The sequence below is a fragment of the Chanodichthys erythropterus genome, chromosome 16 (genome assembly GCF_024489055.1).
Source record: "Chanodichthys erythropterus isolate Z2021 chromosome 16, ASM2448905v1, whole genome shotgun sequence".
Classification (NCBI taxonomy): Eukaryota; Metazoa; Chordata; class Actinopteri; order Cypriniformes; family Xenocyprididae; genus Chanodichthys; species Chanodichthys erythropterus.
This window is the reverse complement of record NC_090236.1, coordinates 6,302,533-6,374,621: the sequence shown is the minus strand read 5'-3', so window position 1 is coordinate 6,374,621 and position 72,089 is coordinate 6,302,533. Positions and strand designations below refer to the sequence as shown.

General features: G+C 37.1%; 2 protein-coding genes across 6 annotated transcripts; one reads left to right on the top strand and one right to left on the bottom strand.

Moving 5' to 3' along the window:
* Positions 1 to 16,014: 16,014 nt before the first annotated feature.
* gpsm2 (G protein signaling modulator 2) lies at positions 16,015 to 34,416 on the top strand. Its single transcript, XM_067363845.1, has 15 exons — positions 16,015 to 16,198; positions 18,785 to 19,111; positions 21,196 to 21,417; positions 24,693 to 24,828; positions 25,394 to 25,533; positions 25,622 to 25,745; positions 25,825 to 25,940; positions 28,293 to 28,448; positions 28,574 to 28,682; positions 28,790 to 28,919; positions 29,076 to 29,158; positions 32,374 to 32,547; positions 33,591 to 33,762; positions 33,844 to 34,082; positions 34,217 to 34,416. Exons 2-15 carry the CDS (start codon positions 19,050 to 19,052, stop codon positions 34,364 to 34,366), a joined length of 2,013 nt encoding a protein of 670 aa, XP_067219946.1. The 5' UTR covers positions 16,015 to 16,198; positions 18,785 to 19,049; the 3' UTR covers positions 34,367 to 34,416.
* A 752-nt stretch (positions 34,417 to 35,168) lies between these two features.
* Positions 35,169 to 67,859, bottom strand: LOC137003631 (NACHT, LRR and PYD domains-containing protein 1 homolog). Of its 5 annotated transcripts, XM_067363842.1 has the most exons (22): positions 67,446 to 67,859; positions 67,232 to 67,270; positions 64,853 to 66,051; positions 63,646 to 63,769; positions 61,860 to 63,564; positions 61,203 to 61,280; positions 61,010 to 61,084; positions 60,708 to 60,842; positions 60,461 to 60,616; positions 58,537 to 58,623; positions 57,992 to 58,102; positions 56,997 to 57,911; positions 54,771 to 54,829; positions 47,780 to 49,445; positions 47,059 to 47,136; positions 46,881 to 46,955; positions 46,652 to 46,743; positions 37,902 to 38,079; positions 37,653 to 37,808; positions 36,775 to 36,864; positions 36,475 to 36,585; positions 35,169 to 36,383 (listed from the first exon to the last, which is right to left on the bottom strand). In XM_067363842.1, the coding sequence occupies exons 5-22, from the start codon at positions 63,551 to 63,553 to the stop codon at positions 35,186 to 35,188; spliced, it is 6,954 nt and encodes a 2,317-aa protein (XP_067219943.1). In that variant the 5' UTR covers positions 63,554 to 63,564; positions 63,646 to 63,769; positions 64,853 to 66,051; positions 67,232 to 67,270; positions 67,446 to 67,859; the 3' UTR covers positions 35,169 to 35,185. The 5 variants fall into 5 exon arrangements, with proteins under 5 accessions (XP_067219943.1, XP_067219944.1, XP_067219942.1 ...); XM_067363843.1 differs by lacking the exon at positions 63,646 to 63,769; XM_067363841.1 differs by lacking the exon at positions 64,853 to 66,051.
* Positions 67,860 to 72,089: the final 4,230 nt, after the last annotated feature.

Sequence of the window (72,089 nt, the reverse complement as noted above, 5' to 3'; positions counted from 1 at the left end):
GAAGGTCAGATAATAGACAATTTCAAATCTCGTAAAAAAGATGACACTGTTATAAAATAATGGCAACACTTTATTTTAGGGTCTTTTAACTAGTTGCTTATTACTATTAGCATTCATATGGCTAAAATATTGGCTATTTATTAGTACTTATAAAGCACATATTAATGCTTTGTTCTGCATGACCTTATTCTACATTCTTAATCCTACCCAATACCTAAACCTAACAATTAACTATAATAAGCAGTATATTAAAAGTTTATTGAGGGAAAAGTCATAATTAATCGTTTATATATGTGTTCCCTATACTGAAGTGTTACCAAAATAATGTAATGTAATGTTAACCCATAAAGCTAAGTAGTTTTTTAAGTTTGATAATTAATCAAAAAATGATGTTTTGCTAATGTCAAGTTGTCATGACAAAGACACTGACAGGTTATGATGTGTTGGTTTATGTCAAGTTGTCGTAACAAAGACATCTCAAACAATGTCATCTTTGCATTAAAAATGACATAATTGAGCGAATGACATTTAATGACAGTTGTCATAAACATGCATAAAACCTCCTTCATATTCATGACACGTGTCATGTCAAGATTATGAAGGTGTCATGTCAGTCTTATGCACACCCCTTCAAGTAAAGTGTTACCAAAACTTTCTTTTGGAATCTTTATTTTTAATTTTAGGTTTGAAAATCTAGTTTCCTTGACACTAATAGGCCCATTCTACAGGCCCAACTTGGAGTACCTGCTGGATGCGGCTCTGTTTTGGCCACGGGTCTGTCCCTTGTGCTTCCTCTCCAATGGACACCTGCCATTCAGATAATCAGTCCTCTTGCTCACATGAGGCAAGTGACCAAGGCTCTCCTCTAGCACCCTCTTGAGGTGAGACACCTCATACTGCAGTGCGAGGATAACCTCACTACTGTGAAGAGCACAATGGAAATATGATGGTTTCACAAACTGCAGGTATAAATACCAGGATTAACTACTTCCTTTAATACTTACTTGTGGCATGAACAGTGTGATGCTGAGTGTGTCTCGTTTGCAGAATGGCTCTTTCCCAGCTGAACGTCTTCTCTTCCTTCAGTCACCTGGTTATGCATGGGAGTGGCACCACCTACTAATGTGACATACTCTTTTGGAGCTCTAACAGGTGCATTCTGGGTAATGCTTCTTGCTTCCATGCCTGGTGGAACCAGCTGTTCATATTCCAGGTGGCTCACTGTGGGCTGCAGAGGTCTTGGTGCCATTGATATAGTTGTTCGTACATTGGAGTGGGAGGCTTCACTGTCCGAACCGCTCATACTCGGCATGCTAATGACATCATCAAGGAGCGCAGAACTAAAGGGCACATCAGATAAAATGTTATATTTTTTCAAATGTCAGTTCTGCTACAGAGCATTTTTCATTGAAAAGATACAGTTTATGATCCGAAAACAAAAACACATTTAGCATTTGTAGGATTTTGCATTTTGTTTTTTGACATACAATATATTCCATTTTCGCAATCAGAATTTTTTAGACTAGATCAGTACCTTACTAGACACCAAAATGAAATATTTAGCCATTGATAATTGACATTTGTGCTTCCCTTCCTTTTAAAGCACTAGCTGCCAGTGCCTAATCTAGTTATCTAATAAACCTGCCATTTTATATTTCAAATATTGCTGAGTCTTAGACAAATTGCTTTTGCTCCTCTTTTGTAATTCGCTTTGGATAAAAGCTTGTAAATGTGTGTGTGTGTGTGTGTGTGTGTGTGTGTGTGTGCTTTTGTTTATATTACATTGTGGGGACCAAATGTCCCCATGATGTAATATAAACCTGAGTTCACCTACATCGTGGGGACCAGCCAGCGGTCCCCACAATGTAAATGGGTTTATAAATCATATAGAATGAGTTTTTGTGAAAAAGTAAAAGTTTGCACAGTTTCCTGTGAGGGTTAGGTTTTAGGGGTAGGGGCAGGGTAGGGGGATAGAATGTACAGTTTGTTCAGTGTAAAATGCATTGAAGTCTATGGAAAGTCCCCACAATTCACAAAAACAAACATGTGTGTGTGTGTGTGTGTGTGTGTTATTTTACCTCACAGTAGGAGATGTTTGGGACAGTCCTGTGTTTGGACGGCTCAGGTCAAAACTGCCAAAGCCGCTGTCAGTTTCTGGGCCTAAAAAACTCTAAAAGAAAACAAACACTCTTTCTGTCATTCTGTCCTTTGAAGGAACAGCCCAAACCTCCTTCAAGTGACACACAGTAGCAACAAATACCATCAAGCAATAGCAAAAATTTTGAGGATTTTAGGGGATTGATGTTTTGGTACCATACCATTAGGGGTACAACAGCTTTTTACTCTGGCAGGGACAACTTTGTACCTTAATTACCTTAAAAAGTTCATAGTAGTACCTTACTAGTACCTTATTAGTACCTACTTAGTGCCATTTAGTAGATAAGGTACAAACTTATAATATAATATAATATAATATAATATAATATAATATAATATAATATAATATAATATAATATAATATAATATAATATAATATAATATAATATAATATAATATAATATAATATAATGCAGTCTGATTAAACCTACAAGCCTCTATTTCACATAAAGTAAGACCTTTATGTACTTTACAACAGTGTTTTAACTGTTGTAAAGTAACCACAATCAGTTGATTAATCAATAATGCCAACAGGCCTATTATCAGTGTTGACTTTCCTGCAGAATACTATCTTGTCCATGTAAAATAGATTTGTTTTCTCACAGACAAACCTAATCTATTTCTTTCCATCTTTTCCATCTGCATCTGTATGTTTGTTTGTTACCTGTGTTTTATCTGTGGTTGGCAGAGGAGAGTTCCCAGCAGACACTCCTACAGAAGAGAAGGAGGTTTCACTGGGTCTGAATTTCTCTTCGCACCTGAGAGAGGAATGACGTTCACATCAGCCATCAAAAACAAGGTTCTTCTTATTTTTACAATAGTTTTAAATTATTAAGACTCTGATAATGTTTGCACCATTATGTTCAGTGTTATTGCAGAAAAGGCTCATATTACCCTAACAAAAAAAGTTTGTGAGAGTACCATGGTACAATCATGAATTACACTCAGTACTTCAAAAATACCATAGGATTAACATGGTGCCATTTTTGGTACTTTTTTTTGTAGTGCAATGCAATAAAGCAATAATATAGCCACATCATGCAAAATAAATCACTGGATAGATCTAATTTTCTGGTCTAACACAACAAGAAAAACTTTTAACTTCTCTCAAATGTTGTATAAAGTTATTACATCTGAGAGTTATTTACAATCATGAGAATTTTATTTTATTTCATTAATGTTTATTTATTTCAAGTAACAATTGTTTTTTTTTTTGTTGTTTTTTTATGGTTTTAGTTCAGTTAAAGGAACACTCCACTTTTTTTGAAAATAGGCTCATTTTCCAACTCCCCTAGAGTTAAACAGTTGAGTTTTACCGTTTTCGAATCCATTCAGCCGATCTCCGGTTCTGGCGGTAGCACTTTTAGCATAGCTTAGCATAGTTCATTGAATCTGATTAGACCGTTAGCATCGCGCTTAAAAATGACCAAAGAGTTTTGATATTTTTCCTATTTAAAACTTGACTCTTCTGTAGTTACATTGTGTACTAAGACCGACGGAAAAAAAAAAGTTGTGATTTTCGGCAGCAAAGTTCCTTGATTATAAGGCCTGAATGAGAGTATAGTTCCTAGCCATATCAGCCTAGAAAATCACAACTTTTCATTTTCCGCCGGTCTTAGTACACGATATAACTACAGAAGAAGTCAAGTTTTAAATAGGAAAAATATCAAAACTCTTTGGTCATTTTTAAGCGCAATGCTAACGGTCTAATCAGATTCAATGAACTATGCTAAGCTATGCTAAAAGTGGTACCGCCAGAACCGGAGATCGGCTAAATGGATTCGAAAACGGTAAAACTCAACTGTTTAACTCTAGGGGAGTTGGAAAATGAGCCTATTTTCAAAAAAAGTGGAGTGTTCCTTTAACTATAATAGCCCTGGATCATGCACCTTTGGGGAAAAAAAACAAAAAAACCTTCTAAAATAACAACATACCATCTCAGTTAAGAATGCACCAGATTGCAGAGCATGCACAGCAAAAAAAAAAAAAAAAAAAAAAAAAATCTGTAAGTAAATACTGACCTATCGTGTGTCAGCTGCTTTAATGAAGTTAAGGTGGACAGTTGTGCCAGGATGTTTTCTTCCTCTCTCGTTGTCTTTCTGTCCTCCTCTTCCTCGTTGGCAGTGCCAGGCATTTCAGTGGAGAAGGTGGAATACCTCAGAGGAAGATACAGAAAAACTGACAGAGGGAACTAAGTGTTTCCATAATGAAACTGATATTCCCTCGTCCCTCCTCTTGACCTGTAACCCGATCAGCTGCGAGTGAACTGTGCTAAATATCACGATACGCTCTCTCCTTTTACAATCCACATCAGTGATCTTTCAGAGAAGAGCTAAACAAGGGACTGGATATATTGCGGTAATGAACATACACTGTAGTACTATCACGGGCACTTTAAAATACTGTAAATCATTCTGAGAAAAAAGTAAAACCATATTTAAATGTTTCAAACAGCCATTCTGATTTTTGTATTCGCTATGGTGTTTATCACAGCACCAAATACTTAAATATCTAATATTTACAGACATACTTATTAGCTATTTATTTTCACAACATGTGTTTACACATTTTTGCACTTTAATCTGTTTGAAACATTTGTTTAGTCTATACATTTTATTGTGTATTATTTGTTGTATTTAAATGTTCAGAGTTGTTTTTGTTATAAGAAAAAAGTTTACAACTTTTTATTAAGAGGACAACACTTAAAGGGTTAGTTCACCCAAAAATAAATTCTGTCATTTATTACTCACCCTCATGTCGTTCCACACCCATAAGACCTTAAGATATTTTTGATAAAATCTGATGGCTAAGTAAGGCCTGCATCGCCAGCAATAACCATCACTATTTCAATGCCCAGAAAGCTACTAAAGACATATTTAAAACAGTTCATGTGACTACAGTGGTTCAACCTTAATATTATAAAGTGACGAGAATACTTTTTGTGCGCCAAAAATAACAAATATTCAACAATATTTAGTGATGGGCGATTTCAAAACACTGCTTGATGAAGCTTTGAAGCTTTACGAATCATTTGTTTTGAATTAGTGGTTCAGAGCATGTATCAAACTGCCAAAGTCATGTGAACTATTGAAGTTTCAAAACACTTAGTTTCAAAACACTTAGTTTCAAAACACGTAACTCATTTACAGAAATCATGTGATTTTGGCGCTCTGAACCACTGATTCGAAACAAATGATTCATAGAGATTCGAAGCAGTGTTTTAAAATTGCCCATCACTCGATATTTTGAGTAATTAATGACATAATTTTCATTTTTGGGTGAACTAACCTTTTAAGTTTTTCTATCAATACTGTGATATATGCATCAGCTATTAACGTGATATGAAAACTAAATACCGTCACATGCCTAAGTGTGAATGTGGCCTATGGGAAGCATTGTGTAGGCAAAAACATAATACATAAGAGTAAAATGTGGCTGTACTGTAGATAGAAGCTGTTCTCTGTGGAGCTTGGAAAAGGCTCATCAGCTCTGTGATCTTCATTGGCCTCTTCATCATCATTGTCTTCCATGTTGTGTCTGACAGAGGAGATGCTGAAGACCGACTCCTGCAACATGACACATGCTTTTGATTCAGTCCCAACATCCACAAAACCTACCGCGGCTCAGTCATTCAGTTCTCACGTTACATAGCAAAACAAGACATGCAAACGGATATGAGGCACTCAACAATATCAACTTCGCTGTGCGTGTCCACATGAGCATTAATAATTGCTGACTCTTAGTTGTTTCAGCAGAAATCGCATAAGCTAACTTTGACATTTTGTGTATGAACGAAGAATGAAAAAAATGAGTGGGTAATAATGTGGTCAGAGAGTGTCACTGACACTCAAGTACTGTCTAATGTCATGAATTTTTGTTCAAATTTCATTTAAAATGTAGTTACCTCATGCAGTGATGGATGGGATGATGATGAGAGAAAGATATTTTCACAAGGTGGAGGAGAGGGAGTGGAGGATGACAAAGGAGGATAGAAAACATGGCAGACATTTCTGTCGATCTGCTCTTTTATGTCCTCCAGGTGCATGCCTATCCTGAAAATCTGCCCCTCGACCTCCCTTAAACACAAATGTGAATACACAACACTGTCAGGTTGAGCCTGTGACCCATGGCAGTTTCATTCTCCTGGTCTGACAGGAATCGGTCTAATTACAATTACACTACCTGTCAAATGTTTGGACACATTTTAACAAATTTGTTTCTGAAGGTTTTTGAAACCTTTTAATTTAAAGGCTTTTACAGAGAGTGTATGACTGAAATTAGTTGTATAAACAAATATAAATTGTGTTTATGTATGTACAGTATGAATTTTATTTTTACAAAAAAATGTAAATTAAAAACATTTTTAGTCGATAGCTTTGCAGGCAGCACTCCAACATTTACGATTGCGTACTATAGTTACAAAAGCAAAAAGATATAACCATTACATTTAAAATCGCGGTGAAACTGAAGTAGCGACAAATGTTTTCTTCCATATTGTGGCGTACATCTAAGCGTAACAAATTGCAGAAAAGAAAAATGTAGGGCAGGGATTTTAAACCACCAGTTTTTGAAAATTGTTGCACTCAATAATAAATATGAGCTTGTGGAGGGTGGGGTTTAAGTGGACTAATTAAGTGGGCATTCAGCGGATTAACAAGTTATGATAATTTGATTAAACTTTTCAAGGCCTAAATTTAAAAAAATAAATAAATAAAACTCACAATAGCAGATATTGTGAGTAGGGAAAATTTTCATTTCATGCCAATATTATGGTGGCCGAATTAAGAAAACATCTTTATCAGTTTGATATCACATGTGCAACAAATATTCACATTGCAACCAAATACAGAAACACACTGCAAAAACTCACAATGCAACCACATATAGAAATGCTTTGCATATACTCACAGTGCCGTCAAATACAGAAACTCATTGCAAATACTTGCAACCAAATAGAGAAACATGTTGCAAATACTCACAACGCAACCAAATACAGAAACGCATTGCAAATACTTACAACACAACCAAATGCAGAAACATGCTGCAAATTCTCGCAACACAATCAAATGCAGAAACACGTTGCAAATAATGATAACGCAACCAAATACAGAAACATGTTGCAAATACTTGCAACACAACCAAATGCAGAAACACGCTACAAATTCTCGCAACAAAACCAAATGCAGAAACGCGTTGCAAATACTCGCAACACAATCAAATGCAGAAACACGTTGCAAATACTCGCAACACAACCAAATGCAGAAACGCGTTGCAAATACTGATAACGCAGCCAAATACAGAAACACTCTGCAAATACTTGCAACACAACCAAATGCAGAAACGTGTTGCAAATACTCAGTGCAACCAAATACAGAAACGCATTGCAAATACTTACAACACAACCAAATGCAGATACGCGCTGCAAATTCTCGCAACAAAACCAAATGCAGAAACGCGTTGCAAATACTCGCAACACAATCAAATGCAGAAATGCGTTGCAAATACTGATAACGCAACCAAATGCAGAAACACTCTGCAAATACTCGCAACACAATCAAATGCAGAAACACTCTGCAAATACTCGCAACACAATCAAATGCAGAAACATGTTGCAAATTCTCGCAACAAAACCAAATGCAGAGACGCGTTGCAAATACTGATAACGCAACCAAATGCAGAAACACGCTGCAAATACTCACATCACAACCAAATACAGAAACACGTTGCAAATATTCGCAGCACAATCAAATACAGAAACACTTTGCATATACTCACAGTGCCACCAAATACAGAAACTTGTTGCAAATACTTGCAACCAAATACAGAAACATGTTGCAAATACTTGCAACACAACCAAATGCAGAAACGTGTTGCAAATACTTACAACACAATTAAATACAGAAACGCTTTGCATATACTCACAGTGCCACCAAATACAGAAACTCAATGCAAATACTTTGCAACACAATAAAATACAGAAACACGTTGCATATACTCACAGTGCAGCCAAATACAGAAACGCATTGCAAATACTCACGAACACAACAGAAATGTTTCAAGGGGACCCCAACAAGTAACGAACCTGGTTGGCGCATGCTTATTGTTCAGTGTTCACTCATCAGTGGTGTTGTCGATGACCTGAAAGATTTGTTTTTTTATATATTATAACATCCTGATAATATGTGCGTTGTGAGTATTTGTAGCATGTTTCTGTATTTGGTTGCATTGTGAATATTTGCAGCACATGTTGTCAAACTGATGAAGATATTTTATTAATTTTGCATGTGTTTTCTTAAATTGTGTGTTCAGTGTGTTCAGCTGTCTCGGCCACCGTACAATATCCATGTCTTATTCTATTACATAATTTACCATCACTTGCATATAATTTAAACAGTCTTGTAGATTATAAGAAGATTTAGATCTAGTTTTCTGAGGTTTCTAGATCATGCAGTGTGTTAGGAGTAAAATACAGTCTAATCAAATGACATGTCCACCTGTCAGGGTCAAACTCTCCTGTGTTTCTGGTTAGACCCCTGTAATTCTGCATTTCCAGTGCACGATGCTCCTCTCTCTTTGTGAGGTAATTTCTCTCCAGCTGATCCTGGGCCTCCATCATGCTCTTCAGCACCTGTGGAGATATCCACCAAACAAGATGAAACTTTTTTCCCATTTGGGGGCTATAAACCTACAACTGCTTGATTTGAATTTTGATCTTCTGATCAAACAGTGTATTATGAAAATGGTTTTGTTCAATTCATGATTAAGTATGTAAAGTTACCATCTGTTGCTCATCCACATTCATTGACATGGTGGTGACACATGTTTTGAATTCATCCACCTGGAAATGAGGAAAAATACAGATGCACCAGCATAATGCAAATGCTAAATGCATGTTAAAGAGAACTATACACACAACATAAGGCACAGGGCAAATCTTTAAAGACAGGGCTAACTAACTTGTGGTATTTGTCTGTACCTTCTGCATAAATGATCTGATGATGTCTCTGAGCTCAGAGGTCAGTCTCTCTCCGTCTGTTGGACTCTGTGATTCAGTCTGCATAGGTAGAGAGTTGTGAAGACTAAACTGCTTCTCACTTGGACCTGCTGAACATGTACTCGAGGTGTGAGGACACAAATGCATCTTTTATTTGTTTACATAAATCTAAGTGTAAAATATCTAACCACAAGTCATGTATCTTATAGCACTTTTTAGCATTTTGGACTTGAGTATAAGCCACCTAATAACTGATAATGTTTCTTGATTCACTCTCTTAGGAGGTCTGTTTAATGCTGAAGAAATCAGCTCAAATTTCCTTGGCAGGGTTTCTCTGCTGCCAGGGTTACACTGTACTACAGTATTAAGCTAGAGAAAGAAATACAATGGCTTCTTGCCTGCGGCTGGTGCTTGTGGGTTATTTGCTGTCATTTTGGTGTTTTCATTGTTGCTAATTGCATCGTTCCAGTCGATGGACACAGATGGCTCACTGGAAGCATGAATCTGCTGCTTAAAAGAAAGCAACATTACAAACCACTCAAATTGGGCTACAAATCAAAAATTGTTTGAGAATATGCTGACATGCGAATCATATCTTTATGTGAGGGCAGATATTATTATAAACATCTATACATTAAAGAAGTTTTTACACATTAATGGAAGATCCAACTATAAAAGAAAAAAACTTCTTGAGTCTCACCTGACCAATTAGGTTTTCAGCTTCTGTGTATTTTGCAAGCAATCTGTCATATTCAGCCTGTAAACAAATGAAAGGGTCACTGATTTAAGTTTGAACCATTTGATGAATACTGATACTGTGTGTATTGTCAACATTTGAAGTGGATCTAAACCTTTCATCAAAGTTGTCTTAAAACCTTCTTAGGACAACTTAGTTCTTAGGAGAACTTTGATTAAATTTTTTGATCCACTTCAAATGCTGACTACTGCATTTCAACTTCGACTACACCACTTATCAAGAATCCTGAGAAAAGGCTGTTCACAAAAATGAAATTTGTCATTAATTACTCACCCTCATTTTGTTCCAAACCCGTAAGATCTTTGTTCATTTTCGGAACACAAATTACGATATTTTTGATGAAATCCGAGAGGTTTTTTTATCTCCCATAGAAAGCAACGAAATTACCACAGTCAAGGTCCAGAGAAGTAATGAAGACATTGTTAAAATAGTCAGCATAACTGCAGTGGTTCAACCTTAATGTTATGAAGCGACGAGAATACTTTTTGTGTGCAAAAACAAAATAAAATAAGGACTTTATTCAACAATATTTCCTTTTCGGTGTCAGTCTCCTACACAGTTGATGCAGTGAACGCAGTGCAGAGCTTCCTTGGTTACATCCAAATGCCAGCTGAGCCGGCCAATATAATAGTCAGCTTTCTGACATAGAACACGGGAGCTCTGCAATGTGTCTTCGACGTAAACTGCATAGGAGAATAACAGGCTAGAGAGGAAATTGTTGAATAAAGTCATTATTTTTGTTTTGTTTTTGCTCACAAAAAGTATTCTCGTCACTGAAAACCACAATAGTCACATTGACTATTTTAACAATGTCGATAGTTTTCTGGACCTTGAATGTGGTAATTTTTTTGCTTTATATGGGAGATCTCTGGGATTTGATTGAAAATATCTTAATTCGTGTTCTGAAGATGAATGAAGGTCTTACGGGTTTGGAACGACATGAGGGTGAGTAATTAATGGGTGAACTAACCCTTTAAAGTAGGATAGATTCTGATTTGCTGTCAATGTTTTATCGTTCACCAGCTGAAAGCAATTTTTTAAAAGCGATTCCAAATATAATGTTCCTGTTAAAGTTGCGGTATGGACTCTATTTTTTTTATTTAGAATGATTTTTATAACTATATCTTTATTGTTATTGCCCTTGGTGTGAACAGGCCTTAAAAGTTTGCAAACCCATATTTGATCATTCTTTTCCATGATGTAGCCAAACATTTGCTGTTTGAGTTTTGTTTTAAAATCAAATACATATTCTTTATTTTGTTTTCACCATTTTCAGTTTACTTTATACAATTTTCACATTCTCATAAGATTGCCTTTTTGTCACACTGCAGCGCTCTTTATATTTAGGTCAAAACAGCTTGATGCTTGTTAAATCCCTGACTCGACTCACGTGAAAGGTCTTCTCCTAAGCAGTGTAACTATTGTTGTGCTTCAGTAAAATACCTCTCATTCACACACAAAATAAAATATAGAGTCACCTGTAACTGATGCGCTACTTCCTTTTCTGTAAACACATTATGCTTCTCTGGTGGCATGGAGTCCTCTAAAACCCTGCTGATGATATCTGCTGTAGCTTTACTTGAGGAGGTGGATTTTCCCAGATTGCCTGGGGACGACTGGGCTCGGGCCATAGCTGGTGACTGGCTGATGGGTTTAACGCTTCCATTACCTTTAGGTATTTTGACTTTAGGTGCCACTTTAGAGAAGTCAGGTAGGGGGTAATGCACCTTTCCCTGCCCGTATTTCAGCTCACTGTAGGACCTGGTCCTGCTGAAGGAGCACTTAGTCTTCTGTGCATCTGCTTTAGATAGATCTAGAGAGTTAGAACTGCATTTAGGAAGCTCTTTATCATCATCCCCAGCAGATGCTGCATCAATGAAGCTAGTCGTTTCAGGTTTCTTAGATGAGCTTGACTCATCTGGAATGTTTATTTCAACCAATCCTTGACTTCCAGAAGTGCTGGGTTCAGGTTTCTCCATCTCATCCATCTTCTCTCTCTCTCCTATAGCGATCTGTGGAGCCCAAGAAGCTCTACTCAGCACGGTTTCGTCAATGCTGTCCATCAAAGACATCTCAGGTAGGGTCTCTGCTTCAATGATCCGGCTTGAGTTAAGCAGCTCCTCCTGGGAGAAGTGTCTGAGCAGGAAGTCAGTGATGTGGCCTGCAGGTTGAATAGGTGTGGCTAAGGGAGGTGCTTTATGATTAGATAGAAGAGCATGAGTAAGATTAGACTGGCAAGCCTCTGTTTCTTTTGCATTACCAATTTGCCTACTAAACTTATCAAGCGCTGTGAAAGCCTGGGAGGGCATCACAGTAACCATTTCACATGGAGATGATTTTAAATTCATCTCTGTTTTGTTGTTGATGTGCTCACCATCATACGGGAGCTCTTCGTGTTCTTCATCACTGGTGTTGACAGCATCATCCTCATGTGCTCCAATGTTGGGCTTTACTGCAGTGGTGAGTTTCTGCATTGGCGCCATGATTATGTTTCCCTTCCTGTTTCTAGTGTTTGAATGTTCTGTGCGTTCGCTACTGACTGATTCAACACTCTCAGATGAACCCTCTTCAGTCTCACATGATTCTGACATCTCTGCATTATCTGTACACACACACACACACAAAAAGACAGTGGTTTGGTTAATCTTTCACATCTTGGTAAAATGATATCATTTTAAGCCATTTGGAGACACATTTCAATGCTAAAGAATAGTGTTCTTTTTTTTTTTTTTTTTGGCAAAACTGTCTAGAGGAGATTCAACTGACAGGTCGTTATGACATAATTGCTGGCAATCAGTTTTTAAACCCACTAAGCTGGGAGTTTTATAACTTAAATCATAAATGTTGAATGATTACCATACTCATACAATACTATTAATAAGTTTGGGGTAAGTTTTAAGAAGAAATTAATGCTTTTATTCAGCAGGATGCATTCAATTCAAAAGTGACAGTAAAGGCATTTATAATTTTGCAAAAGATTACTATTTTAAATACTGTTCATTTGAATTTTCTATTCATCACAAAAATATTAAGCAGCACTAATGTTTTCATCATTGATTACAAATGTTTCTTGAGCACCTAATCAGCATTTTAGAATGATTTCTGAAGAATCATGTGACATTGAAGACTGGTCTGGAGTAAAAATATATTAAAATAGAAAACACTTATTTTAAGTTGTAATAACAGTTCACAATATTACTGTATTTCTGACCAAATTTGCATCTGCATATCATGGTATTTACATGATACTCCATGGTACTAAAAACTATTGGTTCTTTTTTTATCAGTGACAACTATAAAATGTGGTATTACCATACTACATGTCCAAAAAAAGATGGTATTTCTATGTTACCATAGAGTTTCCATGGGTTTCCAGAGAACAGAAGCGTTGAACGTAAACAGCGTAGGAGAATGACTGGGGAGGGACGAATTAGTTGAATAAAGTTGTTTTTGTTTTGTTTTTTTGCGCACAAAAGTGTTCTTGTCGCTTTATAAAATTAAGGTTGAACCACTGTAGTCATGTGGACTATTTTAATGATATGCGTCCCAAATGACGCACTATACACTGCCTTATGCACTATACTCTCCGTGTAGTGCCTGAATTGTATATTTTGTTATTTAACATCGGAGTCTGACAGCCCCTTCCCCTCCACTACGTAATTAAAGCTGCGACAGCTGAGTGCATCATCCGGGTATTGAAAGTGTACTTTTTCTTTTCGGAATTTTCAGTGCGAACGCACTACTCACACTATTTATACTTAAAAAGCATAGACTGTAAAAAAAGATGGACGACGTGATGCCGCTTCCTTCCATTGTATTGAACTGAAGCCAAAATGGGCTGATGAATGGGCGCTGACACGTTACGCAATACGTCAAAAAAAAAAAAAAAAAGAAGAAGTTTGGAGCCTGGGCATGCGCAGAAGGAATCGTCAGTGGAGCCGGAGGCGGAGTCGCGATATCAAACTTCCGCCCAGACGACTGCGTCATCATTCATGTATTTTAATTAAAAATTATATACAATTTAAAATTCTACCTATAAAATAATAGGCTATTCTGTTTATAGAGCAATAATATTTTTGAAACAGCAAATTCAGTAGATAAAAACAATATAATATGCCACTAGAAACAATTCTAAATTGTCAGAAACGGTCCTGCCATTTTAAATCAAGTTCAACTAACGTTACAGGAGATCGATTGCTGTAATTAGAGTAAGCTATCATTAGTTTTGTCCTGCTTATTATTATTTTATACCCATAAAAATAATAAGTAACTGCCAGATAACGATCACCTGCTTTTTCCCGACATTGTTAACATTAGGTGTGTTATCTTAACTAATAACATTTATTGATTAGCTTATAACACCCATAGGCTATTTAATGTTACAGAAAAAGGTTCAGTGATCTGTCAGATCCTGTAGGTCGGTTAGGACAGTTTACTGCTGAACAGCTCATTTTGTTGGTGTTAAATAACAAAGAAATCGAAAATTAACAGTTAGTTAATACATCTTCAATCTCCCCTCGAAGCTCCGACAGTCCTCAGACAAGCTGTCAATCAAGTTCGAATCATGACGACACGCCCCGTTTTTATAGCATCAAATTGCTAGCTAAAATCTAAATCATCACAAAAACGAACAATTGAATATATATCAGTGTGATAACAACTACCTTAAATGACCAAAACCATCTTTCAAAAAGTTTTATTTGAAGCAGAATTTATTTTTAAGTTTTCACTGAAGTCTCATTCGACTGTATTGAGAGGGCGGTGTTTATGACCTGTACTGCATCCAGCCTCCAGGGGGCGATCAAAGAGCCCGTGTCTTCAGTTTTCAGAACGTATCAGAGACACCCGTTAAAAAGTCATAGAATAGTGCATAAGTATGCGAATTGAGACGCACCTGATGTCTTTACCTTTCTGGGCCTCGCCAGTGGTTAGATTGTTGTCTCTGGAGGAGTGAGAGAGCTCTCGGATTTCATCAAAAATATCTTAATTTTTGTTCTGAAGATGAACGAAGTTCTTACGGGTTTGGAACGACATGCGGGTGAGTAATTAATGACAGAATTTTAATTTTTGGGTGAACTAACCCTTTAAAAAACACTTAGGCTAGCTAGATCTGTTTAAAATCCCATCTTACCAGTAAGTTGCGGGCTCTGAGGTGCACCAGTGTCCTGAGAGAGGTGGACAGTAAAGGCGCCCTGCATGTCACTGAAATGCAGGCTGTCATCATCACTAATATCCACAAAAATACTTTGCTCAATATGTCTTTCCCACAGCACTGATGAAGGTCTGCTGTGAGCGTCATCTTCTCCGTCCGTATCCTCTGCGTCTCCCGCTGACGCTCCATCAAACCTGCTCCGTGCGCTCGTGCGCGTGTTCCGCGCATCGTTATTCATTTCTTAGCAACAAGAATACACAAAAAGTAAACCGTAACAAATGCAAGTGCATTTGTGTTTTTCAATTATATCTGTTAGCTAATTATATTTAATAAATGATAGGCTAATGACCGAATTATTTGCAACTAGGCTATTAATTTAGCTGGCTAAATAAGTAAATAACTAGAAAATTAACACTAAAACGCCAATTTACTCTAATAATATATGACATGGCACTTACTTTTTATACCTGTTCCATGGGTTTAGGTGTCAAGTGTTTCTGCACTCCTCTTGCTTGTGTTCCGCTATGAATGAACACATAAATGAATGACATAACAGCCTATTGGTAAGCTACAATGAAGGCTCTGTCTAGTTTCTCAAGCCTATAGCGCAGGATCATCTTGAGCATTTTAAATAATAAATGCCGTATCTGATGCTGATTGTTTGGGCAGGTGCTACACGCGAGAGCAGGGTGGTTGATATGGGAACGTGAATGTCAGTCAGAGTCAGCCATACTCCAAAACGCTTTCATTCATTTGAAGAATTAAAATAGCTAGATAATGTTTTTTTTTTTTTTTTATGGCACCGTGTTGCAGGAGCTATATAAAACAAAGTGTTTTTCGTCATAGAATACGATAAAACATTCAAATTTCATTGGTGATTCATAGGGGGAGTGGTTATATTTGAATCCTGTGCTCTGATTGGCCAGTCGAGTTACATCTGCACGCCCCCTTTGTCCGGGTTTGTGTGAAGTTTTCTCTAAACAGCTTCGATGAGTCAGAATTATTAACGTTAGTTTAAACTCGAACAGTTTTAGTTAGTCGGTTCTTACAATATGTTCGGATTCAACTGATTTGTTGTTGATTCTGTTGTAAGACGAGAAACCGAGAGAAGGATCGGTGGGGAATCGGAGGAGTTTGAGTAAGTATGACTGAAGTTTGGCCCATAACGGCCGTTGAGACAGCGCTGCACGACACAACACATTGAACGTATCAACTGAAAAGAAGAAATTTAAACTGAACCGCGCGCGGAGATCTTGAATATTTATGATTTCATTAAAATGGAAAATGGGTTGTTTTTAGTTACTTTTTTTTATTATTATTTATCTTCCTAGAATGATAATATGGTGATAAATTTGGATTATTCTACAAGCAGTATTGTAATGTTTGTGCTTTTCCTCTCTTGTTTTGTTTAGGTTTGTACAGTACAGAAGTTAGTTGTTTGTTGCCCATATTCAAGGGTGGTGTTTTATGTGCTTTATACCTTCAGTATGGATTGTTTAAATATTTTCCTTGCTTAATCCCGGGCTTTCTTTTCTGTTTGCTTTGGGAGTGAGACATGGGTGAGACTTTATACTGCTTTAAGAATGACGACTCGCAACGTGACATTGGCTTGTGTTTTTAACATGGTGGTTATAGGTTTTGTATTGGCATAGAGTACAGTTTTTATTTATTATTAACTTACACACCTTTTTTTAATTTTCATCTATCTATCTGACAATATTCGTATTCAAAATGCTCTCTGAACACACACCTACCCTCCTGGCACAATTCAATGGAAAACTGTTCGTTGAATTTGGCAAACGTTTACTTGTAACTGCTTACAAGGCACACTTTATGTGTGTATAAAGGGTCTTTAAAAGCTACCTCGGTAACACTGTCAAGTGACAGTCGTCTATTTTGATGACATTTAAGTCATCACTTCCTGTGTGTCATGGAAGGTGCAGCTTGTGTCTGTCTTCTTTGTAACCTCTATCATGCCTCATCTTGTCAGGCTAACCTGCCTCTGAGGTACTATGAGAACCACACAGCTGTTTTTCTGTTAGAATTATGACACACAAACCAGTTTTGTAACCGACTATGTTTTTGAGGAATGAAAAATGAGAATACAATGGATTTGAAGGTCACAACACTGGTGCCAAAGGCATGTTTTAGCATGCAGTTTATTTGCACTCTTGATTAAGACCGAGTGTTTCTATTTTTTTGTTGTCAGTTCACCATTTACAAGGTATTATCTTTTTCTGATTCATGCTGTTTAGACTTTAGTCTGAGAGTTTTACTCTTTTAATTATAGAGATCAGTGTTTCTGGTCTAATCAATTTCTGATTAATATTTGACAGCCTTGGTCAAAGAAGAATTTTTCCCAATTTATTTATTTATTTATTTATTTTTTAAATTTGCCATTAAAAAGTTAGAAGCTATGAACCAAAATCACCAACAATGAGGTGAATCTCAATTTTATTAACTTAAAAATATTTGAAAATAGGACTGTGTACTTAATGGGTCTGATGTAGGAAAGAACTACAATCCCATGAAGCTTTGCATAAATATATAAGTGGCTTGAGAACATGGGGAGACTGACTCGATTACGTCATTTGCAATGCTTCATGGGAATGGGTTAGTGTTAAAGATGTCATTTGGTGTGACTTGCTTGTCTCAATTCTCTGATTGGTGAAAATTTCTTTGCAGAATCATTGGTAATTTAGTTTCTTATCAGGATTCCGTTGTTACACGATTATCTTAAATTAGTTGAAATAATGCATGCTGATGCCTTACAAAGTACATACAATTGACTAATAACCTTGTAGCGTTACAGTAGATCTGTCTTTAATGTTTTTTTTATTTTTTTTATTTTGACCTTGTAATTTTGAATCAAAAATGTGATAACTTTGGAGGAAAACAATCTCTCTGGTGATGTGTGCCAGACTTCTTTCTTCTGCTTATACCTTGCCTCTCCACCATTTAGTGCAAGGTGTGCATTAAATTGAGTGCAACACCCACATCTCAATATCCAATCAACAACCAACGGATAGAACCATGTCACTGCCCTAATTGTTTTCATTTACAATAATCTGTTCCATGTCATATTACTAAAGAAAGATCTGTCGCAACTTCCATTTCTTTGTTACTTTAATATGCACATAAGAAATGACAGACCACAACAGCATTGTGCATTATTTCCATAAGTGATGTCTCAAATTATGTATATCTAAAAATAGAAATATAGACTGAAGAATGTTTTAGTGAACATGTCTCTATGGTTCCTCAAGCTGATTATCTTGTTTCTGGATTAGTTCAGCAATGACAAACCAGCTTTCCAAATGTCACAGAGGTGTAATATGTTTGAAAGTGACTCACAGTCACCATTAGAGTTATAAATGTTTTTTTTTTTTGTTTTGTTTTTGCTATAATTCTTTTACGTCTGTGTGGATTTGTAAAAGAAGGGTGAACAACACTCTTTTCTTGTCACAAACTTGAATGCGTTGTTTCATGCTTTGGTAGTGGCCTGCATGCATGGCAGATAATCAGCTGTGTTTATAGGCTGATCACTCTTGCTTTCTCTCTTGTTGTTTGGCCCCCTTGGTTTAGCCTTCCCATACACAATGCTGCTGACACACACACACTTAATATCTGCCCCCCTTGCATGTGCCTGCTGCTCAGTGGGTGTTGCCATGGCATTACGTACAGAATGAGGGTTCACACTCGACATCTTTTGTTCTCTTCACAGAGAGCTCCGGAAGAGCATCCTGGACAAAACACACAACACACACAAACACACACTTCCCAGACCCACTGTTGTGGTGAATATAAGTCTGGATAAGCTCAACTGCTGTAGCGCACTGGACTCCGCCACTGGAAAACATCAGAGAGACTTCGGAAGTGTTTGCAAAAACTTCCCGTTTTTCAAACTTTTTTTTCTTTTTTTTTTTTCAATTCACTATTCTTCTCTGATGGATTACTTGGCTCGGATCAGTACTTCATAATGCTCTTCAATGGCTGTGAGCAGTGCAGTGGTTAGCATGCAGAATGAGAACCGAACCTTTGTCCACTACAGGTAGGCATGCAACACTTGAATTACATTTTCCTCTAGTTGTAATGTGCCTTTTAAGGTCTTTGGAGCTTGTTTAGCATTAACTCATTTGTAAAGGCACTTTTTCATGCTTGGGATCAGAAGTGGACCACAATTGTGTTTACATACAACATAATATATATATTTTTTTTAATAAAGTTTTTATTTAGCACGGTATTAGTTGCACAAGGTACAAACGTGTCCTTTTTCTCCTCTGTTTTAGTACCTAAAAAATTAGGATATAAGTAAATTAAACTGTTAAATAATTAAAAAAAGCCATTGCTAATTCCTTGCCATAACTTCATCTTCCTTTTATGTCTAAAAAAGAAGTTTAAATTGGGAAGGTTTGACTGAATTTGAATGTCAGACTTTATTGTACAAAAGACATCTTGTGGCAAAATAAAACCAAATGTTGGATCCAAAACAAAAGGTTTTAACATTTCCAAGGTGGTGTTAATTTGGTTGTGTCTTGTGTGTATGTGTGAGAGAAAAAGCAGGTGTGCCTTAATTTAATCAATATTTAATAACGCTTGAATCATTTATGATGATTATCTATATTCTGTTCTGCAGCCTTTGAGTTGGGTTGGTTTTTATCTTTTCTAGCATCTGTCACTTGTATAGCAATTAAGCTAATTTTAGCCTAGGCCATCTCTAAGAGCATAGACTTATTTAGTTAGTGAAACCCTGGTACAAACTATATGGATTTTGTGAGTGAAATGAGTTACGTCAAGATTATTAATAATCGTACTAATTTGCATTTAGACCAGTTGTCTTTAGAAACAAACTACATTCACTGTTTCTAAGTGTCTTTTATGCAAATGATTCCTTTTTTATGTTCTAGATGAATGCGCTCATAACTAAATGGTGTAGTGTATTGATCAGTCACATGAGCTGAGTGAGTGCTGCATTGAAGATTTGCATGACATCATAAACGAACGCGGCATGTCTAATCTCGCTAGCGTTCCTCTCTGCGCGCGCTAATCACACACGACAGTGGACAGCAGAAACACAATCAGATTAGCTGTTCAAGTGCTGAGCATGACAGTTTTTGCCAAAGCCATCTTCAACCTCTGCCCTCAAAGACGTCTAATGTGACGTTATATGATGGACAACTGCTGTGTAGAATGTTCTTTTTAAAATCATTTGAGTTTGTAGTAGTGTAATTCCTGCTGAAGAATTTGGTTAATTTGCAGCCTCACCGTAATGTATGTGTGTTTGGGACGATTGGTTTTGGAGATTACAGCCCTGTCAGAGGACTTTTTAAGGAGCCAACGAAGCATTTTAGATGCCTTTCATATGTCCAGTTGTCTTTGATTGTGTGAGGCGGGGAGGCACCAGGTAGGGCCTCTACAAACTCTTAACGGACTAGTTATTATATGTGTAGGGATTAATCTACCATGAAAAAGTGGTTAAATATTTGCAAGGCCACATGCAGTATCAGGTTGAATGTTGAAGGATTTTTCTGTTGGGTCTTTTTACTTATTGGGTTTTATTAAGTTGCAGGGATTTTTAAGGACAATATGCTGACCAGTATTAGTTTAATAATACTAACATGATAGTAATCTGTGGATGTGTGATGTTTACCATAACATATATACCATAACATCGGTGGCACTAATGAAATATGAAAATAAAATCAGCCTGAAATTGTGTGCAAAAACTTACTGTTGTTATTCTTAGATATATGAATTGTATCCTATTATAAGGTCACAAAAATAATTTCAGATTTTTACATTTTATATTTCTTTCGTTTGCTTAATTTTATTTCAATTTCTTATACAGTCTCATTTGTTTTACCTTTTCAAAATATAAAAAACATATCCAGAAATAGATCTTGCATGATGAGACTTTTCCAGCACAAAGGAATCAATAGCAATTTCATGTCATCTAGTTGAGTTTTCCCTCTGTTTGATTATGAACCTGTCAGACTCATAAATGGTGCATTGGTCCTTTGCACTGTGCTTCCATAATGACAGCGTCCTACTTTGTTTTATTTCAACTGATGTTCATACAGAGATGTTAAAAAGCTTGTCAACCATTCAAAAAATAGTTTGTGCTGCCCTCTGTAGGATGGAGGCATCCTGTTTGGACCTGGCTCTGGAGGGGGAGCGTCTGTGCAAGGTCGGGGATTATGGCGCCGGAGTTTCTTTCTTCGAGGCCGCCATACAGGTTGGCACAGAAGACCTGCAGGTTTTAAGTGCCATCTACAGTCAGCTGGGCAATGCCTACTTCCACTTGCAAGACTACAGTAAAGCTCTGGAGTTCCACCACCATGATCTTACACTTACTAGGTATACTCGCACTTTTTACTTTTTAGCAATTGTAGTATCCAGAGACCTATACTACACAGTAAGAATTGATTAACTAACTGCATGAAGGCACTGGGTTCTATGATGTCTGTTCCATAACCGAACATTTTTCATCATAATTTAATCATAATTAATTTTCATCATAACATCATAGTTAAATACTTGCCAAAACCTGTACAAAATATAGCAAGACTAGACAATACGGACTGCCTGGTGATCAGGCCAGTGTTGCATCGTCATGAAAGTTTATCCTTTGCTCTTGTTTTTAAGCCTTGCCGGTTTAAATATTCAAGATGCGAATGAGAACTCAATTTGGTTTTGTGTGTGCACATTCAAAGGGTTTGCCCAGACAGCTCAATTACTGAATTGAGTTTTCTTTCGCTGCTGCTTGCGCTTGAACAGACTAATTCACATAAAATTATATCAAAATGCCAATCATGGCGAGTACTCTAGTAAACGCAGCCAGTTATGGCTTAAGTGAATGTAAACAGTTGAGAAATAAATCACACGCTTGTATCAGTATTTTGTATCTCTGCAGCACTTAAAGTGACAGCAGCCTAAAGGCCTGCACACACTGGGACGGATATCGTGTGTGATTATCACTGACATTTAATGCCTCGTGACTAAACAAAGTGTGCCTATGTGAGTGTGCACACCGATGCGAAAAACACCAGGCGTAAAAGCGTAATTAAAAAAAAAAAAAAAATGCCTCGGGTTTGTTTTTTTGGTTTGACGCGCCACGGTAAAAACTGGCAGACCAATGAGATTGGCGCTGTTGTTCATATGCCTGGAGATGCTGAAGTTACAGTAAAGCATGACTTGGTGGCGCTCAAGCATAAAATGGTCTTTAAAATGGCTACTCTAGTCAATGCTCGTGTTTACACCAGCCGCGCTGCGGTGCGTTTGAGAAGCGTCCCAGAAGGGGCTCACTGCGCCGCTTCGCTAAAGATAGGCGCCTCGCCTATTTTTGACGCGCAGCTCAAATACAAAATAAAGTCAAAATAATCCTGTAAACTCCTGCTGATATTTCACATCACTACAATGACAGATACTGAAGACAAGAGATTCGATGTTGAAAAACTTGAAATTTCTTTGTTTTTGTTGTCCATAACTGGAATTTTAAGTGTGTTAACTTCATCTGTATGGCTACAGCAAAATAAAGTATGGCATAGCAATAAACACAATCAAACCGGACAAAATATAACCATTTAGCCATTAAAAACATGAAAAATTTAACGAAAACAATGTTGGCCAGGCAAATCTAGTGGTCTCGCGAATCCAGCCGCTTCGCTTCTGAAATGCTTCTGGTGTGAGTTGACACCGCGCAGAAGATGGAACAAAACCTTGTCGGAGCCATACGAACAGTGTAAACGAGGCTTAAGTAGGCTACAACATGGAGCTTGAAGGAGCAAAGAAAAAAATTAAAACAGGAAAATTAACTTTGAGCAAGTCTGGAGGAAAATCGGAGGTATGGAAACATTTTAAACTAGTTTTAATAAACAAAACGCAGTTTACATGCTTCTTCCTTGTATTATTCATTAAGATAATAATTAATAGATGCACGCACAATTATGAACTTGATAAATGTTACAGAGATGTTTACTATGCACAAACAAATGCTTTTCAACTTACATGTGCAAAATTCAGAATTAAATGAATGTGCTGCAATTTGTACAAAAAGAGAGTCTTTAGTCTACGTGTTTTAGCCATTAAATAAGCACATTTAGTTTCAAGTTTAAGTTTTGTTTTGAAGAAATATTTTCTTTAAAGTGAATTTCGTTTAGTATAAATTGTATCTTAATTTTAATACATTTTCCATCATCCAATTAACTGGATTTAATACATAAAAAGCAATATAGCAGACAATGTAATTATGACATGGAGGCGCCGGCGCGCCGCGGTCACACACCTTTTGAAACTGGTAACACACGCTGTCACCGAATTTACAAATGCACATCTTGCTTGTTGCTCACACACATATTATGTTGAAATAACAATATGTTGAAGTAACATTATTAATAATAATTAATCTTTAAGAATATTTGATTGAATGCTGAATGTTGAGCTTGTTCAATTTAATAAAATTAAAACTTTAATTATGATAATTAAAATAATTTAATATTTAATATTGAGCGGCCAATTTTTGCTCATTTATTAATAGTATTTATATAATTTATATAACTGCGCAGCTCCCCCCTGTAGCCTGATCTGGCACAGCAGCACCTGCGTTAAAAAAAAAATCTGGCACCGCCCCTGGTTATAACGGCCCACATATTAAAAATGGTCGGGTTTAAATCGGGCTCATAATTACAGTGGACGTGTCGGGCCGGGCCGGGCTCGGACACATCGGGCTCGGGTAGGGTCGGGCTTGATTTGTTGGGCCCGATCTAAGCTCTACCTTGAACACATTAGCCACTTTTCTACTGTTGGGCCAGTGCGAGCCAGGGCTAACAGCGTGCCGGGCTGGGCCTATGGCCACAGACCTTAGGCACCAAGGCCAAAATCAAGTTGCGTTTCCACTGTCGGTCCGTTAGCTCCGCAGAACTGGTCTAAAAACCGCCCTTAAACACACCTCCCTTGATCAAACGTCACACAACCAACCCATTTCAGCGTGTAGACCATCACCTGACTATGATTAGCTCCGCCTTTCACCTTGACCGTGCCTCAAGGCCCAGCTGGCCCACACCGAAGAGGCACGATCAAGCCCCGGAAGTGACAGTGGAAACGTGACCGGCCCTGGCACACACTAGCATGCCCGCCTTTGGCCCGGCAGTGGAAACGCAGCTATTGATACCAAGACAACGAAGAGGAAGTGAGTAGACGAGGAAGACTCCTACAAACTATGGGTGCTCTCGAAAAACACTGGCAATAAGCGCATGCGATATTCATCCCGGTGTGTATAGGCCTTAATATTGCTGTGCTGCTGTCTGTTTAAATGTTAATTTAAACAACAAAAGAAAAAAAATTGCTTCCTGCTCTTGACTAAACAACTTTTGTAACTTTTTAATAAGGATTAATATATATTTAATTTATACAGCAGTTATCTTACAATTAATTACTTTATCACTGTATTTTGATTACTTATTTACTGGATTTTTGATCAAGTAAGTGCAGCCTTGGTGATCATGGAGACTTCTCTCAAAAACAAAACAAAAGCATTCTTATCAACCCCAAATAATTAATGTTTTTAATGATAATTGTATAATATTTGTATTGAATGTTAATGACAACACCTAAGTACTGATTTGTTCTCTCAGGACCACCGGGGATCGGCTTGGTGAGGCCAAAGCCAGCGGTAACCTGGGGAACACATTAAAGGTTTTGGGACGCTTTGATGAGGCAGTGGTCTGCTGCCAGAGGCATTTAGATATTGCCAGGGAATTGGGTGACAAGGTGAGTGATCGGTTTAATCTACACAATAAGACCTTACCTTACCATAATAGAATATATTACATTTTACATTTATTCATTTAGCTTTGTTCAATTATGCTTTCATCCAGAGCGACTTGCAAATGAAAAACGCTACAACTAGCAATTCCTTCTGATGAGGCAATAATTTAAGTGCTGCAATAGAAAGCTCCGAAATTGTTTGAAAAAATGAGCTTGCAAAATGACAAAAAAATCAAATGTGTTAGCAGTCAGTAAATGAATAGATACAGACCGGGATCTGGTTAAAGGGTAAAGATCACCCAAAAATGAAAATTCTGTCATTAATTACTCACCCTCATGTCGTTCCAAACACGCAAGACTTTCGTTCTTCTTCAGAACACAAATTAAGATCTTTTTTATTAATTCTGAGAGGTTTCAGTTTCTCCATAAACAGCTACTCAACTACTACTTTGACACTTCAAAAAGTTTGCAAAGAGATCACAAAACTAATCTATATGAATCAAGCTGTTTATTCCAAATTTGGTTGTTTGTTTGTTTCTCTTATTTTATTTGCTTTTTTTGCCTAAAGGTGGGGCAGGCCAGAGCACTTTATAATTTTGGAAATGTGTACCATGCCAAGGGAAAGAGCATCTGCTGGAGCGGAGCAGAACCTGGAGACTTCCCTGAGGAGGTCATGACAGCACTTAGAAAAGCTGCTGAATACTACGAGTAAATGTCCCTCCAACACTCACATAAATGGACATTGCTTGCATGTGTGGGAGTTTTTACATCCTCTTTCCTTTATCCAATTGCTCAGGGCGGATCTGTGTATTGTGAAGGAGCTTGGAGACAGAGCAGCACAGGGGAGAACTTATGGAAACCTGGGGAACACATACTACCTGCTAGGAAACTTCAGGGATGCGGTGGCTTCTCATGAACAGGTGAGTGTTCTGTGTCATAAATTTGTTTATGTAATTGCCAATAGCGTGTAAGGCAGTGTGTGAAACATTTGTCTTCCAGCGTCTGCTTATCGCTAAAGAGTTTGGTGACCGGTCTGCAGAGAGAAGAGCCTACTGCAATCTTGGAAACGCTTGCATATTCCTTGGGGAGTTTGAGAGGGCTGCAGAACATTACAGGTGAGGGCAATATATTTTTTATTTTTTGAGTGAGAGAGAGCGAGAGCAAGTGCATTACAGGCCTGTTGGGATGGGGTTACACAGTTTCTACACTAGACAGGAGCAGCACAACACGGCAGAAGAAAATAAAACCCATTATAATCAGTGATACACTGGATGCAACGTGACACAACAAATTCCCCAATAAACTAATGGCCAAATTCTGTTTCTGACATAAGGCAAGCACTTGCACTACTTCTGACACGAAGAACAAATAGATTTGCAATGGTCGCTTTGTTGCATCCAGAGTCAGCCTTAAGCTGTTGCAGCACTGTTGCATCCAGTGTAGACATGGTGTAACTTAAATGGTAGAAGACAATAATTCTTTACAAAAACATGTTAACTTTCCATTACTATTTTTAAGAATTTAATAAAATATTTTTATTGAAAACAAATACATATTCTCTATTAGTCTGGGTCTAATTTTATAGGGCCTGTCTCAGTTTTTTTCTTTTTTAAAAAAAGGATAGATGACATGTCTCCACTTCCTTCCATTGTAGAAAAATGAAACCAAAATATCCCAAAATATCCTCCGTCATTTGGAGCCCAAGTCTGCGCAGTAGTGATCCTTAGGTATTAAAGTCCCGCCCATACTCCCACTCCCGCAGAGTCAATCATGATCACAGTTGTCAATCATGACGTTACAGCCCATTTTTATAGGATCAAATAACTAAAATCAAACTTAATGGATAAACGAATGCTTGAACATAAGTCAGCATTATAAGAACTACCTAAAATGACAGGAACCATCTTTGGGGAAAAAATACTTTTTGAAGTGTAATTGGATTTGTTTTGGGACTCAAATCCCACTCAACTACAGGTGCTGGTCATATAATTAGAATATTGTGAAAAAGTTCATTTTTTTATTGTAAATTATTTTTAAAAATGAAACTTTCATATATTCTAGATTCCCTACATGTAAAGTAAAACATTTCAAAAGTTTTTTTTTTTTTTTTTTAATTTTGATGATTAGAGCGTACAGCTCATGAAAGTCCAAAATCCAGTATCTCAAAATATCAGAATATTTATCCTAAGATCAATCAAAAAATGGATTTTGAAAACAGAAAAGTTCAAGCTCTTTAAAGTATGTTCATTTGTACACTCAATACTTGGTCGACAGCAAATGACTTGCTCCTAGCACAAATTACAGCATCAGTGAAGTGTGGCATGGAAGTGATCAGCCTGTGACACTGCTGAGGCACTGTTGAGCCTTCAGATCATCTATATATTGTTGGATCGACTGTTTCTCCTCTTTCTCTTGAAGATATACCATTCAGGGGTCAGGCTGGTTGGCCAATAAAACACAGTAATATCATGGTCAGCAAGCCATTTGGAAGTGGTTTTTGCACTGTGGGCAGGTGCTAAAGTCCTGCTGGGAAAGGAAATCAGCATCTCTATAAAGCTTGTCAGCAGATGGAAGCATAAAGTGCTCCAAAATCTCCCGGAAGATGGCTGCATTGACTTTGCATTTGATAAAACACAATGGACCAACACCAGCAGATGTCACTTTCTAATATTTTGAGATGTCACTTTCACTTATTCTGATATTTTGAGATACTGGATTTTGGACTTTCATTAGCTGTACGCTCTAATCAACAAATTAAAAAAAAAAAAACTTTTGAAATGTTTTACTTTACATGTAGGTAATCTAGTATAAATGAAAGTTTCATTTAAAAAAAAAAAAAAAAAAAAATTACTATAAAAAAATAAAGTCTTTCACAATATTCTAATATGACCAGCACCTGTACATGGAGAAGATTGGTTTTATGTCCTATACTGCAGTCAGCAACCAGGGTGTGATCGAAATGCTTTGGATTCACATGGATTCCACCCAGTATCAGCAAATTCTTAAGAACAATATTCAAGAATAAGTTAAGAGGTTGAAGTTACACCAGGTTTGGTTGTTTCACCAGGACAATGAGCCAAAACATTGATCCAAATCTACCAAACACAGATACAATGTTCTTGAATGGCCATCCCAGTCCCCAGGCTTGAACATCTTTTCAAATTCTATGGAATTATTGGAAGCAGGCTGTCCACACTCGGCAGCCAACAAACCTGACTAAACTGGAGACATTTTAAAGGGAAAATGGAGAAAAATACCTGCTGCTAGAATTCAGGGACTTATCAGTGGCTATAAGTAGCATCTACATTAATTAATAGTTTGAGATACATGATTGAGATTGTATGGGATTTGTATAAACACAATATTAATTTTATTTGTGCAAGTCTTAAGAAAAGTGTTACATTTGATTTTAAAAACTCTGTTGCGGTTGTGGCTAAGCTCTGACAGTGATGGTGTTCTGAGTACAGGAAGGCTCTGCAGTTGGCTCGGCAGCTGAAGGATCTGGCAGTGGAGGCTCAGGCCTGCTATAGTCTGGGTAACACATACACACTGCTGCAGGACTATGAGAGAGCTATCGACTACCATCTCAAACATCTCATCATCGCTCAGGACCTCAACGACAGGTGCTTTCACACATTAGTGGTAGTAGAAATTTTGTGTGCAATTACTAATTCCTAAAACTTCTGTGCAATTATCAGTCTTTGAGGTGTAATAATGTTCATGCTAAGTATGGAGCTGTTTTCTGCAGGATCGGTGAAGGCAGGGCCTGCTGGAGTTTGGGAAATGCACATACAGCACTAGGAAATCATGACCAGGCCATGCACTTTGCAGAGAAGCACTTAGAAATTTCAAAAGAGGTACGTACAGCTACAGACCCATTGGTAGCTAGACATTGTCTATTAACTACAAGCAAACACAATGATAATCAGAGTGATAAGAAATGCCCTGATTGTCTTTTATATAGACTGGAGATCGTAGCGGTGAGCTCACTGCTCGCATGAACGTCTCTGATCTTCAGATGGTGCTCGGCCTCAGTTACAGCACAAACAATTCAGTCCTGTCAGAGAACAAAGAGATTGACTACAACCTGCATGGTACACCATTTTCTTAGTATTTCAGGCTTTACTGTATAGTTTTTCTTCACAGTAAAGTTGTGATGGAAAATAAACAAGTTTAGACATCGCCTTTTAAGAATTTTTAGCTGATTGATTGATTGTTCAGAATCAGAACCTAGTCTGTTGTTTTCCCAGGAGCCAGACCCAGGATGAGCAGACGGCACAGTATGGAGAACCTAGAGCTGCTGAAACTCACACCTGACAAGATCAACATGAATGTGAGTGCAGCTGAATGTCTCAGTCCTTACTGTGCTGTACCCTTCAATATGTAGATTCTTTTTATCTGATTCATAAGCTAAATGTATAGTCGTCGTCATCAAGCAAATACGTCTCAGGTTATGCATGTAATCATGGTTCCCTGAAAATAGGGAACGAGACGCTGCATCCCCTAGGGGTCACTATGGGGAATGTCTCCAGCATTACCAGTGTTTGAAGCATGAGTCTAAACACAACAATGAACTTGACATTGTTAGGCGGCAGTCTATGACGTCATCACCGGTTTAACTGAAAGCATGAAAGGGCACTTGTGAAATGCGTCATCCACTTCTTGTCTGAAGGAGATGTGTGCAGCAATGTCTGAAGCATGGTAAAGGGATGCAGCATCTCGTTCCCTATTCTCAAGGAACCGTGGTTACATCCATAACCTGAGACATTCCCTTTCGCAAGGGAACTCTCACTGCATCCTCTAGGGGTCGCTATGGGGAACAGACTACCCTTGCTGAAGGGATGAGTGCCCTATCGGCTGAGCTAAGTCAACAGACTCAAAGGAGTCCTCATCCCTAAGGTGCACCAGCAACAATCTTAGACCGGAGCTTCTCAAGAATCTGGGAGTTTGGGACATTAAAAAGTTTTATTTTGGATCACTTCCCTCAGGTCTTTTCTTCTCCCCCTGGCTTCAGGCCTTAACTGCGTTCTACTCCTCAAAGAAGGAGGAGCACGAGAGGCTGTGGTAACCTTTTGGTCCTGTCTCTGGTCCTGAGACTGGGATGGGCCAGACCCCCTCACGGGGTGATATAAAGGTCTTAAAATCAGCAGAGCGTGCCTTCCTGACCCTGTCTCAACGTATGTGCCGAAAAGCTCAGATGGCGAAACCGGCTCATCGAGGAGAACGTTTTTTGTTCTTTCTCCCCAAGGTCAGCCAGGTTCACCCAGAAATGTCTCCATCACAATGCTGCCATAGATCGACCGTTTGCAGTGGCAGTTTGTTTAATGGCACAGAGAGCAGAAGCTATGGTGCAGCGCAGCTCCTCTACCGCCTCAGGGGGGAGCCCCTGGTCCAGGTCCTTGAGCAGATCGGCCTGGTAGGCCTGCAACCTAGCCATAGTGTGCAGCATCGCACAGGCCTGAGCTTCTGTCACATATGCTCTTCCTTTTAAGGCGCAAAGTGATGCGCAATGGTTTAGTAGGCAGAGACGGAGCCTTCAATGCAGATGCCTCACCCACCGAGAGATAGACAACTATGTCCCAACAAGAAACGTTTATGGAGGTGGCTATGAAGGAGCTTGCATTTCTCTTGTTTCAATGGCAGATCTAATCTCGATGTAGTGCAGGACATGACTGCCAATAACTCTTCAAATGCGGGGCAGACGGGCTGAGATCACTTAGAAATATCATTGAACTCATCAGCCTTGTCCTGCTCTTCATGGCTCAAAGTCAGGAGCGCGCTCACTGCCGGAACAAGATGATGTGAGAGACAACACATCATCACAATCGGCAAACCTGCAGCTCTCTCTCATTAGCTGCAGATGAATGAGAAATATTTATACCTTTCTCAAATTCATCCACAAGCTCCATCTGCGAGCCTCATGACCCCAGTTTCCCTTGAGAAAACGGACAGGCAAGAGCAAAGCTTTCTCATAGGGAGGTGCTCACAATGCACGCAATCAGCCCCCTTGAGGACTGAGTGTGCATGCTCATAACGCACATCGTGTGTCATCAGGTGTCAGATGAAGCTGACACGGAGAACACACTTTTAGACACGTTCAAACAAACGTACCCTGAAGACAAGAAAGAGGTTGACGTATTTCACAGGTGCCCTTTTATACTCTCGTTTGCACTGATGATGACGTCATAGGCTAGTGGTTCTCAAACTTTTTTCCCAGTGGTCCGCACAATGGTCCAAGTGCAGGTCTCACGGTCCGCATATAATTTGCATATGACGTCACCAATGCAAACCAATCAGATTTAATGTTATGGTATTAGCAGATAATACTATTATTATACTAAGATGTTGCACACAATAAATAACAAATAAAAACTAACTTACTGACATTAGCTTTACAATAATAATCAGTAATGCTCAATGAACACACAAACTGTATATACAATCACTTTAAGTTGCTATTTAATTCTGTATGACTTTGACTCTTTTCAACAGCATCGCAATAGTCCCCAAACAATCACATAAACGCCTTAATAAGCAAATGTTACTCAGCTCTTTTTACAAACAACATTGAGCGCACTGTAGGCTAATTACAATCTCTGACGATATCAAGCATTCTGTCACGTCGCAATCCCTCGCGCAGCATCGAATCCGCAAGCGCGCGCAGAGTTGGGCTCATCCAGCCGCGGGTGCGCTGATGCGGTTATTTTACTGATTTAAAATACATCAAACAAACACATCGAATTCACAGTTCAGTCTTCTGAAATTGTAGGTTTTGCTTGTCAAGTACTTTACTACAGAGCAAACAGGAAGGCTGCCCATCTCGCTCATTAGGCCTAACAGCAAACTGATTCTTCCATTCTTCTTACCTTTGCTGCTGATGCTGCGACTCTTCTTGTGTCGTGTCATTTTATCTTCCACATTTAGCTTTTCTCCTTTAATAACAAATTTGACCATTTTGAGGCTTAAATTTACAAAATTAGCCTAACTACTGTTTGAATTCTTCCAAAGCGCGCACTTGTGTTTGTTTCGTTAACTGAGTGATTGAGTCATTAGCCTACGTTGCCTGATGTCTGAAAATAATAAATGCTCACCAAAATTATTTATTACATCAAAAGTATATGCTCACTGGATGTCATGGCAACCGAATCACGGAGGAAAACTTTAAATATCTCGCCTTCGCTTTAATTTCGGACCATCTCCAAAAAGACAAACACTAAACAAATGATTTTGACATGCATTTTTCAAAGTAAGAAATCCAGATTTTTAATCCCTTACACACAGTTACTGCTGTTGAAATACGAAATGGAGGCGGGTCCGGATTGAATTCCCTCCGGGTCCGGATCCGGAATTTGAGAAGTGCTGTCATAGGCTAACGCCTGCCAATGTCAAGTTCATTGCCGTGTTTAGACTCAAGCTTCAGGCACCGGTAATGCTGCAGGCATTCCCCATAGCAACGCCTAGGGGACGTAGCGCGATTTCCCTATTTTCAGGGAATCCGTGTTTTCAGATCTCGGCATCAGAATTCATAATTGAATCTTTGTTCTGCAGGGTCAAAAGTGGACCAGTGACATCCTCTTCAAGCAGTCCAAATCCACAATGGCCAAGTCCTCTTCAAAGCTCTCGTTTGTCAATCGTTTCAGAGGAAAAAAGCACAAACTTCAGAGCGGCTCCAGCAAAATTTTGCAGGATACCAGCAACACACGGGAAGCTCAGCAGAACAAAGTACTTTCAACACATTTACTAATACAAATAGAATACTCAAATTACAGTAACACTTTACAATAAGATTTCATTTGTTAATATTAGTTAACTACATTAGTTAACATGAACTAATAAATGAACAATGCTTGTACAGCATTTCATCACTGTGAACTAACATGAACACGAACATTTTTATTAACAATGTTTAACAAATGTTGTAAAAAGAGTTTGTTGTTCATGTTACTTAATGTATTAACTAATATATTCAAATAAGACCTTATTGTAAAGTGTTACCAAAATTACTTTTTTTATTTTATTTTATTTTTTTATTGCCATTCCTGATCTTTATTGTGCATGATTGAGTGCATATTATTCCAAAGAAATCAACATCACATAGACTGTATGATCATGTTAACTAATAACTAAGTCGACCACAGAAAAAACCACAAACCCCATAGCCCAGTGGGTAGCAGTGTTATTTTAGTATTATTGTATTCATATTTTGAATTCTTTTTTTATTTTAGTGATTTTGTTTGTCATTTTTATTAGTTTTTGCTTTTTAATTCTATATTAAACTCTCTATTAATCTCTATTTTTTATTTCAGTTATAGTAATTGTTAGTAGTTCAACTTAAACTTATTTTATTTAGTTGCTAAGACATTTATAATTTTCATTCAAGTGAAAGTTTGATCATTTTATTATCTAATATTTACATTTTGTTTAAATTTATTTCAATTAACAAACAAATCGTAATATTTTTTATAACTTTTTTTGTGTATATATATATGTATATATATATATATATATATATATATATATATATATATATATATATATATATATATATATATATATATATATATAATATGTGTGTGTGTATGAAGGAAACATCTGTCATATTCTTTTTTTTTTTTTGCATTAATTGTTAGGGATGAGGGAACACTTTGTTCATAATTTTAAATTTCTGGTTACAAAATTGCAAGTGTTCTCAGTTCTTCATAGAAGGCGGAGAGATTTTTGTTTGTTTGTTTGTTTGTTTTAACATTTGACCTTTCTCCCCTCAGCATGGAAGTACAGACATGTTAGGAGACGAGGGTTTCTTTGACTTACTGAGTCGTTTCCAGAGCAACAGGATGGATGACCAGCGGTGTGCCATACAGGATGGGAGGAACCATCTCTCTGTCAATTCTAGCTGCTCCTCTCCACCCACCACCCCTCCCACAACCATCAGGAAATGTTAGGCACTCTTCTTTCTCATTACTTTCTTAAATTTGACAATCAAACTAGCAATTAAAATGACAATTTCTATGTCTCTAGCATTCTCAGAGTCGGCTGCAACTCCAGGTCAGGAGCCGTTTCTCAGACTGTTGGCGAGTGCTCAGGGCAGGAGGTTGGACGAGCAGAGGGCAGAAACAGGAAACAGTCTGCCCGGCCTGCGCACCATATCTGAACACAGCAGCACTAGCAGCAGACAGATGATCCTCAGCCAGGTCATGGCTAGCACAGACGCCACTGAACCAGACGACCAGTTCTTTGACATGCTCGTCAAGTGCCAGGTGAGACAATGTGTTTGTATTAACTAGATGGGTGTCTCATAGAAAAATGAATGAATAAGGGAAAAATTGCAGCTGTAGGAAAGGAAGTTCATTGGTTCAGTTAAGCCTTTAATCTTATTCTCTTTCCATCTCAGGGGTCCCGTCTGGACGATCAGCGGTGTGCCCCACCTTTGCCCTCCACCCGTGGCCCCACCGTCCCAGATGAAGACTTCTTCAGCCTCATCATGCGCTCACAGGCCAAGAGGATGGACGAGCAGAGAGTCACGCTGCCCTCCTGCCGCTGATCAAACATGCATTCCCATTTCTGAACTTCATTTGCAGAAATGAGCTAATTTTAATGCACATGAGTGCTACAAACCTCACGCTGGTAATAGATGGTCAGGTACATTGCCTGTCTGCTAAATGATTATGGATGGCATTTTGTGTACAGCTGTACTGAGCAAAAAATGTACTTGTTGTAAATAACACATTTTAATTTTTTTTACAGGATTTAAGCTCTTTGTACATTTGCGTTTGTAAGAATTTTAAAGGTTGTTTTAGTTTAGGATGTATTGCTTTGATTATGATCACCATAGTGAATCACACAAATGTATCTTTTGATACAAGACTGCAGGTGTGTTTATATTTATTGAATTAACATTGTTACTACCACTAGTTACCTTCCAGTTAGTATGAGATGTGTAATTATGGCACAGATATCACTGAATTACTTTTTTGTAGTCACATTTAGTTTATTAAAGAAGTGGTTAAACTAAATATGTACCTAAAATGTCAAAGTATGAAACAATGAGATTAATTTACAACACAACTGTATAGAAATAAAACCTGTACAGAAACTTTTTTTTTTGCATTCATTCACCTTATTCAATGGTATTATCAGACAAGAAAATATATTGCAGCTGTCTAGGTGACTTTTTGTTTTCTCTATTTTTACAGGCAAGCAGACCATTTGCATTTTCTTTCATTCCAACAACGAACATGATTTGACATACTTTTCTCTAAAAGCTGTAGTAGAGTGATTTCTCAAGTGCATTGGTCACCTGTAGTTTTCATGTCATTTCACAAATCATGTAAAATACATGTACAGTTATTAGCAAAAAAGATTAAGAGTCAGATAAAGGCAGATGATTTAAAAGGTTGGGATTTTCTTCCAGAAGAACAGAGATTAAGATTTCCTTCACCGTGACACTGCCTTTACGCACTACGCTGCAGATCCTTCTCATGCTTTCCTCACTGGTTGAACTGGGATGTGTGATTTCAGAATATATTTCATCCTGAATGATTTGCCTCTGAAGCAGTTTATCTGCAATGGCGTTCACATTCTTAACGCATTTTATAAGATCGCACCAGTTTTTATCAAAAAATTGAGCTTTATCAAAGTTGACAGGCACTTGTGGTGTCTTATGTACATTTTGAAAACAACTTGACTCTGCTTTTAGATTGATGTTGGTCAATTCTTTCCAAATTGTTGCAGTCCATACAGATTTCTGATCATCCACTCGGGTGAGAGTCATATTGATGTCATCGACCAGAGTTTGTTTGACCTGAAAGAAGTTAGGCTCGATGTCACCTCTTAGCTTGATCTCTTTGGGCTGGATACAAGCACCAGGAACCTCAAGACTGTGTTGTTTCATCATCTGCAGTGGGGTTTCTGGTCTTGAACACTTGATTTGATGACTTAGCTTTTCCTCTGTTTTAATTCTTTTTGCAAAAACAGAATCAGATGGGAAAAAATACACATGGAGAATGATGGGGTTCTTTTTTGTCATAAAGATAAGTAGATCACAGTGAACTTTCACTGGAATCCCTAGTTTCATAAGTACTGTTTTAGGAGAAAAATCTGGTTGGAGTATTCTGGCATGAAAACGAGTCAACTCCACTGATTCTAAGGTTATTCCTTCATTTTCAAAACTGAGGACCTTTACAGCATCTTTGAGAGAGGGGTCAGACTCTGCTAAACAGGCGTAATGAGGTAGATGAGCCTCCTCCAGTTTCCCTGAGATCACGCTCACATCAATCACTGGACCAATTATCTCACACTGAAGCCTCTTCAGCTCTGCACTGAGGAAACGTCCATCCACTGCACAGTACTGGAGAGTGACGTCACCAGAACAGACCCATCGCATTCTGGTCCTGCTGCACTCGAATCGACCCGCCTGAGTGCTGATCCTGAACTTTGACCCTCCTTCATCTGTACAGACTGACGGCTCCACCTGAACCCACTGATCACTATCAACAATGTGAACACAAGACTGACAGTGAAGATCCAGTCCAGACTGTTCAGAGTCAGAGATGTTCAGCCTAGAGAGCAGAGATGATAATGATGAAATGAGATGATAAATATATAAATGAGAAGCATATTGAAAACTTTTATAAATTAAAATGATCTCACTCTTCCAGCTTTTCCAAACCCTTTGGTTCAAAAAGAATCTCCACTTTCTTATTGCAGCTCTGACTCCAGTCCTCTTCTGTGCATTGATCAGTGGGTTTACAGCACTTCCTCCTTGATAAACATGGAGAAAACCAGATTAAAAATGTATGCATACTATAACCAATATGGTGATTGATAAAAGCTATGTAGATTTTTAATTCTTATGATGATCACTAAGTAATTTATAATTTGTTTTGTGGTTTTAATCTAGTTAAAATGCATCTAGGCATTAGACTAAAAAAGCACATTGAGCACACATACCCTTCAATGGTCACAATGCAGTGTGGATCAGTCAGTGATTTTTGCAGTAACTCAAGTCCCTCTTTCAGCAGCAATCCAGTGACACTGACACTACAATATTAATGTTACATAAACATCATAATAGGCTATTAATTTTTTGCACTGCTTTCATAGCAAAACTTTCAATTCTTTAACAAAATGACACATTCTGAAGAAAATAATTGTCAGCGCTTCTTGAATATGTTCCATAAGTTCCATAAAATCATCATAAAAATTGGTCCATATTTTGGCCTCTATATTGCAAATCATCTGAAGATATACAATAGCTTTGTGTGCGAGGAACAGACCAAAACTAAAGGTTGACGTGACTGCAGGGGTTCAACCTTAATGTTATGAAGCGATGAGAATACTTTTTCTGCACAAAAACAAAAAAATAATGACTTCATTAAACAATATCTTCTCTACCCTGTCAGTATTGGCTGGCTCCTGCATCAGGAGGATTGTTGTTTAATAAAATCGTTATTTTTATTTTGTTTTTGCACACAAAAAATATTCTTGTTGCTTCATAACAGTAAGGTTGAACCGCTGTAGTCACACCAACTTGTTTAATGAAGTCTTTAGTAGCTTTCTGGACCTTGAAAGTCGTGGTTAAATTGCTGTCAATGGAGGAGTCACATACCTCTTGGATTTCATCAAAAATATCTTAATTTGTGTTCCGAAGATGAACAAAAGACTTGCAGGTGTGGAACGACATGAGGGTGAGTAATTAATGACAGAATTTTCATTTTGGGGTGAAATAACCCATTAAGCATCCAATAACATCCAATAATCCAATGTGTGGTGCCACATCAGAGGACATGACAGAAATCAATTTCATAGATAACAGCAAATGCTCTTACCTGATCTCCTGTAGACTGGTGCAGGTCTGGACGAGGGAAATGATCCCAGAAGCCCAGCTCTCATTCAGACTGAACACCTTCAGATCCAACTTCTTCAAACCCACTGAGTAAAATGAAGACAGCAGCAAACTGACATGATCCTCAAGAGCTGAAGAGCTGCAAAAATTGCATGTGACCATTACATGTATGAATAACATTAAAGCTACTGATAAGATCATCAGTGTAATTGTAAAAAAATTCTCATCTTACTCTTGTGCTAATTTTCCTGCATTGCTGATTCTCTGTAAGAAGATTGTCCAGTCAGTGCTGGATATTTCTGAGTGTGAACATGCAAGACTGATATTTAAGATTGCTGGAAATGACGCATGGACCCTTTTCACACTTCCGGGGTTCTCAGAAGTGGAAGTCATCATGGTTGGGTAAAGTTCTATAGCAGTAAAAGGGAGATGACAGCAAATGTAATTTTTGTATTTGCATTTGCTCTAAAAGAAAAATCTATGATAATGTTTCCACAACTTTACATCAGAGGGAAAAATATTGACCATCACTCCCTCAGCAGTTGTAAACACCCTCACAGCAATGTTATGGTAATAAGTTTTTTGTTATTTACTGCCAAGTAATATAACACAAAGTATAGTATTATAAATGTGTATTTTTTTAATTAAAATATTACAATTAAAAACTTTACTAGATTTGCGGTTTCGATAAATACAAAGTTCTGGCATGAAACTCTAGATGGCGCTGGCTAATAGGTCCTTTAACACACCTGCTAATAGAGTGCCCCAGGGATGACGCGTTTTTGTAGGCAAAACCCGAAAGCGAGTTAGCATTTTAGGACTTCCAGTTCCAACGCCGTAAAGTCTATGGGTTTTTTTTAATGTGTTTTTGCTAAATCGCCTGAAATAAGGTCTGTGGTAAACAAAGCCTCTAAATACTTTCACGTTTTGATCTATGACATAAAACACACCAGTTATAACCCACTTGTGAATTTTTTAAACTTTTACTGTGTCTTAAAATCGGCGGTTGTTAACAAATTGCTAAAAGGGACTACTTCCTTTGGCGGGGACTTAAGACATCATCATGACAAAGGACATTTGGACAGCATTTCTCATGAAAAAGTGGATAAGTATTCATACACAGCGCATATATAATCAGTGAGCATGTTTTTAAATAGAGTTGTTTTCTAAATAAAGTTTGAGGACGCTTGGTGGTGACGACGTTGATCCGCGACCATGGTGTGCTGTAGTCCGTTTATAGCCTACTGTTAGCCTTTTATATCTGACGACTTTATTTAGGCTTCAAAATCTATAAATGTTGTGTTAACTTGTAAATATTATCTTGATAGACAAAACGTGAAAGTGTCATAACCCCTTTGTTAAACACAGAGCTTATTTTCTGCGATTTTCCAAAAGTCTATGGGAAAAATGAATAGGCTTTCAGTCGAGGGAACCCGTGCGCTGCTAACTTCCGGGTTGGCCTTCAAAAACGCGTCATCCCTGGGGCACTCTATTATCACATCATTATCTATAGGTCACAGATGATTGGTTCCTCCTGTTTTAGTAGCCAATGAGCAGCGTGCTTCAGAATCATCTAAGATAAGTACATGGGTTTTACACTATTGGTGCGTTCAAGTCATGTCGGAAAGATCGTATTTACGAGCAGAACTGACATGAATGCCACCACAATGTCGTAAATACCAGTGGGAAGCTCGTAATTTTCTTTAAGCTCCGATCTGTACGAGTTGGGGGCGTGTCAGTCAGAAACATGGCGAAATACCACAATATTACAGGTATTTAGCATTGAATTGTCAGGCTTTTCTATTTACAACAAAGTAAGCTGATTCCCAGCAAAAAAATACAATAGCATCACAATATAAAAATGTAATATGCAACAATAAAGTTTACAACAGCTTCATACATTAATTAAAAAACATAAAAAAGCAACATACAACTAATGCACATTCTTTGCTCTACATTTTCTAGAAGCAGAAGTGTTGTTATTTTGTGTAATTAATTTAGAGAAGGCACACCGCCATCATACTCCGACGAAAGTGACTTGAACGCACCTACCGTCGTACACACGATTTCCCACCTCGTAAATACGAACTTCCCAGGAAGACTTGAACGCACCATATATCACTGCATTTTGCGTAGTCTGCTTTACCAATTCTATGTCATATCAACAGTCTGTTTAATGCTTTGAGAGAATTACTAAGCATTTTAGCAGTTAGCGCGTATGCATGTGTATAACGATACAGAGACAAGCTTGCTGAACTTAAACGGAAACAGGTTTCGCCTTGTATCACATTCTAACGGAGCTACAGCAAGTATTTTGTACAGCAGCAGCAGCAGTATGGATAACAATTCAGATAGCAATGGAGCGGATATCAACAACATAACAGAACGCAGCAGACGTTGCGGTGCGTGCAGGGCTAAAGTAACCTGTTGCTATTGAGTGAGATGAGTTTGTGTCGGCTAATGAGTGATCATGCAATGTGAATATCATGATTAAAATGCAAACAATGTTTTCATCGTATTTACATACTAAGTACATGAGCAGCGTATTCGGATTTTATTGGGCATATACTTTTCATACTACAGGACGAACAGCGATTTTGCAAGGTCGGTAAGTCATTTAATTAATGGATTTCACATATAATGATATTTATCATTTCTGATTACACTAGAGCGTGCCAAGGCAGTTCACCATCGAAGCAAGAGCGCCTCAATATGCTTAATGTGTATTTTGTGTTATAATCTGTATAGTATAAACGTGTTGCGCTCTGGATAACATTAGGCGTTTTCTATGCGGCGTGTTGCAGCGGCTGGAAGTGTAGCCGAATTATGGACGCGCTTTGTTGATCTGAGCGGTGGCTGCATGACTGTCAGGAATCTCTCTTTGCTTAAAATGCCGAGGTATTCATTAACAGGAGCGTAAATAAAAGACACTTTGCAGTGTGGTGGTCAGCCATTGACGTAGCCGAACTTGAGTTCGCTACTGAGAGAAGTGAACGTTTTACACGCTCGCAGCCATACGTTTCATTTGTGTTAATATGTGAGGACTATGGGGTCAGATTCCCGCCAATTGTATTGCAGTCACGGATCAAAAAATAATAAACGTGAATCACAAATTTAAAAACACATGTAAAAATATATAGCACAAACTTAAAAAAATAATGCAAAATGATCGGAATGGCAAAGAACATGGTCACGGATCAAAATATAATAAGCGTAAATCGAAAAATCAAAAGCACATTTAAAAAAATAACAAGCATGAATCAAAACTTTAAACACATTAAAAATGATATTGCACAAATCTTAAACTTGTGTTTATGCGTTCTTAAAAGTTGTTTTCCTTGCTTTTATTACTCTTTTCTTTCTGCTCTCTTTACATTTTCTGCTTATATTTTACTCTTTTGTGCGCTTGTGCAGTTTTTCTCTTTGCTCTTCTTTCTACGTTCTGCTCTTGCTTTTCCAAATGTTGCAGTTCGAGTTTCATGTAAATTAGGCTGGGCTTAAGCGCCACCATTGGTCCACTAGTTCTAGATTGACAGCTCCTCCTCTAGCCAATCAATCGAAGGGAGGGAGATGACATCACTTCAATGCGACCCATACTGATGCTCACACTCATACAGGAGAAGATAACCATCACAGGTGGCAATTTCCGAGCTGTGGTAAACTCTTTCTGTTGCAGGACACTGTTATAATGTATATATATACATTATAACATATGTACATATGTACCTTCATACATATGTACCTGCAACTCGACCTGTCACCGGTATATAGGCTACTTCTACCTGGACAATCTTTTATTGTTAAATTTACCATCCTAACGACAACCTGTCACAGTTGTGCCTGTCTGACGATCTATCATTGTTAATCTTTAATGCACCTACAACTGGACTTGGCACCGTGAAACGCAGCGTCCACCATGCAGCAGCCTCACAACATCACTCTTATGTGTGCCTGGCTCGTCTATACCTGTTATGTTACTGTTAGATATTTTTAGTATTCATACAATAATATTAATAATAATATGCTTGCTTGTTGTCTCTTTTATTCCTGTCTTTTGCACAAGAGAATATAACATATGAAACCTACCTTACTAGGCTAATATATTTGCTCGTGAATTACATTTAAAGTAAGATATGCCATGGCAATTGTTTAGATCAGTAGTTCCCAAACTGGGGTACGTGAGGTGACAGAGGGGGTAACATTACGCGAACAAAATGCAGAATTTTGCCATTCATTTAATTCTTCTCTACATTAAAATAACATTAAAACTGATCATGTATTTTCTAACAGGTACAATATGCCATATGACATCCAATCAAAATACCATATCTTTTGCGGTCAAATCTGACAGAGTCCATTTCCACATGCAGCGCACATATGGGTGCATATAGCCTACAGTATAGGTTGCGTGGGGAGTCTGCAGCCTGAGCAAAACGCGCAACATACTGCCATTCTGTACCTGCAGATTTAGCACTTACTAGCACGAAGAACAATAGCCTGGCACAAAACGGGCTTAAATATCAATTTAAGATTCAAACTCTTGATACAAAACATAGCCTACCTTTTGTGAGTTCTTGTTTTTAATGTTGATAATATTATATGAGCAAGAAAGCAAATCCAAATATCCACACAACAGTTCAACAAACAAAGGGGTAATATTAAGTGTTATTCTTCACAGTATTGTCAGTATTTGCTCTATTTTGCAACGAAAACAACAGCAGGATTACAACACAGCAGTGCTTCGAGAACGAATCTGCAACTTTGAATGAATTGTTCGTGAAAGTCATGATTCATTCATAAATACAGCCACTTGCTTCTTTGAATGAATGACTCGATGACTCAGACATTAAGACAGTGACTTACCGCCATCTACTGGCGGTTTTAGTATTTAAAATAATCACTTTTCACGTTTTTAGCATTGCATATTTCTCTATTGAACATTTTTTAATTTAAAACATTATTATTGTTGTAAAGGTATTCATAAAGATCAAAAACTGCACTAGAAAGTCAATTTAGGGGGCAAATATTGTCCCTTAATGGAAAATTTACAATCTAAGTGGAAGAGAGGGGGTACGCAGAAGGATGGTAAGTGTCTCAGGGGGTACTCCACTCTGAAAAGTTTGGGAACCACTGGTTTAGATCATCGTATGTTGCTCGTAATAGTAAACTGTGCATATTTTGTCATGTATTGTTTTCCTGTAAACAGATTTATAGATTTTGTCTTCCATGTACAGTATGTCATTGACACGGGTGTTGGTTTATGAATTTGATCACATTTTAACACTGAGATTATAAAATTATAAAGTTAAGCAATAGCCTTCACATCAGTACGGTGTTCATATTAGGACTTCCTCACGCCTCAGTCATACAACGAAAAGGCGTCATGCCTCAGACTAAAAGGCTTCAGTCATCGGACAAAACGGCATCGCGCCTCAGACTGAAAGGCTTCAGGTCTCAGGAAAAACAACGTCAGGTGTCAGGTCTCATACAATTAGGCATCGAACTAAACAGCCTCAGACCAAAAGGCTTCAGACGAAACGGCCTCAGACTAAAAGGCATCAAACTCAAAGGCATCAGACGAAACGGACTTAGAAAGAAGCGAATTGCCCCGCCTCAATGTGATGTCACGTGCACGCAGTTTTCAGTTAAATATTACACTGAGTTGTATAAAACATATCCCACTGAGATTATTTTGTAAATTTGTATTATTCACTAGTTTTATTTGCATGTAGGCTATAAAAAGTTAGCAAAATAACACATTGCAACTAGCTTGCATTGCGAACACATATGACAATTAACCATGGTTAAAAGTGTGTTAACTATGATTTTTTTTTTTTTTTTTTGGATTGATAGGCTATTTGTATAACAATAATTTTACTACAAATACCTTAAACTATAGTATAACAAAACCATGGTTAATTTGTGGTTACCATGGTTAACTACAATAACCATTTTGTTTTATTTCATTTTTATAAGACAGGTAAAAAAAAAAAATATTTTGAGCTATTTGAATGCGTAGTTATAAGTTAAGCTGCTTTGTGTACGTAGGTTACCAAGGAAACGGCTTTATTTCTGCTGTTCCAGCGGCACCTACTGTCAGAGAATCGATTAGGCAAGGCGATTTTATTTATTTAGCACATTTCATACACAATGGTAATTCAAAGTGCTTTACATAAAAAGGAAACAAATACATAAAAATAAAAATGGAATGCATAAAAGATTACAATAAAAACAGAATACCACTATCTTTGGAAGAGTCACATTTTCATTCAGCCCGTTGCTGTTTTTCTGCAGACCAATGTGAAAATCGGCATGTTCTTTTCTGTTCTTTTCTTTTCTTATTCACATGAATACCATCAACAGATAGATTCTACATAATTAACATGCACACATACACACCTTAAATTAATTTGGGAATAGTAACAGTAAAGAAAAAGACAACTGAAGGACGACATATGATGGGATAAAAGCCAACAGAAAGTTAGGCTATACAAAAAAAAAAAAAAAAAAAAATGATGCCTTTTAGTCTGAAGCCTTTTGGTCTGAGGCTGTTTAGTTCGATGCCTAATTGTACGAGACCTGACACCTGACGTCGTTTTTCCTGAGACCTGAAGCCTTTAAGTCTGAGGCGCGATGCCGTTTTGTCCGATGATTGAAGCCTTTTAGTCTGAGGCATGACGCCTTTTCGGTGTATGACTGAGGTGTGAGGAAGTCCTAATATGAACACCGTACATCAGTGTTTTCCCCAATATTAGAGCAATTGCAAATGTTTATTGAGCTGTTGTATAAATCAATATAGCTATAAGTTAATTTTGAATGTGTTTTTGCACTATTTTAATGAAAGGAGTATCAAACAAAGTCACAGCAGAACAGCTTCGCTCGTCTCTGAGCAACACAGCAGTGTTTCATTAATGAATTCCTGATTTGAACGAGAAGTTTGAATGAACTTTTCGCCACCTACATATCTGTATCTGTAATTTTGTTTTTATTTAAAACATTAATCTTATAGTATTGTGCAATTATGTAGTTATGTAATTAAACACAATAAATGTGTGAATAAATCACTGCATATCAAATCCACCTGGTTTCTGTAACTATCTTCTCTGTAACACTATCGTAGTCAATGCAGAGATGATACATTCAGTCTTAGAATTAATTTACCTATGATCGTTTAACAACAATTAAGAAATATATTAGCTACAGTAGCCTTAGCATATTAGCACCATGAGCCAAGTAATATTTTAACACCAAATACCATATATTATGAACATAAAGATTAACAATCATAAGTAGACTGCACAATAAAAAGAGTATCTCAAAAAGAGGAATTATTTGTCCATAGTTCAGATAACTTTACAGATTGAAAGTCCTTGTAAAGTTTCAGATTAAACTGTTATCTTCTCCTGTATGAGTGTGAGCATCAGTATGGGTCGCATTGAAGTGATGTCATCTCCCTCCCTTCGATTGATTGGCTAGAGGAGGAGCTGTCAATCTAGAACTAGTGGACCAATGGTGGCGCTTAAGCCCAGCCTAATTTACATGAAACTCGAACTGCAACATTTGGAAAAGCAAGAGCAGAACGTAGAAAGAAGAGCAAAGAGAAAAACTGCACAAGCGCACAAAAGAGTAAAATATAAGCAGAAAATGTAAAGAGAGCAGAAAGAAAAGAGTAATAAAAGCAAGGAAAACAACTTTTAAGAACGCATAAACACAAGTTTAAGATTTGTGCAATATCATTTTTAATGTGTTTAAAGTTTTGATTCATGCTTGTTATGTTTTTTAAATGTGCTTTTAATTTTTTGATTTACGTTTATTATATTTTGATCCGTGACCATGTTCTTTGCCATTCCGATCATTTTGCATTATTTTTTTTTAAGTTTGTGCTATATATTTTTACACGTGTTATACATGTGGTATTATTTTTTGATCCGTGACCGCAATACTATTGGCGGGAATCTGATCCCATAGAGGACCGACAGTCGGTTGCACGCTGAGAAATTATGTTATGGGATTCACTGTCAAATTGCATCAACTGGTTGCAATAACCATTTTATATGGGACAAAGATATAATAGAAATGCATTAGAATGCAACTTAGACAAGATAGAATATTAATTAAAAATATTGAGTTTTATTAATCTCATTCATATTATGACTGTAAATCTAAATGTTTCATAGTATTGCTCAACTCAACTCTTTAAGGCTGATTTTTCATGTACCTACGTGTTCGGGCTGGGTCAGCTGAGGCATGTTGAAGTCCTAATTTTCCGTTCATCCAAATGAGTTTACTTTTAGGAGTACACAGGGTCCAATGACATTTTCAAACGATGCTACGTCATTATACTATTATTTGCTCAGTTGGTCGTGGAGGGTTTCTCATCTCTATTAGCCTGCAATGTTTTACCATTTGTTAAAGCACACATAATGCGCGTTCTAATTGGTATGTTTTAGCCTTTTGGCTCAGACACACATAGACATAGGCCACTAGAGCTAAGCCATTCGGCGTGGTAGCCCAGGCACACATAGTCTAATAGACCACTAGAGCCAAGCCTTACAGCCCACTGTCGTGGCAAAAAATGGGCCGGGCACACATAGATAGTATACACACGGTTCCTATGGCTCTTCGGAGCAGCAGCAGTACATATGTTTGGGCGGCAGATCTGCTGGGGGGTTAGGGTGAATCATCATCTTGCCTTCTGCTTTGATGGGGGATCTCTGACATACAATACACCGGCTTGTATTGTCCAATATCATGTCACCTGCTCTGTTGGGGGGTTATTCATGTACGCTATATCGTACAGCAGCAGCATGTCTTACTTGCTCACAGCAGCGGGTCGTGTATGTATTAGCAGTAGCAAGTCCCGTACTTGCTCTGCAGCAGTAGCAGCAATAATCAGCAGCAGCAGCAATTAAGCAGCAGCAGCGTAGCAGATCTATTCCGCCAAGACCAAAAATATCTACATTGTCATGCCCATTACCATACCAAACACTCCGAGAGTTGTCATGACAGAACTGTGAAAATGCATCTCAGTCTGTGAAAAGGTTCTGTTCTTCTCTGAGGAGCTCAAAGTCAACCTGAATCAAAGAAAAACACAGAGGAACATTTATTTAATGTTTTCTACAACATACATTTTTCTATATAAGAATATATACTTATGCTATGAATTATTCTTGATAAGAAAGATTATATTTTATGTGCAATATTTTCTTACAAGATTTCTCCTGGCGTGACTGACAGATCAAGCGTCCATCTGGGATTCTCAGCACTGTATTCATCCTCTTGAACTCTACCAAGTCATAGAACCAGATAACTTTTCAACAATTCACTTAAATTCAATAATTTATTAGTTCAAACGGCTTTATTGGAATTAGGATGTTTGTTAAAATTACTTTAGTTTTTTCAAGAGTTTTGATTCACCAACAATCTGGATCAAATCTCCAACTTCTGGAAGGTTTTTCACTGACAACCTTGAGTCAAAAACAAAATTAATTTAGAAATTAATATAAAAACATTTAAGCCAAGATGACATAAATATGATAAATGGGTCAATGTCAAATAAGCATGTCCAAGATAAAGAAGAGGAGAAATCTATTTGGTTTCAAACATTTTGGCAAATTTTCTGATTTAATGACTCTAAAAATGTCAAGGAAAGGCAAAACATATTCTTGCAACTTGAGTACAATTGAGTGTGCATTTCGATACTGTATATGTTTTTTTTTATTATTATTACTAATGTATGTTGTAATGTATAAATATTTTTACATGTCAGTGCTTTCTTTGAAAATATTACAATTGTCATATTCATATTAAATTTAATATTTTCAATTCATAAATATGAAATTTTAAAACAACTACCATCTAAAGTAAACCTATGTCATCAAAGGCAAAATATATGTCTCATATTTTAAGAAACCCACAGTTTTGTGGGTCTTTAGAGGTCCTCTCTGTTATATAATTTCCTGTTTATTATTATTATTATTATTTTTATTATTATTATGTCTTGTCACTGTCATAAAAATAATTTAGGTAAAAATATTCTGAATTTGTATTTTAGGAAGTTTCAATAAATAATTACATTTCAATCAACAAGAGTTTCTGCATCACACTGACCTCAGAGTCTCACACATACAGAGTGCTGGCTGAAGAATCTTGAGTTTATCAGCTGTTAAATCACAGTACATGAGGTTCAGTTCTCTGATGTGTGGACAGCACTGAAGACAGTACAGCAGCACCCAACAGTCTGTGCTCCTCAGGGAAATGTTGGACAGATCCATGGATACCCAATCTGCCAAAGCTCTTCTTGTGAACACCTGATCATGGAGCTCATACAGACAGTGAAGAGCAAACAGTTCACATCCGTGCTGTTTTTTCATTGTAATGATACTATCCTGTAGGTCTTTCTTCAGTTTGATTTTGTGAGGAACAGTCCACTTGATCTTTTCAAAGAGTGAGCTGCTCACCTTCTCATTTAGAAGACCACAGAGAAAGATCATGACCGATGGGATGGGTTCTGATCTTCTTTCTGGAGATGGTATGTTGATTATACCCTTATATTTCAGCTTGTTCAACAGTCCACTGACTTTTCCCCAGGACTTTTTTCCATCCAGTAAAACATAATAAAGACCAGTGAAAAACTCTTGAAAGGTTGGATGCATAAACTTGAACACTGGCTCCTGTCTGTTTTTTCTTTTCAAACTATCTTTACACAAGAACAGACTAGTAGCAGGATCTAAGCCAGTCGCAGTCACAGTCTTCTCTACAAAAATACCTTCTCGCTTCTTCATCCCTTCCTCGGCCAGCTGACTCAGACTCCTCAGCATGGTGAGGACAGACTGACTCTGATCATGATGCTCCAGTAGAGTGGACACAAAGTGTACATATATGGAGGTGGTTGTCTTTAGTTCTACCATCACATGATCATCATCTGTAAAGTGTTTCTTCAGACAAAAACAGATCATCCAACACAGCAAAGGCACAGAGCAGGTAGTCATTAGGCCTTTGTTTTTCTTCACACTCTCAAATGTTTTCTTGAAGAGCAGCTCGTCCTGAAAGAACTTGTGGAAGTACTCCTGCACCCCTCTCTCAGAGAAGCCCATGATCTCAGTGAAACGCTGAGGTCCTGTGAGGAGATTCATCAATGCATCAGCAGCTATAGATCTTGTGGTAACAAGCATGAATGATTCAGGCATCAAGAAGCCCAGCTCCATGGGAGTGATGGATGGATAAGAGGTTGATAAAACATCCATTCCATCAATGAGGAAGAGGACTCTCTCTGGTGTTAACTGTAGTATCTGCGAGATCTGATACGATGTAAAACTGCTACTCCAGCTCAAGAGATCAATCAAGCTCTTTACATCAGTAATACACTTCAGCTCTTCACACTTCAACAGAAAGACTACATCAAAGTTTTCAGAGTAAAGTTCTCCAGAAGCCCAGTCCAACATGATCTTCTGTAACGTGAAGGATTTACCTCTTCCAGAATCACCACTGAGAATCACAGTTTTTGGTGTGTTTCCATCACTGTCGGGACTGAACAGCTGGTCTATTCTGATGCTGTGATTCTTGTCATTCGATAACACCTTAGATGAAGCGAAAGAAAACATCACAAGTTCACGATAGTATTTCTCAGTTTGCTCTTTGCTCCTCTGAATGATCACTGGTTCAGTGTAACGGGCGGCCAGTTCCACACGTTCATCAGATGGATGGTGATACTCTGTCACAAACTTAAATCTGTCAATGACTGAAGCCTTGTACTGAAGAATCATGCCACCCCAATCTAAAAAAATAAAAAGTTGATTTTAATGGTTTAAAAAAACCACAACCACAGAACAGTAAGTTCCAATAGTGTTCCAAAAGATTTCGGTTTCAAATAAATACTGTTCCTTGAACTTTCTATTCATCAACCCTTTCACACTTTCCATACTTCATTAAACAGCACAACCATTTTCAACTAATAACAATAAGAAAGTTTTCTTCAGTGCCAAGTGTTGATTTCTGAAGGATCATGTAACACTGAAGACTAGCGTAATGGCCACTGAAAATGGAGCTTTGCCATTACATAAAAATAGATATGTATTATACAGTATATACACCAATCAGGCATAACATTATGACCACCATCCTAATATTGTGTTGGTCCCCTTTTTGCTGCCAAAACAGTCCTGAACTGTCGAGGCATGGACAACTCTAGACCCCTGAAGGTGTGCTGTGGTATCTGCACCAAGATGTTAGCAGCAGATAAGTTGTGAGGTGGGGCCTTCATGGATCAGACTCTTTTTTTTTTTTCCAGCAAATCCCACAGATGCTCAATTGGATTGAGATCTGGTCAACACCAATCAAAACTCATTGTTGTGCTCCTCAAACCTTTGTTTTTGTGCTAATTATATTTGTATTTAGAGGTGAGTTTTATTTCTTTCTTTTAGAACTGGATACAATTCAAGTTATGGAAAATGCTCTACAGGCATTCCTTAAAGACTTTGATGATCCAAGCTAAAAAAAACTTCCTACACATTAAATGGTCATTCGTAAAAGTAAGGGACTTGAGTAGTTATGAATTTGTAAATACTTTGTATATTTGTGTTAATTTGCTATGTTTGGATTTATACTGATGGAATCTGTGTATGGGTATTATGAACTTTGTCCTGCACTTCTTGAATTTGTGAATATAGGGAACTGAACCGCTTCATCTGCCAGTTTATGCCTAGCTCTTCATAGCTCTGCTGCCGCCATGATCGGCTCGAAATGCATTTTCAAATCCACATTGAATTTTGCTACGTTCATTGCGGGACATTTAATGAAAATGCAATTGCACTGTGAGTGCAAATGCAATTAAGAAAAATAATATTTAAAGGATCATTTTGCTATAATTTTGCTTGAATGTGTTAAACGTATATAATCATTTCTGTAGTACGTTTTCATTTTAATATTGCAACTTATAAAGCATTAAAATGTTTAAATTTTATGTTAAAAGTAGTGTAGGAAATGGCAAATGTAAATTATATTATTGAATTTGAATTATCATTTTGCTCAAACATTGCATATGGTATAGAAAATGTAAATTTAAATACAGAAATGCATTGCCATTTTACATTGCCATTTTGTATATTAAATTTCAAATTGAATATTGCTACACATAAGCTTCCATAGGTTATTTCTTCAGCTATTAATTGTGTATTAGAACAACCCAAAGATTAAAGTTAACAGAATTCCCTTTTCCATCCTCTTGATCTTGATCTGTCATCCTCTGTTTAACATAATTTGATAGAATATTAATTTATTTCTTTAATAACAGAGGTCTCTTCTAAAATATAAGATCTATCTAGCTGTTTACTAATAAAAAATAATGTATAATTGGTGAAGTTTGTATTTAAAGAATTCCCATTTACTTGTCCAGGAAACCAATCTATCATCATTAACAATTTTTGAAACAATATCTTTAACCAATCTTAATTTCCGAGAAGGTTAGACTTAAACTTCTGATAACACTTGTTGATTTATTTTTATGATTTATCATAAACACAACTGAACTGGTCTGTAAGGGGAGCTGTTGATACTAGATATAGTTTGATAAAGCAAAAAATTATGAGAAATTAACCAAAAGTCAATTCGGGACTTGCTAGAGACATCAGGTTTAAACCGAGATAACTGTGTTAAATAGGGGGTTGACTCATGCCAGGGATCTAATAAACCATCATATCACACTTTTGTTATAATAATGGACATTATATTCACTTGGTGACCTATCTAACCACTCATCATACACCATATTAAAGTCACCATATTTTGTTTCCTCTAATATCAGGGAAATTTCAAAGATTTCTTGAATGCAAAATAACCAATGTCTATCCAAGCTAGATCTTGACTTAACAAGTTTCCCAGGAAAATTGTGCAACACCTTCTGAGTGTTATGCCATGAGCAAATATAATTGGTTCACCCCAATGTTTAGACCAAAAAGTACAATCACTGCCACCTGAATGAGTTTTCTACAAAAGAACACATTGAGCTTTTCTCTCTTTACAAAACAATGTAGCTTGTCTGTTTGTACTGTCTCTTAGACCTCTAAAATTTAGTGAAAGAAAAAGAAATACAGCTAAAACACTATAAACAATCCCTACTGGGGATAGAATAATGACAGATATTAGGATTTAACACAGAAAACAAACAAAAAAAATATGAACTGATGCTCTGTCAGATTAGTTTCATACTGAGTTCTCACTACAGCCTCTTCTTTGATTCATGGCAGTAATCAGCCCATTCTTTTATCGTCAGTTGAGATTAAACGGCCATCGATGTATCCCAAAGGGTCGCTATAATACATCTTCTTGGTAGTGCTTCTGGCTTCCTGGATGAGTGGCCAAAGAGCTGCACAAGCACTCTGGTCCTCAGCTGACAGATCCTCTGTGAACCTGATTCCACAGTGAATGCACAGCTGCAAATTCTTTGTAACCTTCCAGAATTCATCTCTGTATCTCTGCATGGCAAACTGAACAATCATTAGACAGTGTCTTTCACTCTCCTTTTTCCCAACCCAGAGAACAGAATCAAAGACATCTTCCAGTTTCTGTGCCAGATGTGGGCTATGGTACCCAGAAGTTCATCCACCTCTATCCATGCATCCTCATCAGCATGTTCTTTCATCCCTTTAATACAAAGATTCCATCTCTGCTTATAATGCTCAAGCTCTGAAAATTTCAATCTTAAAGGTGGTACAGAGGATGTTTTCGCCGACTGAGTTTTTGAAATGAGCGCATGCGGAAGACTACCCCCTTCTTCACAGCTCACTTCACATTTCAAGTGAACGCCTCCCAAAACTCATGCACGAGTGTTTGTTTACCACCGGCATTCGCTGTGTTATTAAGTCGGGCACACATTTTAGGACTAGCTAAAACATTCTGACTGTGCTCAACATACAGCGATAGTTTCCTGCTCCTGAAGCAGATTTATATACTTTCACATGGAATTTGAACACCGACTGTAATCGCAGACTGAACGCAACTGGCTCTGACTGGACGCGTTTGAGCGCGATCAGTCCTAAGTATCAATTTACATTCATAATCGGCCTTACAATCGTTAAGCCGCGCACACACTTAGTGGATTCATTATGTCGGACTCACCGCAGATAACTCATAATCTGCAGTTGTTACTCCTGTCTCCTGACAAAAACATTGCATGCGGCGCCTATAGAGTGTGGAAAGTTACTAGACCGCGCAGCCGCGCGTCTCTCACAAGGAACGTCATGGCAGTGATTGACAAGCCAGAGGGCCAATCCGCGCATGTCTCTCACAATGACAGTGATTGACAAGCCAGAGGGCCAATCGTTTACGTGATGATTGCGTAAATGATTGGCTGATGTTTTTAAGGCCCTACCTCGTGCACAGATGATGTATATTAATAATATTCCTCTCAGTGCACCTAATAAATAGTCTTTTATCACTTAGTAAAGACAGTTTCAAGTAATATTGCAAAAATGTATAAAACAAAACATACTCTTTACCACCTTTAACTCCTCATTAGACTTCATGAGAACTGCTGCCTGCTTTTCAAAGATGATATTTTTTGCTTGTATTCCTTAATCTCTGCAGCATTAAACTCCACTGATTTGTTGATGGTCGCAATCATGATGCTGTTTTGATTAATTTTGTCTGCAATGTTCTTCAGCTTCCTATCTTGAGAATCAAACCTCTCTGTTAAGGAGTTAATCGCCTGCAGCAAAGCTGAATTAGTTTTCACTGTCGTTTGGCTTTACCCTTTTTTGAAAACTTTTGGTTGGAGTAATGTGAAAAGCATCCCATCCTCGTTCCTTGGTGTTCCTTCAACCGTAATTGTGATCCGTTTCCAAACTTTAGAATTTGTTTGCTAAATGTGCCAGTTGACTCATTGAATGAGCTGATCTTGAGTGTATTTAAAAAAAAAAAAAAAAAAAAAAAAAAACCTGAGCACAACAGTAATGTGTTTAATTGGTCACTTGAATTTCTGAGACCAGTTTATGAGAAGGTAGCAAAAAATGTACAAGTTGAAATAGTTCTGACAGAGCTCAGCAAAACATGTGCACCTTGCTTGCCATCTTGCTGTAAGTTTTCCATATTTGCAACTTTGTAAACTATATTTACTGGCTTCCGGTAACGGCTGTACATGAGTCTAGTTCCGGTGGAAGAGTGACCTCTGACCCAACACATGATGTATTGACGAACGCAGAAGTGCAGAGGATGGAGCAAAATAAAACACCAGTCATGAAGTAGAAGTCTAAAACAATCTGACCTTTTTCTTTAAAAATTAGAGAAGAGGAGCTTGAGTTTGTTGCCCAGCCCTATTTGTTTGAACCGCAAGAGGCGTCTACTCTCACCTAAGCTTACGCTACTCCTACATCCTATTCCGGAATGGCAGAAGAGCAGCCTTTACCGGATGCCAGTGATTGTAATTTATATAGTTATAAATATGGATATTTTTCTTACAAAAATGCATGGCTTCACTTCAGAAGTCCTTTATTAACCCCCGGAGTCATTTAGATTAGTCTTATGATGAATGGATGAGCTTTTTCGGCTTCAAAATCTAGGGTACCATTCACTCCTATTATAAAGCTTGGAAGATCCAGAATATTTTTTTTATATAATGGTGGTGTTTGGCTGAAAGAAGAAAGTCATATACGCCTAGGAGGGCTTGTGTGTAAGTAAATTATGGAAAAATTTTCATTTTGGGGTAAACTAACCCTACAATAGCATAACAATAGGATAAAATTGCTGTTATGTCTGGCTGCCAATGTGTCACTAGAGTTTATAGACCCCTGTTAAAGGGGGGCCTTTTCTGACCCTTAGATTCCCAACCTACCCCTCCATCCCCCTTTAGTACTGGTGATTGGGGATCAAGGAGTATGTGTTTCTTTCCTGACATCCTTTAGTGACACATGATCATTCTAGTAAATTTGAGTAATTGTTGTCTTCACGCAACCATAAAACATAAAGGATGACCACTTCGTTTACATGTTTTTACACGACAAAATTAATTTCACAAAATGTTAAAGAAATAATGTTAACTAATTCTGATTAAGGTAAACAAATACCCAAATAATTTTTTTAGCATTAATTATATATGTATCATCCGTACCTTTGCATGGCTTGTGCTTCTTTCCTTCATGGTTGTACTTGCTTCTTTCTGTGGACAACCTGCCAAGCCCACAAATTTGGTTGACAAAGTTTAATATATTTGCAGCCTTACCACAATTTGGTGCATGTGTTAAAAAACACAGAAATAGCACTGTATTATTTTTTTGTAATGTCAAAATTCAGTTAACAAAGTACCTAAACCAGAGGTTTTCAAACTTGTCCTGGAGTACCCCCAGCCCTGCACATTTTGTATGTCTCCCTTATTTGACCCACCCACGTCAGGTCTTGCTGTCTCTACTAATGAGCTGATGAGTTGAATCAGGTGTGTTAGATGAGGGAGACATACAAAATGTCTGGGGGTCCTCCAGGACAGGTTTGATAACCCTTAGCCTAAACCATAAATGTACCCAAGTCATGTCAAACTGGACGATACAAAATTAATTTATGACATGAGAATATATAAATAAAACCTGGACAGAATGTTTTATATATTCTCCTTATTCAATGATTTTATCAGACAACACATATTTTGCAGCAGTTTTATAAGACATTGAGGGTTATGTGGGTACTGTTGGAGTGTTTTCTTTATCTTAAAGTCCCCCTGCAGTCAACATTTTTATCCCTTAAAACTCATCTTTGATCACCAAAATTACATATTTAAATTACGTTAAATTAAATTGTTTTTTTCCTGTGAACAAAAAATCTTAATGTCTTAAAATAACTCTACACCCTTGCCTCATTTAATATACATGGATATATGAATATGTTAAATAGCCCCCCCTCCACTCACTCGCACAAGCTAAGACCAGATCCACTCAGTCAACTTACTGAGGTAATTGCTGAACAATGGTATCACTTTTTAAAACGTCAGACACATAACGGTAATATGATTAATATGATTTACATTTTGCTATGTTAGCTATGACTATGTAATCAAACAGCTCATGTGTTGCAAATGTTACACAAAAAAAGTGTTTGGTTACAAGGTAGTTTGTGACGTCAGAAACGCCACCGATTTGCGGGTTTGAGACTTTGGTTTACTGCAGTTTTAAAGAGAAAATACTCAACAATGGTGTTGACTTATGAATTTGCACATGGTTTGTCTTAAAGCATGTTAAAAACACCAGATAGACATTACAAACTTGATTCTCACCACAGGGGGACTTTAAATTAGTTTTCAAAAATACTGCCTATATTTTTCAATTACAGTTTTTTACAATCGCTAGGACGCATTTCTTAATACTTGGGTCACTTATTCAAAACTCTTAACACAGCGAGCACAACAGAAACTGCTGATCATTTATCATTGCTTTGGCACAAAATGCATTCACTGACTACATCTTTCAAATTACATTAGTTTCTCACTTGGACACAACAAATGCCAAAACTCTGTTTACCTGCAGGACAATTTGCACATGCTTACATACTGTTGTCAAAACTGTTAAACTTAAGTTCAAAACAATAACATAATATAAAACTGAATAAGACAGAAATATGCTACATTTCTACAGTAATATTTTAATGAAATATATTCTAAATCTAAAGAATCAAATACTATCAAAGCAATTAGATGAAACTAAACACCTACACTAGCATTAGTCTATCAATTTCATTATCATCCATTCAAAGGGGAAAACTTCAGAATAATTTTGTACTGTTATGTAAACATGGTTCATGAAACAAACTGCAGTGAATTATAAACAATAGAGATTGTTATTATGGTTTTGTTAAGAAATTTTACAAAAGAAAACGTATAATGCTACCTGATGTTAGTGTTTTTAGGTCAGTGTTTTATGACTGACAAAGTGTGTTTGCTGGGTGAAAACCTTTGCTAGTGTTCTGGAAGAATGAGTTGATTTGAGACATGAAGTGTTTTGGTAGATTTAAGTGCATTTTGAATGTGAAATTAACTGCTGTGCCAAGAAGGAGAACTGTGTGAAGAGTTTTGAAAAAGTGACCTAAGTATTGAGAAATGTGTCCTAGCAATTGAAAAAAACTGTAATATCAGTTCAATTCATATATCGATTTACAGTATATTCTAGCATTAAACAGTATCTGTTGGCATCTTTTTATGAATTACATGATAAAACAGTGTGTCCTGGCTTAGTGATTTCAGGAATAAAGTTCTTCATGAATTTTTATTAATTATAATATCTAAAGTACTCTTCACATTTTTAACCCTTTGAATAAAAGCTAGTGTATATCAAAAATATCAGCATTCACCTACCTGTCCATTAAACCTCTCATTTCTTCTTTTTTCTGATTAATTTTGTCTTTCCAAATTATTGTTTTCCATGTAACCCTTTCATTCCGCTGTCTGATGAGAATCATCTGTATATCCCCATCTACATTTTGCTTGATCTTGAAGAGTTTTGGGTGAATATTACTTAAAAATGAAATCCCTTCTTCAGGAAGTACACTGGCACCGGACACTTTTAGAATGTGTGGTGTTTCCATTTGAATTTTCATGTTAGACCTGGAATGTTCAATCTCAAGGACATGAGGATTATTTGCAGTTTCTTCCTGCTTAATTTTTTCCTTTGAAAAAGTATCAAACAGTGGAAAAAAGTACACATGGAGAATGACAGGATCTTCATTTGTTATGAAGATAAGAAGGTCTAAATGCTGTACAACAGGAATGTCTTTTTCTTTAATCACTGTGGAAGGCCAAAAGGATGGTTGGAGTATTCTGGCATGAAAACGAGTTAGCTCCACTGATTCCAAAGTTATTCCCTCATTTTCAACACTGAGGATCTTCACAGCATCTTTGAGAGTGGGGTGAGACTCTGCTAAACAGGCATAATGAGGCAGATGAGCCTCCTCCAGTTTCCCTGAGATCACGGTCACATCAATCACTGGACCAATTCGCTCACACTGAAGCCTCTTCAGCTCTGCACTGAGGAAACGTCCATCCACTGCACAGTACTGGAGAGTGACGTCACCAGAACAGACCCATCGCATTCTGGTCCTGCTGCACTCGAATCGACCCGCCTTAGTGCTGATCCTGAACTTTGACCCTCCTCCATCTGTACAGACTGACGGCTCCACCTGAACCCACTGATCACTATCAACAATGTGAACACAAGACTGACACACTGGGAGGGGGTGAAGATTAAGTGCAGACGGTTCAAAGACGTTCAGCCTAGAAAACAGAGATGTTAATGATAAATGAGATCACAAATGTCTAAAAGAGAAACATACTAAATGATAAGATGATCTCACTCTTTCAGTTCTTCCAAAACTTTTGGTTTGAAGTGAATCTTCACTTTCTCATTGCAGCTCTGACTCAAGTCCTGTTCTGTGCACTGGTCAGTGAGTTTACTGCACCTCCACCTTGATCAACATGGAGGAAACCAAAATAAATAAAGACAACAAATATGCTAAATATATCCCCTCTCCACTTGAAGCATTTGTAGGTTGTCCATACTGTCACTCAGAAGACATAATGAAATAAAAGAAAACTATCCCTTTAAACGTCAGGTTCCACATACCAGATATTTAATATTATGAATGTATAGAGGTGGTTTTGAAAATAAAAATAAAGACTCACTTTACTAGATAAATATGAACTGGAACAGTTGAACAGATCAGAAATTCTATTTTCACTGGGCCTAATGACATTTTTGTAGATTTATGCTCAATTTATTAGCACATTGTATAAATTTGTTTTATGGTTTTAATTTAGTTAAAATAAACAGTTTGAAGAGTGTCTTTTTATCTTTAGATAAGTATGTCAAATGCACAGCTATTGAGCACACAGTACAAACCCTTCAATGATCACAGTGCAGTGTGGATCCATCAGTGATTTCTTTAGTGACACGAGCCCCTCCTCCAGCAGCAACCCAGCACAGACACTGCAATATTGTTGATACACAAAAAAGTCTTCACAATAACATACTTTCAAAAGTGTTTTGTATAGTTCAGTCAGCCTGCAGATGTAGAACTGCAGCTTATTATTTTAAAGAGTTAGTTCACCCTTGGTTGACTGCAGATTCAAGCTTCCCCTTTGTGTGAGGAACAGCCCGAAAGCATGTATTTGTTTCACCCCAATTATTGGTCCTTTCTGTTACACTAACTCTACGTGTGCTCATGTTTTTTTTTTGCAGATTTATGTGTAGGTGATGCAGATTGATATGTCCTATCAAATGCAATTAAGTGCCAGGACCTATATTTCAAATTAAGAATACCAAAGAGGTCTGCACTCAAAAAAACTTTAATTGAAATGCACAGGAGAGAAGATGACAAATGTCGGCTCTTCGCCTTAGTCAGTGTAACAATTTCATTCACTCTCAATAGTAATATGGAAAATGCACTACAAATCCACAGGTGCTCACAATCATGATTAAAGCAATCAGACAATCAGTCAACAGGTTTCAGTTTAAGTCCACAACAGCTCACAATTAAAGACAATACCAAGAGTAAATCACACATCTGACAAAAAACACAACAATGATTCCCAAGACACCAGAATAGCTCCTTCAAAAAATGAGACACCAGAATAGCTCCATCAAGAAATAAATAAATAAAACATTGGGAAAACTAACACATCAGGCAACATAGCCGTTCATAAACATTGTACCCAATGGGAAAAGAAAAAAAAAAAAGAAAGATCATAATCTTCATTTAAACCTACAGGAGACATGGTTTTAAATTAAACATCCAAAAAGCTTCTCTTCTCAAGAATTTATTATCAATGTCGCCACCACGACGGGAATTCTTTTCTATCTCAATACCTATACAAGTGAGTTGTTCAATACGGTGATTAAATTCAATGACACATCTGGCAATCAGAGAGGTTACATCGTGTCTGCGAACAGCTAATTTATGTTCACTGACTCGAATCCTCAAAGATCTTGATGTTTTTCTGACATACCCAAATGGAAATGGACACTGGAGTAGGTAAATCACATTCTTACTTCAACATGTTATACATGATTTTATATGGAAAACTCTTTGTGTGGAAGAGCACATAAAGCTTTTGCATTTCAGTATTGAAGAACAAAATGTACAATTACGGCATGGAAAACACCCTTGGATGTATTCTTTTTTGTCATCATATACGACATCTGATCTAACTAACATGTTTGACAAGTTTTGAGATCTCTTGTAAGTGAACATTGGAGGATGTTTAAAAACATCTTGTAATGACAGACCTGAAGCCAAAATGAATCAATATTTTTTTAACAATGGATTTTATCTGGTAACTTTGTTTAGTATAAGTAAGAATATAATTTACTGAAAACCGCTTTTTTGTTTTCTTTGGTTGTTATTTGACTTCTTTTAGAATTTTTAACTTTGTCAAACGTGGATTTAAACCTTGAACTAAAGCGATTGTAGATTGTACATCAAATTCTTCCTGTGAAGCGCAAATGCGTCATAATCTATAAAGTTGGCTTAAAGGTAAACCTTTTTTCAACGATAACGGATTATGACTATTGGCGGAAAGTAAAGTATTCTTATCTGTTGGTTTTCGAAATACAGTGGTGGAGATAGTATTGTTGATATTGGATATCAAAACATCTAAAAAATGAATAAAAAACAAATCTTTTTCCAAATCTTATCTTCTGTGCATCTCTATCAAATGAAATGAAATGTAGATGTTTTAAAGTTTGATTTAAGCATCCAATGTACCTGGCATCCATGACTTGGATATGACAGAATGCTTTCATGAACTAAAGCAAATGCTCTTACCTGAGCTGCTGTAGACTGGTATAGGTCTGAACGAGGGAAATTATCCCAGAAGCCCAGCTCTCATTCAGACTGAACACCTTCAGATCCAACTTCTTCAAAGCCACAGAGTGAAATGAAGACAACAGCAAACTGACATGATCCTCAAGAGCTGAAGAGCTGCAAAAATATATTTGACCACAACATGTATGAGTAACAGTAAAGCTACTGATGAATTAAATAATCATGGCAGAAAGAATATTTTTCTTACTCTTCTGCTAATGTTCCTGTCTTATTGATTCTCTGTAAGAAGAGTGTCCAGTCAGTGCTGGATATCTCTGAGTGTGAACATGTAAGACTGATGTTTACAATTGATGGATTCTTCTCTGAGGAGCTCAAAGACAACCTGAAACAGACAGAGACACAGGAACATTTGATAACAGCAAGGTACACTCACTATAAAAGATATCTGCTGTGTTTTTGAAACATAATTATTCTTTTCAAGTTTATGTTATTATTTTATAAATTATTCTTCAGAAGAAAGATTACATTGTTTGTGCAATAGTTTCTTACAAGACATTTCCACGGGCAACTGTCATCTCAAGTGACCATCTGGAACTCTCAGCGCTGTTCTCATCCTCGTGAACTCTACCATGTCAGAAGAACAGATAACTGTTTAAACAACTAATACCTTTTTATGTTCAAATGGCTGGTTTGATATTTCATATTGCTGTATTTGAAGAAGGATGTTGTCTTTTAAAATTACTTAAGCTCTCTCAAGATTTTTGATTCACCAAGAATCTGGATCAAATCTCCAACTTCTGACAGGTGCTCCATTGACAACCTAAACATGATATATGGGTGAATAACAGATATGAGTGTCCAGGATAAAGAGAGGCAACATATAGTTTAAAATGCATATGCACAAAAATGTTATCTTTCCATATTTTTATTATTTTTAAAGTAAGACGCATCACATATCACAAAATATTTAATTAATAAATATGATTTTTTTAAACAATTGCAATCCAAACTAACCATGCTATTTCATCAGGGTTTAAATATCCTTCTAATATTGTAAGACATACTAATGTTGACACACAAACATGATGGTTAGTAGGAGTTCCTGTCTGCATGTTACTACATTCATGACTTTCATGTTGGTTTCAGCACCTGACTTTGTGAACTTTTGGTGAACATTTTTCAAATAACATTATTATTTTTCTTCTTATTATTATTATTACTATTATTAATATAACTATAATTAATATCATCATCATGTGTATATTTGTCACATCACTGGCCTATATACAACAGAAACACTCACAAGTATAAGTAAAAATATTTAGCAAAAGTATTTTAAGGAGTGTCAATGAAGAATTAAGATTCAATCTCCAAGTGTTTCTCCATGCATCACACTGACCTCAGAGTCTCACACATACAGAGTGCTGGCTGAAGAATCTTGAGTTTATCAGCTGTTAAATCACAGTACATGAGGTTCAGTTCTCTGATGTGTGGACAGCACTGAAGACTGTACAGCAGCACCCAACAGTCTGTGCTCCTCAGGGAAATGTTGGACAGATCCATGGATACCCAATCTGCCAAAGCTCTTCTCATGAACACCTGATCATGGAGCTCATACAGACAGTGAAGAGCAAACAGTTCACATCCGTGCTGTTTTTTCATTGTAATGATACTATCCTGTAGGTCTTTCTTCAGTTTGATTTTGTGAGGAACAGTCCACTTGATCTTTTCAAAGAGTGAGCTGCTCACCTTCTCATTTAGAAGACCACAGAGAAAGATCATGACTGAAGGGATGGGTTCTGATCTTCTTTTCTTATATTTCAGCTTGTTCAACAGTCCACTGACTTTTCCCCAGGACTTTTTTCCATCCAGTAAAACATAATAAAGACCAGTGAAAAACTCCTGAAAGGTTGGATGCATAAACTTGAACACTGGCTCCTGTCTGTTTTTTCTTTTCAAACTATCTTTACACAAGAACAGACTAGTAGCAGGATCTAAGCCAGTCGCAGTCACAGTCTTCTCTACAAAAATACCTTCTCGCTTCTTCATCCCTTCCTCTGCCCGCTGACCCAGACTCCTCAGCATGGTGAGGACAGACTGACTCTGATCATGATGCTCCAGTAGAGTGGACACAAAGTGTACATATATGGAGGTGGTTGTCTTTAGTTCTTCCATCACATGATTATCATCTGTAAAGTGCTTCTTCAGACAAAAACAGATCATCCAACACAGCAAAGGCACAGAGCAGGTAGTCATTAGGCCTTTGTTTGTCTTCACACTCTCAAATGTTTTCTTGAAGAGTAGCTCGTCCTGAAAGAACTTGTGGAAGTACTCCTGCACCCCTCTCTCAGAGAAGCCCATGATCTCAGTGAATCGCTGAGGTCCTTTGAGGAGATTCATCACTGCATCAGCAGCTATAGATCTTGTAGTTACAAGCACAAATGATTCTGACAGCAAAACACCCCTCAACACATTCTTAAGAGTGTCCATAGGTGACATTTTCTTGGATAGATTAGTGTGTGAAGGAACGAAATGAATGGGTGGATGAGATACATACTCATCCAATCCATCAATGAGGAAGAGGACTCTCTCTGGTGTTAGTATCTGTGAGATCTGATATGGTGTTAAACCGCTACTCCAGCTCAAGAGCTCAATCAAGTTCATCTCCTTAAAAATACATTTCAACTCTTCACACTTCAACAGAAAAACTACAGCAAAGTTTTCAGAGTAAAGTTCTCCAGAAGCCCAGTCCAACATGATCTTCTGTAACATGAAGGATTTACCTCTTCCAGAATCACCACTGAGAATAACAGTTTTTGGTGTTTTTCCATCACTGTCGGGACTGAACAGCTGGTCTATTCTGATGCTGTGATTCTTGTCATTTGATAACAATTGAGATGATGTTTTTGTTCCAGAGGTGTAAGCAGACTTCACATGTTCACGATAGTACTTCTCATTCTGCTCTTTGCTCCTCTGAATAATCACTGTTTCAGTGTAATGGGCGGCTAGTTCCACATGTTCATCAGATGGAAGCTTATACTCAGGAACAAACCCACATTTTTCAATGACTGAAGACTTGTATTGAAGAATCATGTCACTGCAATCTACAGAAAAATACAAATTATTGACTTTAATGGTTAAAAAAAAACATGCTCACAAAAGACTCAGTATTAAGTTCCACTCACCATTGTCAATAGTGTAGTGATGTATTGTATAAAGCACAGCTCACACATAAGTCATTTAAAAACAAACATCTTTCCGTTCTTCAGTGTGGGGAATTCACGTGACCAACTTGAAAATTAGAGAAATCTGTGTGGGGAAAATTTCTGTAATATATTCTGTTTTTAAAGTTGATATTGTGGCTTTATACAGTGGTGTGAAAAAGTGCTTGCCCCCTTCCTGATTTTTTTTTTATTATTTTGCACGTTTGTCACACTTTAATGTTTCAGATCATCAAACTAATTTAAACATGAATCAAAGATAATACAAGTAAACACAACATGCCGTTTTTAAATGAAGGTTTTTTATTATGAAGGGAAAACAAAATCCAAACCCACATGGCCCTGTGTGAAAAAGTGCTTGTTAAAACATAACTTAACTGTGGTTTATCACACCCGAGTTCAGTTTCTCTAGCCACAACCAGGCCTGATTACTGCCACACCTGTTTGTAATCAAGAAATGACTTAAATAGGACCTTCCTGACAAAATGAAGTAGACCAAAAGATCCTCAAAAGCTACACATCATGTTGAGATCCAAATAAATTCAGTAACAAATGAGTGTAACGGTGGCTGCCCAGATTAAATTCAAAGTATTCAATTTAATTAAATTGTTCGGGCGCCAGACAAGTGTAAACTTGTCAAGAAAAAAAAAAAATCAATTTTAGTTTCCCGGCAACAGCTCATAAACCACCAATACACAAAATGAATGCCATTCAATATCTGCAGTAATCAATGAATATGGGCTTAAATGGCATTCACAGAATGAAGGCTTTCAGGTCAAAAGAATGTTATTTAAGGAAACATGAAAATAACAAAACAGTTACACAATTCACTTATCAACAGCATTTGTGTATATATTTATATTTTTTTTTCACAACTTAAAGAAACTTTGATTCACAATACATAAGTGACGTTTATCTGTTTTTTATAACCAGTTTTCATAGAAATTATTACATTTCAAACAAACAAACAAAAAAATATAGAAGAGGAAAAAAAAGATAGGGGAAAGTAAACAAACAAGCGATTATCTTGCTTGGTGTATGCATGTGTAGTGTGTGTGTGTGTGTGTGTTGCATTGCATGCAGCGTAGCGGCTACACTACTGGATGTTCACACCCATGGAAAAGGTTTGGAGATTTGGCGTGGGGTTAAAAGATGAAGTCAAGGCAAATACCTGTGGCAGGCGAGTCAGAAGTTGCACCTCAGTTACGTTGCACCCGGCAGACGAACCATGCAGAGCTGAAACATTCCGCCGTCACTCTGCGATTGCACCTGGTTGCCAAGGAACAGGTTTGGAGATTTGGTGTGGGGTTAGAAGATGATGGAGTCACTCACTGCAAATACTTGTGGCAGGCGAGTCAAACTGGAGGTAGCTGGAGATATGTTGCACCAGGCAGGCGAACCGTGCAGAGCTCAATTCCCCTTGTCACTTTGGGATTGCACCTGGTCAGCACACAGAAAATCCAGCAACAACTAACAGTGGCAGGCCTTCAGATAGCATGTGTCCCACTTCAGGTAGCATCTGTCTATCCTGCACGTTTCGTATCCTTTTCCTTCTTTTCTTTTTTTCTTCCGTTTCCCCTTCTCTTTTATACCACTTCCTCTTTACTTTCTGATTGTTAATTTCCACCCATTTGGAAAAGTAATTTGTACGAAAGAAAGTAATTGAGATCTATCTGTCTGGAAATGGTTAAAAAAGGCATTTCTAAAGCTTTGGGACTCCAGCTAATCACAGTGAGAGCCATTATCCACAAATGGAGAAAACATGGAACAGTGAACAACCTTCCCAGGAGTGGCCTGCCAACCAAAATTACCCCAAGAGCACAGCGACAACTCATCCAAGAGGTCACAAAAGACCCCACAACAACATCCAAAGAACTGCAGGCCTCACTTGCCTCAGTTAAGGTCAGTGTTCATGACTCCACCATAAGAAAGAGACTGGGCAAAAATGGCCTGCATGGCAAAGTTCCAAGACGAAAACTGCAGCTGAGCAAAAAGAACATAAAGGCTCGTCTCAGTTTTGCCAGAAATCATCTTGATGATCCCCAAGACTTTTGGGAAAATACTCTGTGGATTGACGAGACAAATGCTGAACCTTTTGGAAGGTGTGTGTCCCATTACGTCCGGCGTAACACAGCATTTCAGAAAAATAACATCATACCAACAGTAAAATATGGTGGTGGTAATGTGATGGTCTGGGGCTGTTTTGCTGCTTCAGGACCTGGAAGACTTGCTGTGATAAATGGAACCATGAACCAAAAAATCCTGAAGGACAATGTCCGGCCATCTGTTCTTGAGCTCAAGCTGAAGCGATCTTGGGTTCTGCAGCAGGACAATGATCCAAAACACACCAGCAAGTCCACCTCTGAATGGCTGAAGAAAAACAAAATGAAGACTTTGGAGTGGCCTAGTCAAAGTCCTGACCTCATTCCTATTGAGATGCTGTGGCATGACCTTAAAAAGGCGGTTCATGCTTGAAAACCCTCCAATGTGGCTGAATTACAAGAATTCTGCAAAGATAAGTAGGCCAAAATTCCTGCACAGCGCTGTAACAGACTCATTGCAAGTTATCGCAAATGCTTGATTGCCGTTGTTGCTGCTAACCAGTTAAAAGGTTTAGGGGGCAAGCACTTTTTCACACAGGGCCATGTGAGTTTGGATTTTGTTTTACCTTCATAATAAAAACCTTCATTTAAAAACTGCATGTTGTGTTTACTTGTTATTTTTGATTTAATATTTAAATTAATCACTTTTTTACACCACTGTATGTGATTATATACTTGCACATGGCATTGTATTATTATTTTACCAAACTCAAGCACAAATTGAGTTACTAAGGTTTTGACCAGCGAATGTCGTGTTTTTTCTGACATTAGAATGGCTGCATCTGACGTGCAGTAGTGCGTTGCGTTACGTTTTCATCAACTTATACAGGTTATAAAGTTTATTGTTTGTAGCTATGTGGGTGCTCAGTTTTTCTGTCATTTGGCCGCAATCTCATGTTATAAAAAGATGAAGTGCTTTGCACATTATATTTAAAACAGTACTGTCTATGAATCGACGACAATGCCAGACTAGATACTCTTCCCTGCTCTTCAAATGTAGTTTATATAGTTTATTGAGTAAAGAAATCACTATACTTTATCAAATAACCAGTTCTTTATTTACTTGTACATTGCATACTGATCAGTATATCATTTCTTACCTCTAAAACACCACTATGTCCAACTGCCCTCCACAGTCTCGCACTCACTAAGCAAAGCGCGAGACATCACTTCTGTCAACAGAATGTATTTTCTGACCTCACTAACTGGACCACCACCCACCAATGCTATTTTGTATGAAAGCAAGAAAGTAATAACCCATGGATTACCCATATTACAAAAAAGTTAGTTTAATTTGACAACAAAAGGCAAAGCAGAGTGAATAGCTAAACACCCTTTTTGGCAAGTTCAAAAATAAAACCAAGGCAACTTATAAACCCTCTTGCACTACAGGCTTGCATAAGTCTACGAAGTGACTATTGTTAATGATGACAACAGGGTAAACTCACTTTCAGGATCAGGAGGCTTGTGTTTCCTGCTGTAAAGACCTGTTAAAATCAACCACATGACAGATCATACATTATACCCACACCTGTAGTACAGCGCTTACAAACATCTTTCATAAATACACATTGTTTGTTTAATTTTAGATTTAGATTTGTTTCAAACTATTTGAGCCTACTGACAAGTAGGCTATCAGATCGCTTCTCTTCTCTCACTTACCAAAGCTGCTCATCTTGTCTGTGTAGCCTACAAACAGACCTTGATCCGCGAATTAAAATAAGCCGTCCAGCCAAGCGCTTGCTTTTAACTGTTAAAATATGGCGTTATTTTACTGTCTAATGTTGAAAACACATTATTGTGACACGAGAGCACATCAAGCGGCAACCTCCCCCTTTCTCTCGTGAAGCCAATACGGAAGTAACTTAAACTGCGCTACGTCCATATTTTTTTACAGTCTATGGAGCACATACATGTAATGCGCGAGCGCGAATCTCTCCGCTCGCGGGCGGATTTACTTTGCTCTCACACAAAACTCACAGTATTACATGTATGTGCTCTCGCGTCACAATTATAATGTGTTCTCAACATTAGACAGTAAAATAACGCAAAAATTCAATCGGTTTAATCGGACAAACTTCACGTAAAAAAGTTGCAGTTTTAAAAGGGAGAGAGAGAGAGAGAGAGAGGATTTCCGCCTTTGAAAACGAAAGCAGTTTTCAATGTAAACGACACCCGAATGTGCTGTACCCAGGTGAAAAAAGTATACTTGAGTGCATTAAAAAATACTTAAATAGTTAGTAGTAGGCTACATTCTTTATTTTGGTGCTAAATAAAAGTGTCAAAGTTATACACTATAAATACACTATTTTAGAGTATATTTGTACTTCAGTAGTACTTCACTGCACTTGGAAAAAATAGATTTTTAGCGCACTGAAATAAAGTATACTACCTCAAAAATACACATGGGAGTTTTATTAGTGTATTTGTTAAAAGTGTGCTTTGAATGCTTTAAAAATTAGTTCAATCTTAGTATACTTTTATGTAGTAATCCTAAGTTTAAATGAAATTCATTTGATTACAAATATATTACTAATGTTCTAGTTATAAGTAGGCCTAGCCTACATTTTCCCAACTGTGGTATAAGTACACTTAATATAAATGCACTAATTAGCACTAACACTTAAATAGTTTTTTAGTGCATTGAAATAAAGTATACCATAAAAATATACAGAGGAGTTTTATTAGTGTATTTCTTAAAGTGCTTTCAGTGCTTTAAAATTAATTTAAATCTAAGTAGACATTTACATTCTAAGTTTAAATGACAATCACAAATATATTAATAATGTTCTAGTTATAAGTACATTTCCCAAACTGTGGTAGGCCTACTTAAGTACACTTAATATAAATGCACCAATTAGAATTAACACTTCAAAAGATTTTAAGTGTCAGATAAAGTAAACCAAATATACAGTGTTTCATAAGTAAAAATTTAACAAATAACATAAAATTTTACTGTATTTTTATATACAGGCTACTGTCACCAGTGATGGGAATAACAGCGTTACGAGTAATCAAACAAATTACTTTTTCTCCCCTTACTACGGCGTTACATTACTGACAAAAAAAAAGCTGCGTTACTATAATTGAGCTCACTGAAGCGATTTTCATCAGAGTATAGGCTCTGTCTCAGCCATAGGACCTGCAAACTTTTTTCTCTGGTGTGTTTTGGGATTAGTCATACACAAATATAATTTTAAACTGATAATAATGTACAATGCTCTGTGTGTATGTCAGAGCATGTGAGCGGAGCAAGAGCTCAAACCAGAATACCCTTTGTGACATGCTGGATCGAAAATATGTGAAATAAGTTTTTTTTTTTTTCTAGTCGAATAGTAGTTGTTAATTTAAGACATTACTAATTACATTTATATTAGTTTAATTTTTTAAATACTGGAGAGAATAAGAGTCATTCTACGAAACGGGTGCCATTTCCACTTAGCACTTTTCAAAATTTTCTTTAAGAGCAAACTTTTTTTAAACATACCTACAAATTGAAAGATATGTTAATCTTCCAAAAAACACATTTTCCCACCTCAGGCACAAAATCTTTATTAATAATATCCTTTTTAATTAGGCAAGGAAGCCATTCTTGTACTACCCCGTGACGGACAATATGTATGCCATTGGAGTAGTAAAAGAAGAAATAGATTTTTAAAATCTAATGTTTTCCTAATAGTAAAATGTCCCTTTTTTGGAAACCATCAATAGAAAGTCTGTAATTTAATTTTTTTTTTATTTTATTTTTTTTTAATTTTTAATCTTGAAATATGAATTTGACCTTTCAATGGCCTCATTGTTTGTACTGAAATAATTAATTCACTGAAAAAATACAAATAAAGTTAAATTTATCTGATTAGTCCACACAACAAGAACATAATTCAACATTAATTTATGTACTATTTCATTTTCTTTCCATAAACTTTTAACAAAATGACCCTGTGACGGTGTGGTAAATGTGACGGGGTGGTAACTGATGTCAAACTGAGGGATGCGCACAAATCATAAAATATTTACAAAAAAATAAGGTTTATTGTGAATAAGTATATCTTGTGTAAACAGGGACACACATGTAATCCTGAAAATAGTATATGTTTGAAAAAAATATATGACTTATTTGGTGATATTTTAGATGCAAATGTCATTTTGGTGAACACAGACATGTGAAATTGGCTGTATGAAAACTAATTAAAAATAGTATGCTTAAAAAAAAGCATTTTATCATATATCATGTTAAAAAGAACACTTGAATTAATAATCTTAAACTTTGGAAACAGACTTTGGGACATTTTTTGTGCCTTATGCATCTGATAAAATGTTGTGGACCCAAATGGCACCCGTTTCGTAGAATGACGCATAAACCATAATAATTACGTATAGCACTCAAGCGCATGCAAAGCTTCCCATAAACCGGCAAAATAGTAATGATTATGAATGTGACCAAAACAGCAAGTAGACATTTTAATTGTTTATTAATAAAGTAATGTTTTCTGAATCAGTGTCGGCTGCAAAGATGAAGTTGACATTGTTGACTCTCATCATCTGCTCATAGTGGACGCGCCTAGAGAAAGAATGAACATTTCATTCGGATTAGGCTACATAATCAGAGTAGCATATTTCTTTTTGTTTTTAATTATTTCATTTTCGTTAAAGTAGATATTTCAAGCTTTCTATATATATATTTTTTTTTCTCATGTCTGAGTGGCAAGCAGCCTATACACTGAGTTTCGGTTCATTTAGCCTATAAGGACGCGCTCCAGTTCACACGCCGGTGATCGCACCCACGCCTCCATGTCAGGATTAAATTGCCCGCTATATTTGCTTCTTATAATCCAGGCAATTGGTTGATAAAACATTGATTAAAATTAAGATACATTTTTTACAAAATGAAATTCACTCTAAAGAAAGACTTTCTACAAAACAAAACTTAATGAAGTGGTCAAAATCATGTCTGACACACTCCATGTCTCCCGATATACAGGTGCTGGTCATATCATTAGAATATCATCAAAAAGTTGATTTATTTCACTAATAAAAAAAATCCCAAATTCAGTATCTCAGAAAATTAGAATATTACTTAAGGCCAATACAAAGAAAGGATTTTTAGAAATCTTGGCCAACTGAAAGGTATGAACATGAAAAATGCTCTTCTGCATTGTTGGGTCTGGCATATTGCATTTTCCTCTTCACAATACCCCATCAATTTTCTATTGATTTTCTAAATGTGCATTTTCTGGGTTTCAAAGACGTCACTTCTGCTATGCCCGCCGCCATATTTGGGACCGGTCACAGCTGCGCGCCCTGTTAAAGTCTATGGTGACAGCAGCTACAACTACCAGAGGCCAACAAAACGCTCTCAGAAGGTTCACAACAAGTTTACAATATATCAGGGATATGTGGTGCTGTTAGCACCACATATAATACTAAATAATAATAATAAAATAATACTAGAACAATATAAGAGCTAGAAAATAATGCATTCAATTTCTAAAAGAAATATTAAAGTTTTAATATTACTGTGTAGTAACATTAAACATTTGAATGACTTAATCATTGCTGTTTGAGCTGCGCACGCTGAAGCTGAAGAGAATAAAAAACTCATAAACTGAAAGTTAATTAACTCAACGGAACACATCCTATATAAAATAATCCAGATATTAATACAAAATAAAAATAATATTACAACTAGTATTTGCACAAAATCACGCACAGATGAACTTGAAGTAACGTCATTGAAATTCCGAAACACAGCAAATAAGCCCAAATAATTCACAACGTTATTTTACAAGTATATACGATTATAATATCATGTATAAGAAGAAGAAAGTCCCAATCATATTAATGTTTTGTCTTACTTTTTGAGCGCTCACGCTGAAGCTAGATGATCATCAGCTCTGTGGGTTATTTACCTCAACGAAACACATCCTTTATGAGAATAATCAGATATTACAGTGAATTTTGAACAAGTTATGTAATCAATGTAATCAAACTCAGTCGATGCGCTCTTACCACAACAACACGCTGAAACAACAACACAGAGAATTCACAACATTTTATTACAATAGTGTTCTCGTTATAATGTTATGTAAATGACAGTCCCAGCAGTTATTAATGTTGTGCATTGCTGTTTGGCTGCCAGTGGTGTGGTCCCTTCTGAATGAAGCCAATAATTCCGCCGATCTAACTACTTTGGGATCAAATAAATTTGTAGTTCTGACTGTTGAAACGGCTAACAGCGCCACATATCCAAGATATATTATAAACTTGTTGTGAACCTTCTGAGAGCGTTTCGTTGGCCTTCCTCTG

What these genes read in the sequence shown, in the direction of transcription:
- gpsm2 (XM_067363845.1), top strand. Translation starts at nt 19,050, where the DNA reads ATGGCTGTGAGCAGTGCAGTGGTTAGCATGCAGAATGAGAACCGAACC. An exon ending in CGGTGGCTTCTCATGAACAG is followed by an intron (nt 25,746 to 25,824) that starts GTGAGTGTTCTG and finishes TTTGTCTTCCAG; the next exon opens with CGTCTGCTTATCGCTAAAGA. An exon ending in CTGACAAGATCAACATGAAT is followed by an intron (nt 29,159 to 32,373) that starts GTGAGTGCAGCT and finishes TTTGTTCTGCAG; the next exon opens with GGTCAAAAGTGGACCAGTGA.
- LOC137003631 (XM_067363840.1), bottom strand. An exon ending in ATGAGAGGTTTAATGGACAG is followed by an intron (nt 54,830 to 56,996) that starts GTAGGTGAATGC and finishes TGGGCTTGGCAG; the next exon opens with GTTGTCCACAGAAAGAAGCA. An exon ending in GCAGGAAAATTAGCACAAGA is followed by an intron (nt 37,809 to 37,901) that starts GTAAGATGAGAA and finishes CAATTTTTGCAG; the next exon opens with CTCTTCAGCTCTTGAGGATC.